Below are 72,089 nucleotides of genomic sequence, written 5' to 3' on the forward strand. Positions count from 1 at the left end.
TAGAAACCTTCTAGACTAATACTAATCCTATTTGAATGTTAGAGATTGCTAAAATGTTGTTAAGATCCTTCTTGAGTAGTTTAAGGTAGTTGCTAGCTTTCTTGAAGAGATTGTGTCAATCTAGAATCTTCAATCTGATTTCCTGAGTCTATATACTTTGTCAATGTCACAATTAGTGGTATAAGTCATGATTAGGATAAGTAAAGGATCATGATTGGACTGAAACAAAGCTTAAAGAGTCTAAGCATACTTATATGAGTCTTATGATGTGGTCAAGGCACTAGAGTAAAGATTAAATGGGGTCTGATTGCATTTGAATGGGTCAGAGTCTACCTAAGTCTATTTAAATATGTCTAGATTAGCCTAAAAATAACTTTGAATAGTTGTATGCTATACACTGAAGGTAAGTATGAAACAACAACACTCTAGAACATGATACAGAAGTTCTAAAAATGAAGGTTTAGACCACGGTTTGTTTATTTGATAATATGTTCCCAAATGGTTCATTAGAGGCCAGTATAGGCTCATGAAGTTGTAAGACCACTTAGGATGAATTGGCACACCTAGATACAACTAAGATGATTATGTGTCATGATTTTTCATTTAAACAGGACCTAGTCATGATTTTTATGTCACCAGACCCTCCCCTTTCTATATCTGATTCATGCTTGAGTCTTCAAAGGGGTCTAGTGAGACTACGAAGGGTGATTGAATCCTGACATGCTCTTTGACTGTTAAAAATGATTAATCAACCAATGAAAAGAAACTACTTGAGTCTAAGCATTGGTGTTCAGTCTAAACTTAAGTGTGTAAGGAATAAGATGTCAAGTTTTAAAAAGAAATGATGTCCAAAAGGAGTTCAAAACAACTTTCGTAGTTAAGGTCCTAGGCTTAGTTGATTGAAATTGCTAACTTGTGTGGTCAACTACGTGTTTAGTTGGAATTTAATCTAAAGGGAGTGTCAAACTAAATCCTAATCATAAGGTCTTGGTGGCTTCCACTTGGCAGGTTAAGCTACGGGGAGATTCAAAACGCATTCTAACGTTAGTAACTCCTTTCTAGTTGTTTAGACAACGTTTTCTCTTGTAGCCAAACCAACTACATACAACCAATCCCACATTAATAATTATACGTTCAATACCAATCCGGACAGCCCACACAATATTCCAAACAGCCCACATTCATAACATGAATATGAGGTAGGGAGTTGAGGTTGTGTCACGACCCAACCAGAGGGCCATGACGGGCACCCAGAACTACCCTACCGAGCACCTCTGAAAATACATTTCATAATCATATCTTGGTAGACCACAAAGATAGCTCATGGGTATTATGATCTGTAAGGGCATATGTCGCAAGATAACGACACATTTCTATAGAATCATCAACAATTATGCCCATCATCACAAGCCGACAAGGTTGCCAAAATATTATACAATAATATGAACTAATAAGGTTAGGGGACATCTAGCTACATACATCTGTCTACGAGCCTCTATATAGAATACAGGAATCCATAAGGATAGGCCAAGACACCGCCATGGCCAAGTATATACACAAAGAGTAATACCAATAGACTGCATCTCTGAAGCAAATGGAGCGCTCCTGAGATTCCGCTGATGAAGCTCCTAAGGATCAGATTTGTCTACCTGTCTACCTGCGGGCATGAACGCATCGTCCACAAGAAAGGACGTCCGAACGAATAATGTACTGAGTATGTAAGGCATGGATAACGACATAACAAGAGATACAGAACATAACATAAGATAAGGATAACATGTACATCTGATTGCCTCGTAAGGCGGATATCATGCATGCTTAGCTTTATAAAGAAAACATTTTTCATACATATATAACATGATAGTGCTGCAGAACGTGCAACTCGATCAATATATCATATCATCATTACATATGTTGCCGCGGAACGAACGACACGATCGATTTAACCATATATCCCACGTCCGGGTATCCCGCATCCGGGACGGTATCATAGTATACCAGCTGATCAGGTGGTTATGCATATATAACCCCTCACCTTTCCCCATATCCCATATATACATATATAATATAAGTAGCATGCATGAGAGCCCAAATAAAATCTACTACTTTATCAGAGTGACTTAAGGTCGGTAACCTTTGATTTATGTTATGGAAAAATCATCATCGCTATATCTCACCTTGAAGGAACAATTATTATAAGGTGAGATCAACAACAATGAATAAAATCAAGAAAATCATGAAATAAGCTCAACAATCTCGTGATAGCATCAAAATCATAAGCCTTGAAATTTCTAGAAATGGGGTCATCATCGTCATCATTTTCATCTTAGAAAACATCTATCTTTAGTATCATAAGAACTTTGAGAATCATGAACTTCTAACCTTTAAGAATAAAGATGTTATGGAAAACATGCATGGGTGCATAAGAAGGGAATCATACCTTTAGAAAGAAAGGGACTAGCCTTAACATACTTTTTTGGTCTCCTTAACTATTAACGCTTATCCTCCCAAGCTTGTAAATCTGCATTCAAGAGAATTCATATTATTGTTAGGCTTATTTGTCACGACCCAAACCGATGAGTCGTGACGGGTGTCTGGCAGCTAGCGACCAAACACCCATATACACATATCTGAACCATACTGCACATCAAGGGCCCATAACTGACTCAAACTGATCTCATAAAAGGGGGTGACATCATAAACTCTGTACAATCTTATTATATACATATACATGCTAAAGGAACAGTGCAAGCCAGCTAGGCTGCTACATATACTTTACACAAAAGAATAGAAGCCGACAAGGCTATATCATCTGACTAATACATACAACTATCTACAGACCTCTATTGCAATAAAGCTGTAGAAAGGACGGGATAGGGCCCCTTCATACCCATATGCATATACATCTCAAAAGGGTGGCATACCAAAACTGACTGCAGCTCTGGATCAAATGGAGCGCACTGACCACTGCTGGATATAGAAGTCCTACTGAGCTAGGCCACCTGTCGGTCTACCTGAACCTGCGGGCATGAACACAGCCCCTCGAGCAATGGGAAGTCCGTACGGATGATGTACTTAGTTTGTAAGGCATAAGAACAACATGTAAATATATAAGAATCATGAATAAAATTTGAACTCATAAGCTGAAATGACTATCTGCATGTATTTGTATGAACTAGTATCTATATGTATCTGCATATATCTGTACAACTGACAATGCCTCTGTGGGCGCATAATATGCAAGCTCTCAATGATAATCAAGCTCATGTATATATATATATATATATATATATATATATTTAGGTTATAGTGCTGAGGAACGTTCAGCCCGATCCATATCCCATATAATAGTGCCGAGGAATGTACAGCCCGATTCATATATCATATAATAATGCCGAGGAACGTACGACCCGATCTATATATCAAGGTGCACCAGCTGATCAGGTGGTAATGCGTATATAACGCCTATCCCTTTCCCCCATGCCCCATATACATATAATACACGCGTATATAACGCCTTCTGGTAATGGGTCAATATGCATATGTATATGAATGCAATGCATAACTGAAATGTGTACATAGAACGTGCGGAGTGACATAAATCCATATTAACTCTGATGGACAACCTTTGAGCTAACATCATCATCATAAGAAATCTCAAGACCCATGAACAGAAAGAACAAGCATACAGGGTATGGGGACATTAACTCCTAGTGCTTCTAAGAGTAGAGTAATATGGAAGCTCGTTTACTCACTTGTAGATTCATATCATAAGATCATGCCAAAAGAAAGAAAGGATAACCCTAACATACCTTGAAGTATATCCAATCGTCCAACTTCTACTTATCGAACTAATAGGCCTACAATCAAGATAACATAGGCCTTAATTAGACTATTTACCTTTCTTACTAACAATTTTTAAATATAAAAAGAGCTTACCGAATTATTGAAAACATTTCCCTTGTAAGCTTACAACTCTTCAACTTCACATTCCATCCAACATCAACCACCATATCCACAACAACAATGTGTACATAGAACGCTCGGAGTGACATCATAAACTCTGTACAATCTTATTATATACATATACATGCTAAAGGAACAGTGCAAGCCAGCTAGGCTGCTACATATACTTTACACAAAAAAATAGAAGCCGACAAGGCTATATCATCTGACTAATACATACAACTATCTACAGACCTCTACTGGAATAAAGCTGTAGAAAGGACGGGATAGGGCCCCTTCATACCCATATGCATATACCTCTCAAAAGGGTGGCATACGAAAACTGACTGCAGCTCTGGATCAAATGGAGTGCACTGACCACTGCTGGATATAGAAGTCCTACTGAGCTAGGCCACCTGTCGGTCTACCTGAACCTGCGGGCATGAACACAACCCCTCGAGCAATGGGAAGTCCGTACGGATGATGTACTGAGTTTGTAAGGCATAAGAACAACATGTAAATATATAAGAATCATGAATAAAATTTGAACTCATAAGCTGAAATGACTATCTGCATGTATTTGTATGAACTAGTATCTATATGTATCTGCATATATCTGTACAACTGACAATGCCTCTGTGGGCGCATAATATGCAAGCTCTCAATGATAATCAAGCTCATGTATATATATATATATATATATATATATATATATATATATATATATATATATATATATATATATATATATATATATATTTAGGTTATAGTGCTGAGGAACGTTCAGCCCGATCCATATCCCATATAATAGTGCCGAGGAATGTACGGCCCGATTCATATATCATATAATAATGCCGAGGAACGTACGACCCGATCGATATATCAAGGTGCACCAGCTGATCAGGTGGTAATGCGTATATAACGCCTATCCCTTTCCCCCATGCCCCATATACATATAATACACGCGTATATAACGCCTTCTGGTACTGGGTCAATATGCATATGTATATGAATGCAATGCATAACTGAAATGTGTACATAGAACGTGCGGAGTGACATAAAGCCATATTAACTCCGATGGACAACCTTTGAGCTAACATCATCATCATAAGAAATCTCAAGACCCATGAACAGAAAGAACAAGCATACGGAGTATGGGGACATTAACTCCTAGTGCTTCTAAGAGTAGAGTAATATGGAAGCTCGTTTACTCACTTGTAGACTCATATCATAACATCATGCCAAAAGAAAGAAAGGATAACCCTAACATACCTTGAAGTATATCCAATCGTCCAACTTCTACTTATCGAACTTATAGGCCTACAATCAAGATAACATAGGCCTTAATTAGACTATTTACCTTTCTTACTAACAATTTTTAAATATCAAAAGAGCTTACCAAATTATGGAAAACATTTCCCTTGTAAGCTTACAACTCTTCAACTTCACATTCCATCCAACATCAACCACCATATCCACAACAACAATGTGTACATAGAACGCTCGGAGTGACATAAAGCCTGTCACGACCCAACCGATGAGCCGTGATGGGAGTCTGACCTCTAGCGGCCAAACACCCCTATACTTATATCTGAATCACACTGAACATCAAAGGCCCATAAATTGCACAACTAATCTCATAAAAAAGAAGCATCAGAACTCTGTACAATCTGTATATATACATACACAACATGCAGAAGAACAGTGCAAGCCAGCTAGGCTGCTACATATACTGTACATAAAAGAATAGAAGCCGACAAGGCTATACCATATGACTACTACATACAACTGTCTACATACCTCTACTGGAATGAAAGCTGTAGAAAGGACGGGACAGGGCCCCGTCATACCCATGTACATACACATCTAAAAAGAGGCATACCAAAACTGGCTGTAGCTCCGGATCGAAGGGAGCATACTGACCACTGCTAGATATAGAGGTCCCACTGAGCTGGACCACCTGCCTGTCTCCCTATACCTGCGGGCATGAACGCAGCCCCCCGAGCAACAGGGAGTCAGTACGGATAATGTACTTAGCATGTATATCATAAGAGCAACATCATATATATGTAAACACATGAGAATCATGGATAAGATCTGAACTCATATGCTGAAATAACTGAATGCATGTACTTGTATGAACTAGTATCTGCCAGAATCTGCGCAAACCTGTACGACTGACAATGCCTCTGTAGGCGCATAATATGCATGCTCATGCCTATCAACGAAGGTCATACATCTGTATATAGGTGCGTATTTAATGCCTGTCCCTTTTCACATATCATATCGGCCTCTCTGCGGCCATCATCATATATATTGTTGCGATACTGGCAGCCTGATTCTCATATCGTCATCATAGTGCACCAGATGATCAGGTGGTAATGCGTATATAACTCCTGCTCCTTTCCATACCCCATATACGTATAATACTTGCGTATATAATGCCTTTTGGTCACGGGTCTACACACATATATATATAAATGAATGTAATGCATGGATAACTGTAGACATAAAACTGGACCCATGACCAGAAGGAATAGTCATAAAGGGGTCCATGAACATCAAAGATTGAAATACTCCTAACACTTCTAAGAGTAGAGTAATATGAAATCTCGCTTACTCGTTTGTTGGATCACATCATAGGATCATGCCAAAAGAAGGGAAGGATAGCCTTAACATACCTCGTCGTATATCAAGTCGACCAACTCCTACTTCTCGGCTGGTAAATCTACAATTAAGATAACATAGACCTCATTAGACTATGTACTTCACTTACTAACCTCCATTAGAAGCAAACAAAGCTTAACGAATCATGAGCAACATTTCTCTCATAGCTTAACAACCCTTCAACTTCTCAATCACTTAATACCAACCACAACAATAGTAACAACACTAATATATCAAATATATTCCAATCCACTCCCAATCATCTCTCCAAATATCCATAAGCTACCATTTTGTCTTTCATCAACTTACCACTTTCACAACTACCCCCTCTTTACTTAGAATTACTAAAACTCTTGATACTCGACTTAAATACAAGGGTAGAAATCATTTACATACCTTGAGGGGTCTAGAATCCCAAGAATCACTTCACTTTAACTCCCGAAGCTCCACAACTTGACGAAACCCTAGAAGCGACCTCTCTTCTTTACCATCTCGGGTTTACGGGATCCGTGTCTTGTCAAATCTTCACTAATATGATGGAAAATATTAGCAGATATTTTAGGGTTTTCTGATTTTTTGTAGGAGGAAAACATGAAATGAAGCCGTGACCCACATATTTATACTTGGAAGCCAAAAAGGCTATAGCGGTCCAGTTAGACAAGCGGGTCCACGACCCATCGACGTGTCGACGGTTCGTCGCGTGGTCGTCGACTTGCGCCTGCAGAATGCAGGGCTGCGGAACCCTGTCGTCGCCGCACAATGACGGCCCGTCGACGGCTTCGGCGACTCGTCGATCATGACTGGTGTCTGCAGACTTTTCCAATTCAGTTCAGATCGCGTCAATTCGATTCATTCAACTTCTAATCCTATAAATCACCAGGAATACCTGCTGGTACCATTGCACACGGGGTAGGACAATTTCAATCTCCAAAACTCGGGTTCGGGTCTCAATTCCCAAGGCCTACCAAACTAGGAAATCATAAGTTCTACCACTACCAAAATGAGGGGTGTAACATCCTCCCCCCCCCCCCCCCCCCCCCCCCCCCTTAGGAACATTCATCCTCGAATGTTCGGACAATCTCGGGTTTTTTAAAAAAAATTGGCAGAGTTTCCCCTGTACTTATATCAATCCGTCCTGTACACAACAACCCAAAATAATGCCTCACAGGGCCACACAATGCAACACACAATACAATGGCCTCACACGAACAAATCACGATAACTGAAATGAAAACAATACCTGGGGAAAGTGATGTCTCCGACTGCACTTCCTGTACTGCTGGGAACAAATGCGGGTACTTAATCTTCATCGCTTCTTCCGTTTCCCAAGTCACTTCTTCAACATTCTTAGTCCTCTATAAGCCTTTAACAGAGGCTACATCTTTGGTACAGTATATCATCGCCTCTGATGCAAGTTTAAATCCTTCTGCGTAAAGATGTACAGGAGACTCTTATGATCAGTATAGATATCAACATGGACACCGTATAAGTAGTGCCTCTATATCTTCAAGGCATGAATTACTGCTGCTAACTCGAGGTCATGGGTTAGATAATTCTTTTTGTGCTTCTTCAACTACCTAGAAGCATAAACAACAACCTTAACATGCTGCATCAATACAAAACCTAATCCAACACTTCAAGCATCACAATATACCACATCGCCATCTGCTCCTTCTGGAAGAGTCAGAACTGGTGCTGAAGTTAGCTTATCCTTCAACGTCTGAAAACTCTGCTCACAAGCATCTTTCCATTGGAACTTAGCTGATTTCTGAGTCAATTTGGTCAATGGGGCTGAAAGAGAGGAAAATCCTTGTACAAACCTTTTATAATAACCTGCCAAGCCCAAGAAACTTCATATCTCCATTAGTGTCGTGGGTCTTGGCCAATTCTTCGTAGCCTCAATGTTTTGGGCATCCAGTCTAACGCCTTCCTCCGAAATGATGTGACCCAGAAAAGCCACAGAGTTCAACCAGAACTCACACTTAGAAAACTTGCCATACCACTCTTTACCTCGAAGAATTCCATGCACTGTCCGCAGATCTTCTGCATGATCGGCCTTTGACGGCGAATAAACCAGAATATCATCTATAAACACAATCACGAACAAATCTAGGAAGAGTCTGAATACGCGATTCATCAAATCCATGAATACGGATGGGGCATTAGTTTTCCCGAACGACATAACACGGAATTCATAATGGCCATATCTAGTTCGGAAAACTGTCTTCGAAATGTCTTCTTCCTTCACTCTAACCTGGTGGTATCCTGACCGCAAGTCTATCTTCCAGCAATACTTGGCACCTTGCAACTGATCAAATAAGTCATCAATCCTCGGAAGCGGATACTTATTCTTTACAGTCACTTTATTCAACTGCCTATAATCAATACACATTCGCAAAGAACCATCCTTCTTTCTTACTAGGCGTAATAAAGACCTTCTCAAGCAAATCTTTCAAATGGTCGTTTAATTCCTTTAACTCCGCAGGTGCCATCCTATAAGGAGGAATAGATATTGGGTGAGTGTCTGGTAATAGGTCAATAGTAAAATCAATCTCTCTCTCTGGGGGAATGCCTGGAAGCTCATCTGGAAACACTTCTGGGAACTCATTAACCACAAGAACAGACTGAAGAGTCGGCGACTCTGCTTGTACATCTTGAACTCGAACTAGATAAAAAATATAACCTTTTCTGATCATCTTCTCTCCCTTAAGGTAGGAAATAAACCTACCTCTAGGCGAAGCAGCATTGCCCTTCCACTCTAGGACTAGCTCGCCTAGAAACTGAAATCCAACCATCTTTGCTCTACAATCAACATTAGCATAACAAAAAGCTAACCAGTCCATACCCATAATAACATCAAAATCAATCATATCTAACTCGATCAAATCTACCACGGTGTGGCGATCATAAACTATAACAACACAATCCCGGTATACTCGCCTAGCTATAACCGGATCACCGACTAGCGTGGATACCTCGAAAGGTTTGATTAACTCAGGCTCTACCCTAAACTTACCAGCAAGAAATGGTGTAACATATGATAAAGTGGAACCTGGATCAATCAGTGCATAAACATCATGGGAGGAAACCGATAATATACCTGTAACAACATCGGGAGACGTCTCGCGGTCCTATCTACCAGCCAATGCATACACGCGGTGCTGAGGACCGCTCGAGCTAATGCTCCACTCCTCCCTCTACCTCACTCTGCTGGCGTCTGAAAAACTTGCCCTGAAGGGTGCACTACAGAAGAAGAGCCAGCTACAGAACTTGTAGGCTGAACCACGCCTGTACCAATCCTTATCGGGCACTCCCTCACCCTGTGGCCTAGCTGGCCACAAGCATAACAACCATTTGATCCCAGTCGACACTGACCAGCATGTAACTTTCCACACTGGACACATCGCGGCAAAAGGGGTCTCATCTGACCTGACTCCAGTCTGTACTGAGAGCCTGGTGCTCTAAAACTCTGGCCTGCTCCAAAATAAGGAGACCGGTCAAATCTCGGACCTGGAAACCGCGGAGATGCACTCCCTGCTAAATGGAAAGGATATCGAGAAGGCTGCTGTCTCTGTCCTCCCCTAAACTCACCCCCACTATCACAAGATCTGGACCTCTTACCATGGACCCGGTCACAATCACTATCTGTCCTCCTCTGGCACTTGCGATCCTCCAAATTCTGCGCATACGCCAGTATACGGGAGATATCCATGCCTGGCTATAAGGAGGCAGTCATACAAGCATCTATCAAATGTGGTCGTAGACCAGCCACAAAATGATGAACTCTGTCCTCCATGTCAGCCAGCATAGCCGGGGCATACCTAGCCATAGAATCAAAATACACGCAATACTCCTGGACACTCATACTTCCTTGCTCAATACATAGGAATCTATCTCCTCGGGCTCGCCTAACCTCAGGAGGCAAATAATGGCGGATAAAGGCATCTGCGAACTCTCGCCACACAACTGGAGGGGCATTCTCTCCCCTGGATAACTCCCAAGTCTGATACCACTGTATTTCAATATCACACAGCCTATACGAAGCCAACTCTACGGGCTCAACCTCATCCGCATGTATAACCCTCAAAGTCCTTTGCATACCATCAATGAAATCCTGGGGGTCCATATTCTGCTTTACCACGGAAAACTCTGGAGGACCTAACCTAAGGAAGGTTTTAACCCTCGAACTACCTGTCCCAGCTGCCTGGTCAACACCAACTCCCTGCCGCTGAGCTTCGGCGGCTACTAATCTAGTCAACAACGGTACGGCATCCCGCACATCCTGGCCAGGTGCATCCGGCTGGGGAACTGGTGCAGGTGCTGGAGGTGATGTATGCAATGTCTCAGACGGCTCCTCACTCTGAATCTCATCCTGGTCTCTCGTAGCCCGTCAAGTGCGGCTAGTGGCCTCACCTGTGGCTTTCTTGCCTTTCTGGGCAGTTGTAGCTTTCTTGGGAGGCATAACTGAAATCATAACAATTCATCAGAAAGCGAACGCCTAACACATGGCTCTATCGCACAATCTAGGAGAGAAAGAATGACATCATCCTAAATGTCTTGCAGCCTCCTGTTTATACGTGTGCTGCACAACACGCCCATAAACAAGACACTACTCGACACGGTCTATAGACAACCCTAAGACGTAACTGCTCTGATACCACTTCTGCCACGACCCAACCGATGAGCCGTGACGGGAGTCTGACCTCTAGCGGCCAAACACCCCTATACTTATATCTGAATCATACTGAACATCAAAGGCACATAAATGGCACAACTAATCTCATAAAAAGGAAGCATCAGAACTGTGTACAATCTGCATATATACATACACAACATGTGGAAGAACAATGCGAGCCAACTAGGCTGCTACATATACTGTACACAAAAGAATAGAAGCCGACAAGGCTACACCATCTGACTACTACATACAACTGTCTATAGACCTCTACTAGAATGAAAGCTGTAGAAAGAACTGGACAGGGCCCCATCATACCCATGTGCATACACATCTCTAAAGGGGCATAAAAAACTGGCTGTAGCTCCGGATCGAAGGGAGCGTACTGACCACTGCTAGATCTAGAGGTCCTACTGAGCTGGACCACCTGCCTGTCTCCCTGTACCTACGGGCATGAACGTAGCCCCCTGAGCAACGGGAAGTCAGTACGGATAATGTACTGAGCATGTAAAGCATAAGAGCAACATCATATATATGTAAACACATGCGAATCATGGATAAGATCTGAACTCATAAGCTGAAATAACTGAATGCATGTACTTGTATGAACTAGTATCTGCCTGAGTCTGCACAAACCAGTATGACTGACAATGCCTCTGTGGGCGCATAATATGCATGCTCATGCCTATCAACGAAGGTAATACATCTGTATATAGGTGTGTATATAACGCCTGTCCCTTTTCTCATATCATATCGGCCTCTCTGCAGGCATCATATACATTGCTGTGATACTGGCAGCCGAATTCTCATATCGTCATCATAGTGCACCAGCTGTGCAGGTGGTAATGCGTATATAACACCTGCTCCTTTCCATACCCCATATACGTATAATACTTGCGTATATAATGCCTTCTGGTCACGGGTCAACATACATATATATATATATATAAATGAATGTAATGCATGAATAACTGTAGACATAAAACTGGACCCATAAACAGAAGGAATAATCATAAAGGGGTACATGAACATCAAAGACTGAAATACTCCTAATACTTCTAAGAGTACAGTAATATGAAATCTCGCTTACTCCCTTGTTGGATCACATCATAGGATCATGCCAAAAGAAGGAAAGGATAGCCTTAACATACCTCGTTGTATATCAATTCAACCAACTCCTACTTCTCAGCTGGTAAATCTACAATTAAGATAACATAGACTTCATTAGACTATGTACTTCACTTATTAACCTTCATTAGATGCATAGAGAGCTTAACGAATCATGGGCAACATTTCTCTCATAGCTTAACAACCCTTCAACTTCTCATTCACTTAATACCAACCATAACAACAATAACACCACTTATATATATCAAATATATTCCAATCCATTCCCAATCATCTCTCCAAATAACCCTAAGCTACCATTTTGTCTTTCATCCACTTACCACGTTCATAACTACCCCCTCTTTACTTAGAATTACTAAAACTCTTGATACTCGACTTAAATACAAGGGTAGAAATCATTTACATACCTTGAGGGGTCTATAATCCCAAGAATCACTTCACTTTAACTCCCTATGCTCCACAACTTGATGAAACCCTAGAAGCGACCTCTCTTTTTTACCATCTCAGGTTTACGGGGTCCGGGTCTTGTCAAATCTTCAGTAATATGATGGAAAATATTGGGAGAAAATATTTTAGGGTTTTCTAATTTTTGGAAGGAGGGAAATATGAAATGAAGTCGTGACCCACATATTTATACTTAGAAGCCGAAAAGGCTACAACGGTCCGGTTCGACGAGCGAGTCGATGACGACCCGCTCGTTTACCTGCCCCTGCAGAGTGTAGGGCTGCGAAACCCTGTCGACGCCGCACAACGATGGCCCGTCGACAGGTTCGATGACCCGTCGATCATGACTGGTGTCTGCAGACTTTTCCAATTCAGTTCAGATCGCGTCGATTCGATTCGTTCAACTTCTAATCCTATAAATCACCATGAATACCTGCTGGTACCATTGCACACGGGGTAGGACACTTTATATCTCCAAAACTCGGGCTCAGATCTAAATTACCAAGGCCTACCCAACTAGGAAATCATAAGTTCTACCACTACGAAAACGAGGGGTATAACAAAGCCATATTACCTTCGATGGACAACCTTTGAGCTAACATCATCATCACAAGAAATCTCATGACCCATGAACATAAGGAACAATCATACGGGATATAGGAACATCAAAAACTGAAGTACTCCAGGTGCTTCTAAGAGTAGAGTAATATGGAAGCTCGTTACTCACTTGTAGATTCATATCATAAGATCATGCCAAAAGAAAGAAAGGATAACCCTAACATACCTTGAAGTATATCCAATCGTCCAAATTCTACTTCTTGATCTCGTAGGTCTACAATCAAGATAAAATAGGACTTAATTAGACTATTTACCTTGCTAACTAACAATTTTTAAATATAAAAACATCTTAACGAATTATGGACAACATTTCCCTTGTAAGCTTACAACTCTTCAACTTCATATTCCATCCAACATCAACAACCATATCCACAACAACAATGACAACACTTACATATCAAAATATACTCAAGTCCATTCCCAATTATCTGTTAAAATAGCCCCAAGTCACTATCTTAACCTTCATCCATTTACCACCTCCATAAGAATCCTCTCTTAACTTAAAACTACTAAAACTCTTGATAATTAACTTAAATACAAGGGTAGAAATCATTAAAAAACCTTAAGGGGTCTAAGATTCCAAGGATCAGATTCAACTTCAACTTCCCAAGCTTCACAACTTTTATGAAACCCTAGGAGCAACCTTCTTCTTCACAAGCTCGGGTTTTACGGGGCTCGGATCTTACCAAATCTCCACTATTATGATAGGAAATATTAGGAGTACATATATTAGGTTTTCTCTGACTTAGAAGAGATAAAATGAGAAATAAAGTCGTGGGATCATGAATTTATACTTGGAACTAAAGAGTTCCAGCGGTACGCTTCGACGAACGGGTCAACGACCCCTCGACGTGTCGATGGTCCGTCGACTTGCTCCATTGACCTACACCTGCATATTCAAGGCTACTGAACCATAACGACGCTGCACAAGGACGGTCCATTGACATGTCGATGGCCTATCGACGATAATTGGTGTCTGCAGCTTTTCCTAAATCAATTCAGGTTGCGTCGATTCAATTCGTTCAACTTCTAATCCTGTAAATTGCTAGGAATAACTGTCGGGACCTTTCTACATGGGATAAGACACTTTCTATCTCCAAAACTCAGTCTCTGGTCTTTATTGCAAAGGCATACCCGACTAGAAAACCATAGGTTTTCCTATGACGAAAACGAGAGGCGTAACATTCTCCCCCCTTAGGAACATTCGTCCTCGAATGATTCAAACAAATCATGAGCTATAGGAATTTTGGCAGAGTTTTCCCTGTAATTATACCAACCTGCACACAACGACCCAAAATAATGCCACACAGGGCCACATACTACCACATACAATACCGTGGCCTCACACGACCAATCAAGATAACTGAAAATGAAATAATACCTGGGGGAGATGATTCCTCAGATTGCACCTCTAGAAATACAGAAAAGAATACCGGTACTTACTCTTTATTTCCTCTTCCACTTCCTAAGTCACTTTCTCAACATTATTATTCCTCCATAAAACTTTAACAGAAGCTACATCCTTGGTTCACAACTGACGAACCTGTCTGTCCAATATAGCCACTGGAACCTCTTCGTATGATAAATGCTTGGCACATGGATATCATCTACTGGTACAATTCTTAAAGGATCTCCGATGCATTTACGAAGCGTAGACGTATGAAATACCGTATGTACAGACCCCAACTCAGAAGGAAATTCTAGCTCATATGCCACTTTACCCACAGTATGAATGATCTTATATGGGCTAATATATCGAGGGCTCAAATTTCCCTTCTTTCCAAAGATCATCACTCTTTTCACAAGTGAAACTCTCAGGAAAACCCAATAGCCTACCTCAAACTCTAACTTGCGTCGCGGATTATCCGCGTAGGATTTCTGTCGACTCTGAGCTATTGGCAACCTTTCCTGAATGACTTTCACCTTGTCAACTGCTTGTTGTATCAAGTCTAGGCCGACTAGCTAATTTTCTCCGACATCAAACCATCCTATAGGGGACCGACATTTCCGCCCGTATAAAACTTTATAAGGAGCTATCTAGATACTAGAATGATAACTGTTGTTGTAGGTAAACTCGATAAGAGGCAAATGGTCATCCCAACTGCCTTGAAAATCAAGTACACAAGCTCTAAGCATATCCTCAAGGGTCTATATAGTACGCTCCGCCTATCCATCTGTCTGCGGGTGAAATGCAGTACTAAGACTCACCTGAGTCCCCAATCCATTCTGAAAAGACTTCCAGAAATTAGCTGTGAATTGTGCTCCTCTATCTGAAATAATGGCTGTACGAACACCGTGAAGTTGTACAATCTCTTTGAGATAACGCTTCACATAATCCTCGGTTGCATAACTTTTTCTGACAGGCAGAAAGTGGGCTGACTTTTTGAGCCTATCAATGACAACCTACATGGAATCATACTTCCACTGGGTAAGGGGCTAACCTGTAATGAAATCCATATTAATTACCTCCCATTTCCAAGTCGGGATCTCCATAGCTTCTAATAAACCTCCAGGCTTCTAGTGCTTTATCTTAATTTGCTGGCAATTTGGACATTGAGCAACAAATTCTTCTATATCTCTTTTGATACCATCCCACCAATAAACTTCCTTGAGATCATGGTACATCTTTGTCAAGCCTGGATGAATAAAATAGCGAGAATAATATGCTTCCCCCATAACCTGCTGACGAAGTCCCACAACATTAGGAACACATATTCTACCTTGATATCTGAGTACTCCCTTCCCTTTTGTCACGACCCGACTAGGGGGCCATGACGGTTACCCAGAGCTGACTACTGAGCACCGCATACCCTTCGAGCTATCATACTCATCTCACACAAACATAAATCTCGAAGTAAACTTACTATGAAATGATCAGCAACATCTCCAAAATTATACATATAAATATGTGTAGAACCACAAGGCTACGAAAATGATATACAAAATATGCACTGATGAGACCACATAGCATGTACTACCTACACATATGTATCTAAGAGCCTCTAACCGGAGTGCTGAATAAAAGGATGGGACAGGACCCCGACATGCCCTCAGTATGTACACAAAATAATGTACCAATAAGCGACGACTCCAGAGTAGTGCAGTGCTCCTGTACAACTACTGGTAAGGCTCCTAGGTGTCCGGGCCGTCTCCCTATCTACCGGTGGGCATGAACACACCATCCATAAAAGAAAGGATGTCAGTACGATAACTTACTGAGTATGTAAGGCATATATGATAACATAATAAGGAAGTATTGAAAGCACAAGAAGAAAGGATAACTGTAACTGCATAAGAAAAAAGGATAACTGTAACTGCTTGCCTCTTAAGTTAGAATCATGCATGCTCACTTTTACCTTTGAAATAAATCACACATACGTACATAACTGTCTGAATCAATAACATCATTAGCCCGCGTCCGGGCCTCCTGCGTCTGAGCCTCCCGCATCCAAGGAATCATCTCACGCCGCCCACTAGTGGTGCTGTCATCATTATCCATAAGCTGCCTGCCTTAGCGGTGCTGCCCGTGCTATATAGGCACGGTGTAATCATCATCATTTACTTAATATGAAGCATGTATAAGAGCTCAAGTAGAAGTTGTAACTCTATCGGAGGGACGTAAGGTCGGTAACCTCCGACTATATTATGGAATAATCATAATCGTCATGTCTCACCTTGAAGGAACTAGCATTATAAGGAGAGGCTACCAACAATTAATAACATCAAAGAATCATGTAAAAATCATGAACATCATAATAGCATCACATCATGAGCTTTAAAATCTCCGGACATAGATTCATCATTATCATGATCATATTCATAACACATCTCTTAGCTTTAACTCATGAGAGGCTCTTAGTAATCATGGACTCGTAACTTCCGGAATGTAAGAAAATCATGGAAAGATAGATGGAATCATGCTTAGAAAAGAAGGGACTAGCCTTACAAACCTTCATGTCTCCTCAATAACTAGCGTTCTCTTTCCAAGCTGACGATTCTACATTCAAGAGAATTCGTACGAAGATTAGATAATCGGAAACATACTTAGGCCTCAACTAAAATAACTAAGGGCTAACGAAGATTGGGCAATGTTTCCTTTGTTTCAACAACCTTCTCCATATAATAAACAACTCCTAAATGTCAATAATAACACCCAAGATATTACAATTGATAAAATTCATCAAGTTAAACATTATTCAATTCCCAGCATTCCCTTTCAAAGTCACCCATAATCATAATTGCAAAACAACTTCATATTCATTCTCATGTAACACTCCTTTAACATCATTTGCATCATTCACAACAAGATTACACTTATGGTATGTAAAGAACTGTGGTTCAAGTCAAGTTACCATTCAAGAATCCCACTATTTCCATATTTGAACTTCATACTGTACTTTCTTCCTTGATCCAAGTCTTTCAACTACTCGATATTCTTAGTAACATGAATTTAGATGTGAAACTCACATTTGAGCACATAGGAATGGTCTTTGGATGAAAATACTCCACTTAAGAAAAGCCCAACTTCACCACCCAAGAGGTTCTTGGCTTCTATCAACCCTAGTGAACATTCTTTCACTTGATTTCCCTTGATTATTGGTGTTGGATCTTTAATATCTCTTCAATTTGTGTTGATATGGTGTATAGAATCTTCCAGAGGCTTAAAGAGGTGTGGAGAAAGTGAGAATAATGAAAAATAAGAACTTGGGACATATATTTATAGTTGCAAAAATCTGATCCGTAATGACTTTATATGGACACTTACACGGTCCGTATAATGTATACGGTCCGTATAAGTGACCTTATAAGTCCATCAAAGACTGGTCCATTCTGTGACTGTTATACGAACCACTTTACAGACCGTATAAAGTTATACAGACCGTATAGTTGGTCGTATAACTAACCCTTTTCCAAAAATTCTCTCGTCGATTCGTTTGATCTCCGATCCTAATGGAACCTTCTTAACACTTGTTTAAAACTTCATTAAAAATTCAAAGAACCTTATAACTCATCCTCAAGACCTTACTAAATAATCGTTAGCTAGATAATTACAGAACCTTTCCCAAACACAACTTATACTTTACTTTCCTCTGACGAACTTAGTCTCACTAATTCATATAACTCCAAATTATTACCGCATACACTTTAAAGCTACCAAAGATCCTTCTTATGGTCATAAGAGCTCCATGCTCACCTTATGCTTGCTCTAGTCTACTCACAGTATGACAACCCAAATTTTCGAGGTGTAACACCGGTAATCATGAAGGGTGTCTTTTCTTTCTGAGGTGTTGTATCTCGGTAATGGGCTAGAACAGGATCTTCATACTGACGCTCCTTTATCTCTGCTGCCAAAGACGACACCACTTTGTTCTGAACGGTGACTCCTGCATCATCTGAGTCTATCAATTGGACTCCGAGGCTAGCTGATTGACGAACTTCGTGGACTATCGCCTTTTTCTCTAGCTGCACATATGCCAGGCTACCCATGTATTTACGACTAAGAGCATCGGCTACCGCATTAGCTTTTCTAGGGTAGTATCGAATATCAACCTCATAATCCTTTAGAAATTCTAGACATCGCCTTTGACATAAGTTCAAGTCCTTCTGCTTAAAGATGTACTGGAGACTCTTATGATCAGTTTAGACATCAACACGGACACTACACAAGTAGTGTCTCCACATTTTTAAAGCATGAATCATCGCTGCTAATTCAAGATCATGGGCTGGATAATTTTTCGTATGTTTCTTTAGTTGCCTAGAAGCATAAGCGACAACTTTACCATGCTGTATTAACACACACCCCAAGACAATCCCTGAAGCATCACAATATACCACATAGCCGTCTGTTCCCTCTGGAAGAGTCAAAATGGGAGTTGAAGTCAACTTATCCTTCAATTTCTGAAAACTCTGCTCACATGCATCTGTCCACTGGAAGTTACCAGATTTCTAGGTAAGTTTAGTCAATGGGGCTGAAAGAGAGGAAAATCCTTCCACAAACCTTCTGTAATAACCTGCCAAGCCCAAGAAACTACGCATCTCTGTTGGTGCCGTAGGCCTTGGCCAATTCTTTACAACCACAATCTTTTGAGTGTCCACTCTAATGCCCTCATCTGAATTAATGTGACACAGATAAGCCACAGAGTTCAACCAGAACTCACACTTGGAGAACTTTGCATACCACTCTCTACCTCGAAGAATTCCAAGCACTGCTTGTAGATGTTCTGCATGATCACCTTCTGACGGCGTATAAACCAGAACATCATCTATAAACACGATCATGAACAGATCTAAGAAGGGCCTGAATAAATGATTCATCAAGTCCATGAATACAGCTGGAGCATTAGTTAGCCCGAACGACATAACACGGAACTCATAGTGGCCATATCTCATCTGGAATGCCGTCTTTGGAATCTCTTCTTCCTTCACCCTAACCTGGTGGTACCCCGATCTCAAGTCTATTTTCGAGAAATACTTGGTGCCTCGTAGCTAATCAAACAGGTCAGCAATTCTTGGAAGCGGATACTTATTCTTCACAGTCACTTTATTCAATTGCCTATAATCAATACACATTCGCAAAGAGTCATCCTTCACTCTTACAAATAATGTCGGTGGTCCCCACGGCAATGTGCTGGGCCTGATAAAACCCTTATCAAGTAAATCCCTCAAGTGCTCTTTTGATTCTTTCAACTCCGTAGGTGCTATCCTATAAGGAAGTATTGATATTGGCTGAGTATCTGGAAATTGATCACTAGTAAAATCATTCTCTCTCTATGGAGGAATGCCTCAAAACTCATCTAGAAACACCTCTGGGAACTCAGTAACCACAGGAATAGACTGAAAAGTCGGTGACTCTGCTTGCACATCCTGAACCTGAACTAGGTGATAGATGTACCCTTTTCTGTTCATCTTCCTTCCTTTAATGTTGGAAATAAACTACCCTTCGTCAAAGCAGAATTTCCCTTCCACTCTAGGACTGGCTCGCCTGGGAACTAAAATCGAACTATCTTTGCTATGCAATCAACATTGGCATAACAGGAAGCCAACCAATCCATACCCATAATAACATCAAAATCAATCATATCTAACTCAATTAAATCTGGTAAGGTACGGTGATTACAAACTATCACTATACAGCCTCGGTATATCCGTCTAGCTATGACTGGATCACCACTAGTGTCAACACCTCAAACGGGTTAATCAATTCAGGTTCTATCCCAAACATGCTAGCGACAAATGGAGTAACATATGATAAAGTGGAACCTGGGTCAATCAGTGCATACACATAATAGGAAGAGGCTGATAATATACCTATGACGACATCAGGGGACGACTCACGGTCCTGCCTCTCGGCTAGTGTATATAGGCGATGCTAAGGACCGCTCGAGCTGGATGCTCCACTCCACCCTCTACCTAGCCTTGCTGGTGTCTGGCAAGCTTCACCTGAAGGGCGTACTGTAGAAGAAGAACCAACGACAGACCCTGTAGGCTGAACCATACCCCCACTCTCTCTCTCATCGGACACTGCCGCATCCTATGACCTGGCTAGCCACAAGCATAACAAACATCTCATCCCAGACGACACTGACCTACGTGTAACTTGCCGTACTGGACACACTGTGACAAAGGAGGTCTCATCTGGCTCGACTCGGGTCTGTGCGGATAGCCTGATGCTCTAAAACTCTGGCCCACTCTGGCACAAGAAGACCGATAAAACCTCAGACCTGAAAACCGCCGAGGTGCACTCCTACCGAATCGAATGGAAATCGGGAGTACTGCTATCCCGGTCCTCCCCTGGACTCACCACCGATATCTATAGATTTGACTCTGTTGTCATGGCCCAGACCCCGGTCACGGTCACGCTCTGTCCCCCTGGCACGCTTACGATCTTCCAGATTTTGTGCATATGCCTGTATACGGGAGATATCCATGCCTGGCTGTAATGTAGCAGCTGTACAAGCATCTATCAAATGTGGCCCTAGACCAGCGACAAAATGATGAACTCTGTCCTCCATCTCAGCCACCATAGCCAGGGCATACCTAGCCAGAGAATCAAAATACATACAATACTCCTGAACACTCATACTGCCCTGCTCAATAAGCATTAACCTATCAGCTAGGGCTCGTCGAACTTCTGGAGGTAAACAATGGTGAATAGAAGTATCTGAAAACTCTCGCCAAATAGCTGGAGGGGTATTCTCTCCCCAGATTTCTCCTAAGTCTTATCTACCGGGTCAACACTGGTTCCCTATCGCTGAGCCTCGGCGGCTACCATTTTAGTCAATAATAGTACAACATCACGCACGTCCTGGCCCGGTGCATCTGGCTGATGAACTGGGGAAGCTGGGGCAGGTGCTGGAGGTGGGGTATGCGATGTCTCAGACGGGCTCTCATTTTGAATCACATCCTGAGCCCTAGTAGCCTGCCAAGTACGGCTAGTGGACTCACCTTCCGCTCTCTCACCCTTCTGGGCAGCTGTAGCTTTCTTGCGGGGCATTGCTGAAATCAGAACAATTTATTAGAAATGAACGCTTAACACATGGCTCTATCGCACGATCTAGGAGGGAAATAATGACATCAACCTAAATGTTCTGTAGCCTCCTGTTTATAAGTGTGGTGTACAACACACCTATAAATAGGACTCTACAAGACATGATCTGTAGAAAACTCTAGGACGAAACTGCTTTGATACCACGTTTTTCACGACCCAAATCGATGAGTCATGACGAGTGTCTGACCGCGAGTGACCAAACACCCCTATACACATATTTGAACCATACTGAACATTAAGGGCCCATAAGTGACTCAAACTGATCTCATAAATGGGGGTGACATCATAAACTCTGTACAATCTATATATATACATATACAGGCTGAAGGAACAGTGTAAGCTGGCTAGGCTGTTACATATACTGTACACAAAAGAATAGAAGCAACCAAGTTTACATCATTTGACTAAGACATATAGCTGTCTACAGACCTCTACTAGAATAAAGCTGTAGAAAGGACGGGACAGGGCCCCGTCATACCCATATGCATATATATCTCAAAAGGGTGGCATACCAAAACTGACTGCAGCTCTGGATCAAATAGAGCGCACTGACCACTGCTAGATACAGAGGTCCTACTGAGCTGGACCACCTACCAGTATACCTGAACCTTCGGGCATCAACGCAGCCCCCCGAGCAATAGGGAGTCAGTACGGATAATGTACTAAGTATGTAAGGCATAAGAACAACATGTAAATATATAAGAATCATGAATAAAATCTAAACTCATAAGCTGAAATGACTATCGGCAAGTATTTGTATGAACTAGTATCTGTGTGTATCTGCATATATCTGTATAACTACCAATGCTTCTGTGGGTGCATAATATGCAAGCTCTCAAAGATAATTGTGCTCATGTATATATATAGGTCATAGTGCTGAGGAACGTTCAGCCCGATCCATATCCCATATAATAGTACTGACGAACGTACGACCCGATCCATATATCATATAGTAATGTCGAGGAATATACAGACCGATCCATATATCATCATCAAAGTGCACCAGCTAATCAGGTGGTAATGTGTATATAACGCCTATCCCTTTCCCCTATACCCCATATACATATAATACATGCGTATATAACGCCTTCTGGTCATGGGTCAATATGCATATGTATATGAATGCAATGCATAACTAAAATATGTACATAGAATGCTCGGAGTGACGTAAATCCATATTACCTTCTATGGACAACCTTTGAGCTAATATCATCATCATAAGAAATCTCAAGGCCCATGAACAGAAGGAACAATCATAAGGGGTATAGGAACATCAAAGACTGAAGTACTTCTAGTGCTTCTAAGATTATAGTAATATGAAAGCTCGTTTACTCACTTGTTGATTCATATCATAAGATCATGCCAAAAGAAAGAAAGGATAACCCCAACATACCTTGAAGTATATCCAATCGTCTAACTTCTACTTCTCAAACACGTAGGTCTACAATTAAGATAACATAGGACTTAATTAGACTATTTACCTTGCTTACTAACTATTTTTAAATATAAATAGAGGTTAACGAACTATGGAAAACATTTCCTTTGTAAACTTACAACTCTTCAACTTCACATTCCATCCAACATCAACCACCATATACACAACAACAATGAAAACACTTACAAATCATAATATACTCAAGTCCATGCCCAATCATCTCTTAAAATAGCCCCAAGTCACTATCTTACCCTTCATCCATTTACCACTTCCATAAGTATCCTCTCTTCACTTAAAACCATTAAAACTCTTGATAATTAACTTAAATACAAGGGTAGAAATCGTTTACAAGCCTTGAGGGGTCTAAGATTCCAAGGATTAGCTTCAACTCCAACTTCCCAAACTTCACAACTTTTATGAAACCCTAGGAGCAACCTTCTTCTTCACAAGCTCGGGTTTTACGGGGCTCAGATCTTACCAAATCTCTACTATTATGATAGGACATATTGGGAGCAAATATACTAGGGTTTTCTTTGACTTAGATGAGAGAAAATGAGAAATAAAGTCATGGGATCATATATTTATACTTGGAACTAAAAGGTTCCAGTAGTGCGGTTCAACGAACGGGTCGACGATCCCTCGATGTGTCAACGGTCCGTCGATTTGCTCCGTCGACCTGCTCCTGCAGATTCAAAGCTGCGAAACCATAACAACGCCACACAATGACGGTCCATTGACATGTCGACAGCCCGTCGACGATGACTGGTATCTGCAGATTTTCCTGAATCATTTTAGGTTGCGTCGATTCGATTCGTTCAACTTCTAATCCTGTAAATTTCCAAGAATACCTGCTGGTACCTTTGTACATGGGACAAGACACTTTCTATCTCCAAAACTCAGGCTTGGGTCTCTATTCCAAAGGCATACCCGACTAGGAAACCATAGGTTCTCCTACGACGAAAACGAGAGACGTAACATTCTGCCCCCTTAGGAACGTTCGTCCTCGAATGTTCAAACAAATCATGAGCTATACGAATTTCAGCATAGTTTCTCCTGTAATTATACCAACCCAACTTGCACACAGCGACCCAAAATAATGCCACACAGGGCCACATACTACAACATACAATACCGTGGCGTCACACAACCAATCAAGATAACTGAAAATGAAATAATACCTGGGGGAGATGATGCCTCAGACTGCACCTCCTGAAATGTCGGTAAAAATACGGGTACTTAATCTTCATTTCCTCTTCCGTTTCCCAAGTCACTTCCTCAACATTATTATTCCTCCATAAAACTTTAACAGAAGCTACATCCTTGGTTCGCAACCGACGAACCTATCTGTCCAATATAGCCACTGGAACCTCTTTGTATGATAATTGCTCGGTCACCTGGATATCATCTACTGGTACAACTCTTGAAGGATCTCCGATGCATTTACGAAGCATAGACACATGAAATACCGAATGATCTTATATTGCCCAATATATCAAGTGCCCAATTTACCCTTTTTACCAAACCTCATCACTCCTTTCATTGGTGAAACTTTCAGGAAAACCCAATCGCCTACCTTAAACTCTAACTTGTGTCGCCGATTATCCGTGTTGGATTTCTGTCGACTCTCAGCTGTTAGCAATCTTTCCTGAATGACTTTCACCTTGTCAACTGCTTGTTGTATCATGTCTGGGCAAACTAGCTGGTTTTCTCCGACATCAAACCATCTTATAGGAGACCTACGTTTCCGCCCATATAAAGCTTCATAAGGAGCTATCTGGATACTAGAATGATAACTGTTATTGTAGGGAAACTCGATAAGAGGTAAATCGTCATCCCAGCTGCCTTGAAATTCAAGTACACAAGCTCTAAGTATATCCTCAAGGGTCTGTATAGTACATTCCGCCTGTCAATCTGTCTGCGGGTGAAATGCAGTACTAAGACTCACCTGAGTCCTCGATCCATTTTGAAAAGACTTCCAAAAGTTAGTTGTGAACTGTGCTCCTCTATCTGAAATAATGGTTGTAGAATTATATTTCCGTGGAGTGCGAGGTAGACCTGTGACGAAGTCCATATTGATTACCTCCCATTTCCAAGTCGGAATATCCATCTCCTGCAATAGTCCCCCAGGCTTCTGGTGCTCGACCTTAACCTGCTGACAATTCGGACACTGGGCAACAAATTCTGCTATATCTTTCTTCATGCCATCCCACCAATACATGCGTCTGAGGCCATGGTACATCTTTGTTGACCCTGGATGAACAGAATAGCGAGCATAGTGTGCCTCCCCCATAACCTGTTGCCATAATCCTGCAACCTCAAGTACACATAATCTGCCTCTGTATCGTAGTATCCCGTCAGATGAAATCTTGAATGGGGTCTCATCCTTCTGAAGTGTTGTATCTTTATAATGTACAAGAATAGGATCCTCATACTGGCGTCTCTTTACCTCTTCCACAATAGATGACTCAGCAACACCTCGCACAAAAATGCTACCATTATCAGAATCAGTCAAACGAACTTCCAGACTAGCTAACTGACAAACCTCATGGACTATCTCTTTTTGCCCTAGGGGTACAGCTGCCAAACTACCCATAGATTTATGGTTGAGTGCGTCTGCTACCACATTGGCCTTTCCTGGGTGATATAGAATATCAACATCATAATCTTTTAGCAACTCTAGCCTTCTCCTTTGCCGCAAATTCAGCTCCTTCTGCTTAAAGATATACTGGAGAATCTTATGATCTGTATAAATATCAACATGTACGCCATATAGATAATGTCTCCATATCTTTAAAGCATGAATCACCGCTGCCAACTCCAGATCATGGGTAGGATAATTTCTTTCGTGCTTCCTGAGTTGCCGGGAGGCATAGGCTATAACTCTGACATGCTGCATTAATACACAACCTAGCCCAACACCTGACGCGACACAATAAATAACATAGCCATCTGCCCCTCAGGAAGAGTTAGAACTGGAGCTGTAGTTAACTTTTCCTTCAGCAACTGGAAGCTCCGTTCACAAGCATCGGTCCATCGGAATTTGACTGCCTTCTGTGTCAGCCTTGTTAAAGGCACTGAAATTGAAGCAAACTTTTCTACGAATCTCCTGTAATATCCTGCTAGCCCCAAAAAACTACGTACCTCAGTAGGTGTCATAGGTCTCGGCCAAGTCCTGACAGCTTCAATCTTCTGTGTGTCTACTCGGATACCATCAGCTCCAATAATATGCCCCAAGAACGCTACTGACGTTAACCAGAATTCACATTTAGAAAATTTAGCATATTGCTTCTGGTGCTAGAGTATTCTAAGTACCGTCCTCAGATGATCTGCATGTTCCCCTTCTGATCGCAAATAAACCAGAATATCATCAATAAATACAATCACAAACAGATCAAGAAACGGCTTGAATACTCGGTTCATTAAATCCATCAACACTGCTGGAGCATTGGTCAGCCCAAAAGACATCACCCTAAACTCATAGTGCCCGTATCGGGTCCTGAATGCAGTCTTTGGAATATCCACCTCTCTTACCCGCACCTGATGATAACCTGACCGTAGGTCTATCTTCGAAAAACACCTAGCGCCCTGCAGCTGGTCAAATAAATCATCGATCCTGGGGAGAGGATACCTGTTCTTTATTGTCACTTTATTCAGCTGCCTATAATCGATACACATCCGCAGCGACACATCTTTCTTTCATACAAATAACACCGGCGCTCCCCACGGTGATGTGCTGGGCCTAATGAAGCCCTTCTCTAATAAATCTCTTAGTTGCTCCTTCAATTCTTTCAATTCTGCAGGTGCCATTCTGTAAGGAGGGATAGATATGGGCTGAGTGTCTGGCAATACGTCTATAGTGAACTCTATCTCACGCTCAGGAGGAAGACCTGGAAGTTCATCTGGGAATACATCTGGAAATTCATTAACCACTGGGACTGACTGAAGAGTCGGTACTTCTGCTTTCAAGTCATGCACACGAACCAGATGATAAATATAGCCCTTCCTAACCATTTTCCTTGCCTTGAGGTATGAAATAAACTTACCCCTCGGCGATGCTGTATTCCCCTTCCATTCAATAATTGGCTCCCCCGGGAACTGAAACCGAACTACTTTACCTCTGCAATCAACGTTAGCATAACAGGAAGCTAACCAGTCCATCCCCATAATAACATCGAACTCAGTCATATCTAGCTCTATTAAATCTGCCTTGGTGCAACGATCGCATAGGACCACCAAACAGTTTCTATACACTGGTTTTGCTATAACAAAATCCCCTACTGGTGTAGCTACCTCGAATGGTTCTATAAATTCAGATTTTATCCCAATTTTACTAGCAACAAGGGGAGAAATATATGATAATGTGGAGCCTGGGTCTATTAATGCATATACATCTCGGGAGAAAATCGATAGTATACCTGTTACCACATTTGGCGAGGCCTCCTGATCCTGTCTGCTAGCTAAAGTATATATCCGGTTGGAAGGACCGCTAGAACTGGAAACTCCACCACGGCCTGCTGGTGTCGGAATACCTTGCCCCATAGGGCGCATGGCTACCGAAGAGGATGAACCCGCAACTGATCTAGTAGGCTGAGATGCGCCACCTGCACTACCCCCAAATCGACACTCCCTCATAGTATGGCCTTGACGGCCACAAGAGAAACAAGCACCAGTAATGCGACGGCATTCCCCCGGATGGCGCCTGCCACATCGAGGACACTGAGGTATAAATGGCCTCGTCTGGCCTGAATCCCTGTGCATCTGGAAACCTGAAGTCATGGAGCTTTGACCAGCTCCTGAATACCCCATGCTGTCAAACCTCCTACCGGTGAATCTTGGCGGTGCACTCCGTGCCGGCTGAGAGGGATAACTGCTATGCTGCTGCTGAGGCTGCCCGCCTCGAAACTCACCAGAATACCCAGCCGATCTAACTCTCTTGTGCTGACCCCTATCATGCTCTCTATCAGTTCGACGCCCTCTACGTCGGTCCTCAACTCCCTGCGCATATGCCTGCACTCGAACAACGTCCATACCGGGCTGGGAAGCCATTGCCATACAGCTATCAATCAAGTAATTGTCCAGCCCCATCACGTAACGATGTACCCTATCAGCCATGTCAGCTACAATAGTGGGCGCGTACCTAGCCAGCGAATCAAATTCGAGACTATAATCTCGAACACTTCTGCCATCCTGTCTCAGGTGTAAAAATCTATCCACTGTGGCCCGCCTCATCTCCGGAGGCAGAAAATGGCCCAGAAAGGCCTCCACGAACTCGTCCCATACTGCTGGAGGGGCATCCTCACCCCTAGAGAACTCCCAGGACTCATACCAATTAACCGCTACATCACGCAACCGATATGAAGCCAATTCAACCGACTCAGTCTCAGAAGCTTTAATTATTCGCAACGTACGCAACATCTGTCGAATAAAATCCTGTGGATCCTCTGCTGGCTTTGACCCATAGAACTCTGGAGGGTTACAAGTCAAGAAATCACGGACCCTCAAACTATCATATCTGTCCGCATAATCACCTCCCAATCCGTGTCTGTGGGCCTGTCCCGACACTAACCTGGTCAATAACTAGACTGCGTCTCTCATAGCCCTGTCCTCCGCCCCTGGCTGGGGAGCTGGAGGCTGGGGTGCTGGAACCTCAGAAGCTAGCGGTGGAGCCGTCCCCCGATCTGCAACTGCTGTTGCCCTAGGCTCCGCTGGTAATGGCGGGGTAGAGGAGCTCGCTGACTGGAGTCTAATCTCAGGCTCACATTGGGCATAAGCCCTAGTAATCCTCCGGGTCTGGCTGGTCTCTCCAGCTATGACCTTGCCCTTCTGGGCGGCTGTCGCTTTCTTTGGAGGCATCGCTGTAAACATAATAATCCGTTAGGGAGGAATTATCCTGATAATACGGCTCTATCGCACGATCTAGAATAAGAAAGAAAGATGACACCCTAAATGCCTGTAGCTTCCTGTTTATAAATGTGGTGCACAACACATCGATAAACAAGACTCTACTAGACTCGGTCTGTAGACACTCCGAGGATGAACCGCTCTGATACCACTTTTGTCACGACCCAACCCCGTAGGCCGTGACTAGTGCCCGAGTTGGACACTCATATCACCTGTTACTATAATCATCTACAGCTAGCATATCGAGAACTTATTTGTATAAAAAGGCAAGACGTTATTTTAAAGCTGTCACATATATGCATGTCATAGCCACTTGTCTCCTGAGGAGTTACAATTTCCAACAACAAACATATATATATCTACGCAAGCCAACAAGGCTGCCACTACACGCAACATCCCAAACATATATATATATATATACGCAAGCCGACAAGGCTGCCACTACGAATGGGTACGCCCCAACATAAGTCATATCCATACGACGAAACAACAACTACATACAGACCCACACAAATGTCCACAGACCTCTAAGAGTAATGACAGTGTCATATGACGGGACAGGGCCCCGCCGTACCCCGAACCAACACATATATATACAACAAAAGGGATCTATACCACAAGCTAGGCTCCGGAACAAAGGAGCAATCCCAAGTAGCTGAATAGATATCCTAGGCTGGCGGATCTCCGAAACGAGCGTCTGTACCTGCGGGCATGAACGCAGCCCCCTGAAGAAAGGGAGTCAGTACAGAATATGTACTGATCATGTAAAGCATGAAATATAGTAAATAAAATCATACTGAGACAAGGAGTGTAGGATCTAATGCAACAAACAGAAATCCATAAAACTTACCTTTGAACATAATTCATATTTATCAACCTCATACCAATATCAATATAGAGTTTAGTAGTCAAAGCTGAATAATTTTCTGTACATAACATATATATCGTGTCCCGGCCCTCTAGTGAGGGGCTCGGTAATTAAAATCATAGCATTATAAACATGTACATATACGTGTCCCGGCCCTCTAGTGAGGGACTCGGTGAAATAATGATCATATGCCATCCTGGCCGCCATCCCCATATCATCATGTCATCATATCATCATATATATATATATATAACGTGTCCCGGCCCTCTAGTGAGGGACTCGGTGAATAATATAGTAAATATGCGCACGAAAACGTGTCCTGGCCCGGGACTCAGTGAAGGATGTAACGGTAAGCACGAGCAGAATAATAAGCAACCACATACATGCAAATCATCTTTGGAGACTCAATAGATAAGTAACTAATCAACTTTCAAGTGACAGGATAATAATCATATTCAGTTCTTTCTAAATCTTATTACAAACCATAGCAAGGAATGTTTCAGGATTCATATACTTGTATCAATCTAACATGATATGGCTTTTGAAAGTCAAATATGACTCTAATTATGCAGTTCTTTAAGAGTAGGAATTTCCATACATCATTTGTTAGTCAATCATATAGTAGGCTCGTGACAATAACATTAAGGAATGAATAGAATCATAAGTCATGCTTGGAACTAGAGAGTAGAGTTTACCCCAAGGCTCGTATCATTTCTTACTTACGTCTAGGACATGCCAAAAGAAGGAAGGATTAGGCTTTACATACCTTTAGCGTTTAGTCGTATTATAACTCGTACTCGCTGCCCAATAGTACCTTATCCTATATCAAGATATCAAGAGTTACGATTAGTCCACGAGGGAATTCAATACGTGTATTTTAACGATAATAATCCCTTTCTAACATTTTGACGACGTTTCGTTCGCATTCAACCAACTAGTATTCCAAGCTAAAATTGTTAGTCATACTTTCAAGTACAAACCCGGGATTATTTAAAACAGTTCCCTATTCACGGCCAAACAGCCCACACAACATTACCATTTTCAATTCAAAATTTTCCAACTTCAATTACAACGACAACAACACAACATTACTTATATGATTATTCAAACTATTTTAGCATCATTTTAATTCTTACAACAGCCCACAAACCATTTCAATTTCAACTTGAATCATTAACTCCTTCTTCACTAAACGTCCATAACAACAATCAACATTCAAAATACACTAATCTACCCCTTTCATTAAAACAGTCCACGGTTTGGACTGTTTTTCTACTTCAACATAAATCATTTCTTTTACACCTCAACTCACATATTCATAAGGCATACAATGCACCACAATGTCCATAACAACAACAATTAAAGCATCACATAAAACAGTCCATTAATCCCTCTAAACCAGCCCCTACACGGCTTCAACATAACCAAAACAACTTCATGATTTTCATTCGTTTATTCATACTACAACACATTCAATCCATTCCCAATACATGTACAAGAATATTAAGCATTATTCCCTATAAGCCTATAGCACACGACTCACTTCAACTTCAACAAAAATAGTCCAATACCAACATGCACAATCATATACATTCAATTCACTACCAAACATATGAAAGATGATCAACTCTTACCTTGTCACTCAATCATTCAATCGGCTAGCCCTTCAAATTCACTTCTTGAATTTTAACACTTGTTCTTGCTATTCCAATGAATGCTACACGTTATTGTACACCTTCAAAGGGGTTAAATTGCTTGAGAAACTGAATTTTGATCAACTTGGAGCAGCCCTATTCTCGGCCAGCTCTAGCCGAGACCCTCTCTTTCTATCTCTAATGTTCTTAACTTTGTGAAGATGCAAATGATTTAGTTAGGGTAGAATGAATCAGCATTCTTACTATATATATGATTTCCATGGGTTGGACATGTGTCCCACTCAATATTTGAGTCAATTATCATTGACCATCTCCACATACATACACGGCCACACTTGGCTTTGTTTAATGGACTGATTTAGTTTTTAATCCCACTTAATAATCTAATCATGGTTAATTTAATCCTAATTTTCCATTAATACTTCTATACCAAACGAAATTTTATGGGCAACTTGTGACTTGAAACGAAATCGGAAGTTAAAGTCTCTACTTCGTACCTTAACATAGTCTTGTTTTTAACTTGTCGCGTTTAGTTTAAAATGTCCCAATGTATAAAAATACGGGATATAACAATATGACCATAAATATGGGTGAATTGGGAGCGAATTGAGAAATCTAGATAATGTGGTTAACGTAAATGATTAATGGCCGTTGTTATGGTATTGTGAATGTATTTTTGATGTTTGGGAGTTGAATTACGATATGGAGGAATGTTGCATAAATAAAGGAGATGCTGTCTGATTTTCTCTCGTTTTAGCCATGTGTGCTAGTTGTCGATTCTAACGATAGTATGACTTCAATGAAAGTATAAACGCAACCGTTGAAAGAGAACGTGCAAGTGGTAAATAGTCGAACGAAAAGGTATGTAAGGCTAACCCTTCTTTCATAAGGCATGGTTCTTTGGCCAAACGTCTAAACCTTCTATAAGGCTATGATTTCTTCAAATGATTTGATCTTTCGAGCTAGTAAGCTCACGATGCTTGATACGTTACGGTTGTACCAAGTTCCTCATATGACGAGTAGGCCTATAAGATAGATGTAATGATAACAACGAAGATAGTGATAATGATAGTAATGATGATGAGAATACTATGATGTTAAAGATGCCTACGGCCTATTGTATGTATGTGTGCCTATGAAGGGCTATAATAAGTCCTCGAGCTTATGATGCTAGGTAGAATGTATGTATATGAATATGTATAGAGTATGTATATGATTACGTAATGCGCGCACACTTCTGCAGAAGGTACGAATAACCCTGAAGCCTTGGTAGGGCCAGGTATGTATGACCTTGAGCCTTGGTTGGCCAAGTATGTATGAAGCACCGATCCTTTAAGGTCGGGTACGCTATTCAAAAGCTATATATATATGCATATGACATCAATATGAGTACGAATATGCTAAGGATATGTAAATGTTATGCAAAGGCTATGTATAAGCAATGTATATGAGATGTAGACGCTAGGAATATGAATATGAATGGGAACAGGAATACGAATACGAAAATGAATGTGAAGGTAAATAAGTACAGATATGGATATATGTACACGGATACGCAATAAAATATGGTTGTCTTTGTGGAAAAGCAAGTAAGTGCCATGACGATGATGTTATTATCTCCCATCCTATTTTGTCTCATATGTTGTATATTATGCTACTATATTGTTGTTGATCATGCTTTACATACTCAGTACATTCTTCGTACTGATGTCCTTTTGTTTGTGGATGTTGTGTCATGCCCGCAGGTGCACAGGGAGACAGGCTCGATCCATAGCTACATTCTCAGACACTACATAGCAAAGCTCCATTTCCTTCGGAGCCATAGCTTTTGGGTACTTATTCTTTTGTGTACATAATTATGGGCATAGCAGGGTCCTGTCCTGCTTATGTGATATGTTATACTCTTCTTAGAGGCTCGTAGACATGTGTATGTGGTTAGATGTGTTTGGCCTTGTCGGCCTATATTTTGCATGCCATTTTGTTGGCCTCGTCGGCCCATGTACATTGATGTGGTATAGATGCCTATGTTGATATAAAGAGGTTGTTGTCCAAAAGGACTAGTGTGATTGATGGATAGAAATGTATGTTTTTACTATGTGGCTCACCTAGATGTTATGTGAAAGTATGTCAAGGGGTGCCCGGGTGGGATAGCACCGGGTACCCATCGTGGCCCCCTAGTCGGGTCGTGACAAAAGTGGTATCAGAGTAGTTCAGTCCTATGATGTGTCTCCGAGCCGTGTCTAGAAGAGTCTTGGTTATGTGTGTATTGTGCGCCACACTTATAAACAAGAAGCTGCGGACATTTTAGGAATAAATGACCTTCTTTCTTCATATGAATCATGCGATAGAGCTATGATATAAGAAATTCTTGTTCCTTAATCGTGTGTTGTGTATTTTAGAAATGCCTAGAAAGAGAAAAGCTACAGCAGCTCAAAAGGGCAAGACGGTGGCAGATAAGCGGGCTGAAAGAGCACCGCCGCCGGTAGTAGAGGAAAGTGAGTCCCAGAATGCGGCTTAATCTCAATCCTCCCAGGTAGAGCCTGTTACTGAGGAGCGTGAGGGAGCCTCAACCCCAGCTCCACCATCTCCGGCTCCTCCACCGGACGCTCCAGGCCAAGATGTGAAAGAGGCCATATATTTGCTTACTCAGTTGGTTGCAGCCCAGACTCAGAGGCAAAGTACAGGGCAAGGTGATAGGGCTGTTAGTGAAAAGGCCCATGATTTCATTACCTTAAACCCTCCGACATTCTTTGGGTCAAAGCCGAAGGAGGACCCTCAGGATTTCATCGATGGTATGTTGAGGACGCTTCGATTGATACATGCTTCGGACACCGAATCGGTGGAGCTAGCGTCGTATAGATTGAGAGATGTCTCGATCTAATGGTATACAGTTTGGATGGCTTCACGGGGAGCCAATGCACCTCCCCCGGTATGGCAAGAGTTTGTTGATGCTTTTCTCTGACACTATATGCCTCCGGAAGTTTGGCGAGCTAGAGCCCATAAGTTCTTAAATTTGAGGCAAGGTAGTATCAGTGGTCTCCACTTCAACTCCTTGGCTAGGTATGCTTCGGCCATGGTAGCGGACATGGGTGACCGAGTGCACCGATTTATGCAAGGCCTAGGGCCACACTTGATGGATAGATGCCTGACTGCGTCCCTTTAGGACGGTATGGATATTGCGCGCATTCAGGCCCATGCTCAGAACTTACAAGAAAGCTTGCAACAGCAAAGAAGTGAACACGAGCAAGATAGGGGCCATAGCAAGAGGGCCAGGTCTTCGGGTCCGATGAGTGAGTTTAGAGGTGGGCACAGGCAGCAGTTTCCCTGGCATTCGGGCTATTCTATGACCAGTGCACCTCCACGATTTTCAAGCCAGAGATTAGATAGATCTGCTCTTGTAGGGCCGAGTCTGAGTTCTTCAGGGTCCCAGTTTAGAGGTGATTCGGGTCAGGCGAGGCCGCTCATGCCATGATGTTCCCAGTGTGGAAAGTTGCATTGGGGTCAATGCCGATCAGGTTCAGATCGTTGCTATTCATATGGTCGGCCAGGCCATATTATGCATGATTGCCCTTCGGTTCATGGTAGAGGTAGGACCCAACCTTCAGGGTTAGTAGCCGGATCTTCATCTTCTATGCGCCCTATGGGGCCAGGTTCACAGGGGCCAGTCGGCCATGGTAGAGGCAGAGGGAGAGCTCCCAGTTCTAGTGGTCCCAGCACCGTATTTATGCTTTGGCTGGACGCCAAGATCTGGAGTCTTCTCCTGACGTGGTCACAGGTATATTATCGGTATTCTCTCATGATGTATATTCTTTGATTGATCTGGGCTCCACATTGTCCTATGTTACTCCATATATTGCGAGTCGATTTAGAGTCAAACCGGGAGTCAATCAAACCTTTTGAGGTGTCTACACTCGTGGGTGAATCGGTAATAGCTAGCCGGGTATATAGAAATTGTGTAATTGTGATTTCTGATCGTCGTACCATGATTGACTTGCATGAGTTACAAATGTGGATTTTGATGTTATTATGGGCATGGATTGGTTGGCTTCTTGTTATGCCAATGTGGATTGTAGGATGAAAATGGTTCGTTTCAAATTTCCGGGAGAACCAGTTTTAGAATGGAAAGGGAATACGACATCACCAAAAGGTAGGTTTATTTCCTATCTAAAGGCAAGTAAAATGATCACGAAAGGGTGCATTTATCATCTAGTACAAGTTCAAGATGTAGAAGCTGAGTCGCCGACTCTACAGTCAGTTCCAGTGGTGAATGAATTTCCGGATGTGTTCCCGGAAGAACTTCCATGCCTTCCTCCCGAGCGGGAAATTGATTTTGCTATTGATGTACTGCCAGGCACTAAGCCTATATCTATTCCTCCTTATAGAATGGCTCCCGTAGAGTTGAAGGAGTTGAAAGAGCAATTGAAAGACTTGCTTGAGAAAGGCTTCATTAGGCCTAGTTCATTCCCGTGGGGAGCACCCGTATTGTTTGTCCGAAAGAAAGATGGCTCTTTGAGAATGTGCATTGATTATCGGCCGTTGAATAAAGTGACGATTAAGAACAAATATCCTCTTTCTAGGATTGATGATTTATTTGATCAATTGCAAGGTGCCAAATGGTTTTCAAAGATAGATTTGAGGTCCGGGTATCACCAGGTGAGAGTTAGGGGGAAAGATATCCCTAAGACGACCTTCAGGACAAGATATGGTCATTTTGAGTTCCGGGTAATGTCGTTTGAGCTAACAAATGGGCCGGCAGTGTTTATGGATCTGATGAATAATATGTTCAGGCCTTTTCTGTATTTGTTCGTGATTGTATTCATCGATGATATCTTTGTGTATTCTAGATCCGAGGCAGAGCATGCGGATCATTTGCGTATTGTCCTTGGAGTTCTTCGAACTCGAGAGTTGTTCGCCAAATTTTCTAAATGTGAGTTTTGGTTAAACTAAGTAACATTTCTAGGGCACATTTTTGCAGCCGATGGTATTCGAGTAGATAGCCAAAAGATTGAGGCTGTGAAGACTTGGCCACGACCCACGACTCCTACGGAGGTTCGTAGCTTTCTGGGTTTAGCAGGATACTACCGGAGATTTGTTGAAGGTTTCTCTTCTATTTCTACACCACTCACAAAGTTGACCCAGAAATCGGCAAAGTTTCAATGGACAGATGCTTGTGAACGTAGCTTCCAAGAGTTGAAAGATAGGTTGACTTCTGCCCAGTCTTGACACTTCCAGAGGGATTGGAAGGATATGTTTTATATTGCGATGTTTCAGGTGTTGGGCTAGGCTGTGTATTGATGAAACATGGCAAAGTGATTGCATATGCTTCAAGGCAATTACAAAAACATGAACAGAACTATCCGACCCACGATCTAGAATTGGCTGCAGTGGTTCATGCATTAAAGATATGGAGACATTATCTATATGGTGTCCATGTGGATATTTATACAGATCACAAGAGCCTTCAGTATGTCTTCAAGCAAAAAGATTTGAATTTGCGGCAACGACGATGGTTAGCCGCAGATCTATGGGAAGTGTATGTGATGTATGACCAGAGAAGAAAGAAATGGCTCGTGAGCTCCAGCAGTTAGCTAGCCTAGGAGTTCGAGTAGTGTACTCAAGTAGCAAGGGAACTACAATTCAGAATTCGGCAGTCCCGTCGCTAGTAGCAGAAGCGAAAGAGTGGCAATACGAAGACTCCATGCTAATGCAGTACAGAGACTCACTCCCTCAGAGAGAGGAGTCATCATTCGATATTTCAGGAGACGGAGTTCTCCGATGTCGAGGCAGATTATGTGTTCCCGATGTGGCAGACTTACGCCACCAAATAATGAGGGAAGCCCATTGTTCTCGCTATTCTATCCACCCCGGAGCGACTAAGATGTATCATGATCTTAAGTCTATATATTGGTGAAATGGGATGAAGAAAGATATAGCGGAATTCGTGGCTTAATGTCCCAATTGTCAACAAGTGAAAATCGAGCATGAAAAGCCGGGTGGATTGTTGCAAGTCATAGAAATCCCAACTTGGAAGTGCGAAGTGATTAACATGGACTTTATTTCAGGCTTACCCTGTTCTCGACGTAAGTATGACTCTATATGGGAGATTGTGGATAGACTCACCAAGTCAGCTTATTTCTTACCGGTCAGAACAACCTATGTGGCATAAGATTATGTAGAGCTTTATCTTAGGGAGATTGTGAGGCTCTATGGTGTTCCAGTATCTATTATCTCTGATAGAGGGACTCAGTTTACAACTAATTTCTGGAAGTCTTTCCAAGAGGGTTTGGGGACCCAAGTGAACCTTAGCACGACATTTCATCCACAGACCGATAGGCAAGCTAAACGTACAATCCAGACTCTTGAAGATATGTTTCAAGCATGTATGATAGATTTTGGAGGTAATTGGGATGATCATTTGCCACTCATTGAATATGCTTACAACAATAGCTATCATTCTAGCATTCAAATGGCACCGTATGAGGCTTTATATGGGCGAAAGTGTAGATCCCCAATCGGGTGGTTCAAAACAGGAGAGGCAAAATTGATGGGGCCAGACTTGGTCCAGCAAGCCATGGAGAAAGTCAAGCTCATACCAGATAGGCTGTTGGCCGCTCAAAGTCGTCAAAAGTCCTATGCAGATAATCATCGAAGAGACTTAGAGTTCCAAGTGAAAGATTGGGTGTTCTTGAAAGTATCGCCAATGAAGGGCGTTATGAGATTTGGCAAGAAGGGGAAGCTTAGTCCCCGATACATTGGGCCTTATGAGATTGTGCGCAAAGTGGGTAAAGTGGCCTATGAATTAGATCTACCTCCGGATTTGGAGTCAGTCCATCCAGTTTTTCATGTCTCAATGCTTCAAAAATGCATTAGAGATCCTACTAGGATCGTCCAAGTAAATGATGTGCTAGTGACAGAGAAATTGACTTATGAAGAGGTACCCATTTCCATACTAGATAGGCAAGTACAGAGGCTTAGAAACAAAGAAGTGGCCTCAGTCAAGGTTTTATGGAGAAACAGTAAACGAGAAGAAATGACATGGGAAGTGGAGGAAAGCATGCGATCCCGATACCCACATTAGTTTCAGCCCTTGTAGGGGATCCAAGATGAGACATCAAGATCATGAGGTAGGTATGTTTCCTTTTATGCCTTTGGTCGTGTGTGGCCAAATTCTATTGCTATTATGTTGTGGCCCTGAGAGGCATCGATATTATTGGTTGTTGTGATAAGATGATAGTGTCATATTATAGGGGAGACGCTGGCGAAATTTTTATAGAATCCCCGAAGACTTTAACATTTGAGGACGAATGTTCTTAAGGGGGGAAGAATGTTACACCTCGGAAAAATCCTCCATTGTTGCCCAAGTGAATGGACCCGCGAGGAGTATGAGTATCCGATATTTTCATGAGTAAGAAATAACATTTGACGACCCTAAGTAAGATTTCGAAGGCAATTGCAATAAGAGATAGGTTATGCTCCATAATGAATAATTATAGGTTCTGAAAATGTGGAAAGTTGCAGATCTGAATTTTGGCCAGTTGCACGTAAAATGAAATGCGGACCGTAAAGTGGTATACGGCCTGCCATGTCGTATTTTGGCTTACAAAACTTCAACTTTCTGCCAAATGATCAAATGGTTAAATACGACCTGAAATAAGGTCCGTAAAGTGGTTTACGGCCCCGTAAACTGTGTCCGTAAATCACCATGTCTCAGCCTGAGTTTCTGGTTCTGTTATGATTAAATACGACCATGAAGGACGGTCCGTAAACTGGAATACGGACCGTAAACCAAGTTTACGACCACTATGCTGTTCACTCCAGACCAGATTTTATGTCATTAAATAAGGGATCCAAGTTTATTATTTCATTTCCACATTTCATCCCCTCTCTCTAAAACATCTCTCTACATTTATTCCACAATATTTCAAGGATTATTAGCCATCAACAACACAAATCAAGTGAATCAAGTGTAAGGGAACCCATTAAAATCATTCAAGTCAAGAAAATCTTATTGGAGGAAAACTAGGGTTTTTGCTCAAGTGAAGTATTTCGACCAAGGCTCGTTCCTACAACATGATTCTTGTTGTGTTGTGACATTAATGTGTTATAAATGATGTTAAGATCATGAAAATGGACATTGTATATGAATGGACGAAGTCGGGTCATATGACCATGAATGTGGGTGAATTCGGAGCGAATTGAGAAATCTAGATAATGTGGTTAACGTAAATGATTAATGGCCGTTGTTATGGTATTGTGAATGTATTTTTGACGTTTGGGAGTTTAATTACGATATGGAGGAATGTTGTATAAATAAAGGAGATGTTGTCCGATTTTCTCTAGTTTTAGCCATGTGTGCTAGTAGTCGATTCTAACGATAGTATGACTTTAATGAAGGTAAAAACGCAACCGTTGAAAGAGAACGTGCAAGTGGTAAATAGTCGAACGAAAAGGTATGTAAGGCTAACCCTTCTTTCATAAGGCATGGTTCTTTGGCCAAACGTCTAAACCTTCTATAAGGCTATGATTTCTTCAAATGATTTGATCTTCCGAGCTAGTAAGCTCACGATGCTTGATGCGTTACGACTATACCAAGTTCCTCCTATGGCAAGTAGGCCTATAAGATAGATATAATGATAACAACGAAGATAATGATAATGATAGTAATGATGATGAGAATAATATGATGTTAAAGATGCCTACGGGCTATTGTATGTATGTGTGCCTATGAAGGGCTATAATAAGACCCCGAGCTTATGATGTCGGGTAGAATGTATGTATATGATTACGTAACGCGTGCACACTTCTGCAGAAGGTACGAATAACTCTGAAGCCTTGGTAGGGCCAGGTATGTATGACCTTGAGCCTTGGTTGGCCAAGTATGTATGAAACACCGATCCTTTATGGTCGGGTACGCTATTCAAAAGCTATATAAAAGCTATATATATATATATATATATATATATACATATATATATGACATCAATATGAGTTCGAATATGCTAAGGATAAGTAAATGTTGTGCAAAGGCTATGTATAAGAAATGTATATGAGATGTAGACGCTAGGAATATGAATATGAATGGGAACATGAATACGAAAATGAATGTGAAGGTAAATAAGTACGGATATGGATGTATGTACACGGATACGCAATAGAATTGGGCTGTCCTTGTGGAAAAGCAAGTAAGTGCCATGACGATAATATTATTATCTCTCATCCTATGTTGTCTCATATGTTGTATATTATGCTTCTATATTGTTGTTGATTATGCTTTACATACTCAGTACATTCTTCGTACTGACGTCCTTTTGTTTGTGGACGCTGCGTCATGCCTGCAGGTGCACAGGGAGACAGGCTCGATCCATAGTTACATTCTCAGAGACTACATAGCAAAGCTCCATTTCCTTCGGAGCCATAGCTTTTGGGTACTTATTCTTTTGTGTATATAATTATGGGCATAGCAGGGTCCTGTCCCGCTTATGTGATATGTTATACTCTTCTAAGAGGCTCGTAGACATGTGTATATGGTTAGATGTGTTTGGCCTTGTCGGCCTATATTTTGCATACCATTTTGTTGGCCTCGTTGGCCCATGTACATTGATGTGGCATAGATGCCTATGATGATATAAAGAGGTTGTTGTCCAAAGGGACTAGTGTGATTGATGGATAGAAATGTATGTTTTTACTATGTGGCTCACCTAGATGTTATGTGAAAGTATGTCAAGGGGTGCCCATCGCGGCCCCCTAGACGGGTCGTGACAAGTATCATCTCATAAGCTTCGGAATATTTGAAACATAGGATCATTATCATTATCATTATCATAGAACATATCTTGTCTCTAGCTCACGAGAGACCCTTAATAATCTTAGACTTTCAACTTTGAAATGTAAGAAGGTCATGGAAATATAGAAGGGAAATCATAAAATAAGAGTCATGCCTTTAAAAGAGAGAAGACTAGCCTTAACATACCTTTACGTCTTCTTGACAACTGAACGTTCTCCTTCTATGCTCATGACTCTACATTCAAGAGAATTCGTACTAAATTAGCTCATCAAGAACATGCTTAAATCTAGACTAAAGTGATTAAAAGGCTAACGAAAATTGGGCAGCATTTCCTTTGTTCCGACAACTTCCTCCATATAATAAACAACTCCCAAACTTCAACAACAACAACCACAAAATCATAATCAACAAACTTCATCAAGCTAGGCGTTATTCGATTCTCAAAATCCCCTTTCAATGTCATCCATAACAATAATTATGACACAACATCATATTCATTCATATATATTGCTTCTACAACGTCTTTAATATCATTCATAGCAAGATTGTACTCATTACCTATCAAGAACTATGATTCAAGTCAAGTTACTATTCAAACATATCACTATTCCCATATTTGAACTTCATACTCTACTCTCTTCAATAATCAAAGTCTTTCAACCACTCAATATTCTTAATAACATGAAATAAGCATAAAGCTCACCTTTGATTGTGTAGGAATGATCTTTGAATGAAGATACTTCCCTTGGAGAAAACCCTAGCTTTAATTTCAATGGAATTCGTGTTCTCCACAAGCCCTAAAGAACATCCTTGCACTTGACTCTACTAATTTTTTGTGCTTAATCTTTCAATTATCGTGGGTTTATGTTTATATAGTGTGGGGAAGGTTCTAGAGGTGTGGAGAGGGTTGAAGAAGATGATAAGTGAAAAAAATATGAGCTTGGGTCGTCCATATATATATTAAAAAAAAATTGACCCGTCGGGCAATTATATGAAGCGTCGATCAAATCGACTAGGCGTCGATCTGACCATCGAAGCCGTGAAATTTCCAGTGAGCAATTTTCGTTTCTTTTCATTCTACGGTAAAAAGACGGTCCGTCAAACTGATGAACAGAGCATCGATCTGTTCCTTAGAATGGTCTTGGTGCTAAATCAATTCTACGGCACAATCAATGAAGCGTCAACCCGTCCGACGGTACGAAGAACGACTGTCGAACACCCCTTTCACAGAACTGCAGTGAAGCTTCATTTTGACGTACTTTCCCCCCTTTCCTCAAATGTCTTTGCAATCTTAATTAAAACCATTGAGTATCCCTTCTTACTTGTAGGGACATCATATACTCCTTAACTCACGTTAGTCCATTCACCGCTCAGCAACCCGAAATTCTGAGGTGTAACACTCTCCCTCCCCCCCCCCCCCCTTAGGAACATTCGTCCTCGAATGTTAAGTTCACGGGGATTCTATAAAAAATTTGCCAGAGTTTCCTCTGTAATATGGTACTACCATCCTATCACAACAACCTCGAATAACATCGCCTCACAGGGCTACAACAACAACAACACGAAAACATGGCCACACACGACCAAAAGCATTAAGAGAAAACATTACATACCTGGGAACATCGGCGTTTCATCTTGTACTTCATATCTTCTTATGCTTCCCAATGCACCTCTTTTACTTCCTCGTCCGTTCATAATACCTTCATCGATCTTATATGTTATAGCCCGTATTTTGTACGTTCGGATAATTCGAGGAAATTGCGAGAAGTCAAAGGCAAGACTATTTTCCAAAAATATTTTCTTCTAGTATTCCAACTAATTTGAAGGCCCTAATCAACATGGAGTGATTGTCGGAGTAAGTAAAGCATTTGTTGTGCAAGTTGTGAATTTAGCCAAGCCAAGAAGATAAGTGAAGAAAGGTATGTGTTCAATCTTCTTTTACATATGTTGTGGATGATTTGTGAGTATTGTAGTATGTGGAAATGGATGAAGTTCATGAAATATGAATATGGTGGTTGTGGCCGAACATAGAGTAGTGTTGTGTAGATGTGATGAGTTGATATTATTTAGTATTTTGATTGTTGATATTGTGGATTCCATAATAAAAATAAAGGTTGATGAATTGAAATGAAGTTGGAATCATTGTGGGATTGTTGAAGAAGGTAATGTGACATTAGTATGGTTTCTTATATTTGTAAGAATGATATTGCTAATGTGGAGGTTGTAAATATATTTCATGAATTTGGAAGTGAGACATGTGTTTGGAAGATTGTAAGTTGGGTTGTTGTAATTGAAATTGAAAGAAGGAAATAGGTTGTTATTATTCTTGTTGAATTTGGAAGGTCTCGGGCGAAGTAGTATGTTGATTGGGTTGTTTTGAATGCTATGTGAATTGAATTGTATATAAATGAAATGTCGTTGAATTGTACGACAAAGGTTGTTAATGTTAGAATGCGTCTTGAATTGATTGTTGATTGATGATTTGGGCCGAGTTAGATTCTCGGGGATGGTGTATTTACAGGGGAGATGCTGCCAAAATTTCGGCAGATCATAAGTGAATTTATTTGAAAGACTAAGACAAGTATATATAATGATGAGTCTTATGATTGTGGCAATCTTCTTGAATGTAGACTAGCGATAGCGAGCTTGGACAATTAAGCGTAGCTAATAGGACGTGGAGCAGGTATGTTAAGGCTCGCCCCTTTCTTTCAAAGGCATGATTCCGATGTTATGATTTCATAATTTTTTCCATATCTTCCTTGTTTTCGAAAGTTAGATGCTTATGATTCCAAGGCATGATTCTCCTTCCGATAACTCGTAAATATGTTTCCAAAGTGTACATATTTTACCAAAACAGAGGTTTATGATTTTGTAAGATTTTACGTTAATAACTATGGATATGTTTTATAATGACTTTGATGATGTCAAGGATGAGAATGTTTCTATATCGACCATGATAAGAATGATTTCATGTTTAAAGGTACTTGGTATGATTATTGCTTTGATTTTCCAAAATAGCTTCCGAAACGTTCATAGAAGGTTCTGTACTTCAAACGCTCATAACTTTCTTATACTAAGTCGGATTGATCCGAAACTTGTTTCTGAGCCTTCAAGTGTCGGTTTATGTAAGTACCCATCGAGTCTTAAAAATCTGTTCTGTGTGCATATGTATATGAAGTGACGCCTTATGAGATTTATGATCTTATTCTATGTTCTCTTAACGCTGTTATTCGTAGCTAGTCTCATCTTATAATAATTGTTCCTTCAAGGTGAGACAAAGTCATGATGATTATTCCATAATGTATTCGGAGGTTACCGACCTTACGTCACTCCGATGGAGTTATAGCTTTTGATTGGGCTCTTATGCATGTTTAAGTTGTGATGATTACACCGTGCCTATACGGCCAGGCAGCACCGCTAAGGCGGGCGGCTTATGGATGATTAGACCGTGCCTATACGGCCAGGCAGCACCGCTAAGGCGGGCGGCTTATGGATAATAACACCGTGTCTATATGGCACGGGCAGCACCACTAGTGGGCGGCGTGAGATGACTACCCCGGACGCGGGAGGCCCGGATGCGGGCTAATGATGTTATGTGATTCAGACAGTTTAGGTATACATGAAATTAAAGGTGAGCATGCATGATTCCGTCTTAAGAGGCAGGCAGTTACAGTCAGACCTTTTCTTATATCTTCCATATTTCCTTATTATGTTTTGTTTATGTTCTGCCCATATTAACATGTTATCATTCATGCCTTACATACTCAGTACATTGCTCGTACTAACCCCTTTTCTTCGGGGGCTGCGTTTCATGCCACGCAGGTACACCCAGATGAGTAGAAGATGTTCCAGCGGAGTTTGCAAGCTCCATTTGCCCTGGAGAGTTGCCGGGTCAGAGTATTATGCTATGATGTCTTGCTTGAAGTTAGAGACTTCGCAGACAGAATCGTGGGCATAGAATGTCAATTTGTAAGCGGCTCCATCAGTCGATGTGTCTTATAGTATTATGTTACAGATCCAGTATGATTACAGGTCGAAAGAGATTATGTTTGTAATAAGAGTCAGCGGGTTCGCTCGGCTACGAATATGGGGTCGGGTGCCCATCACACCCTAGTAAGGTTGGGGTGTGACAAAGTGGTATCAGAGCAGGTCGTCCTAGGGGTTGTCTGCAAAGTCGTGTCCAGTAGAGTCCTGTTTATGGGTTTGAAGCCGGCCACATTTATAAACAGGAGGCTGCACGGCATCTAGGGATTGTTGACCTTCTTTCTGTCTTAGATCGTGCGATAGAGCCAAGTCATAGGGAAATAAAATTCCGTATATAAGCCTTACGTACAGTGGAAGGAGGTAAATGATGATATGGAAAGTTATAGAAGTAAGCCTTGATATATTTGTTCTATTACCTGGAACCGGAAGCTCTGGATGGCTGGATTGTGTCAAATAACCGTATGCTCTGTGAGGTATTGTCGATATTTACTGCGTGCAGATTTTGAATAGTAAGGATTGCAAAGGAGATTCTGCCAGAATTGTTCAAAAGTCGGTTCATTTAGTTTAGTATGCCTAACAGAAGGGAGCGTGGAAAGGAAATATTGTAACCAGACGATAAGTGGGATGAGTCGTTTTAGAAAGGTTATGGATTTGATATGACATGAAGAATAATGGCTAGAAAGACGATTAGCAGTCTAGAGGATTAAAATGGATAACATCCGAGGTTCAGTAAAAGCAAGGTCTGTTGGAGGATTCAGAGAGTCGACAATTAGTTTTGCTGTAAGTTATTATACAAGAATGGTGAGTGGGAATCTGAACAGACTGATACCCGAGTACTTACAAGTAACAGCGACGAAGGTATATTTGTTATCATCGGGAACCTGGGAATCTAGGACGAAAGGTAGTCATACACGAATGTGAAAGGTGAATATTGAGGATTGAAAGGGGTAAAATAGTAATTGTAAACGGAAGGACGTGTTACGAACGTGCCTCGGAATCTGTAAGACTTCGACTTGCTCCTGATCATGTAATAAAGGTCATGCGAGGAAGTGGACGCGATTATATCAGCACTAAGGCACCGGATTCCATCGAAGTTTCGAGGTTAAGCGTGCTGGGATAGAGAAATTTTGGGATGGGTGACCCCCCTGGGAAGTGAACTAAAAGTCCTATAAATTTAGATGTAAGAGGCAAATGGGAAGCTAGAGTGGCCTAAGGGAAACTAGAGCATACGGGATGGTTAGAGACCATAAGAGGTCGCGCAGGACATGGCAGACTAGACTGGTGAAGTGGCAGAAAGTACATCACAGCTCTGGAATTAGGATAGACTTGAATAGCGTTTGGAAGTATTTTGTGGGCAAGTTGGTAGTAATTATATATATGTATATATGCGTATGATATCCCATATGTGATTGTATCGGTGGGCGTGTGTTTCCCAGCAACCAGTACTACGGTATGGCAGACATCAATAGAGTAAGGGTACCGAAGTTCAAGTGACAATAGAAATAAATGATACAAGTGTTACAAGGTAAATTGATGTCATTTTCACTACAGGTTAAGATTGGAAAGTTTTAATACAGCGATATTTGGAAAAGAAAGAGAGTGAGTAGATGGAAAACAAAGAGATCAAAGTGTCGGAAGAAGGTGAAAGGTAAGAAACCTCAGTGAGTGAAGCTCCCGAGAGAAACTATCGGCAAAACACGAGACTATTTGGGTAAGAACTCAAAGTAGGCATGTGAAAAGGGATAGAGTGTGGTAAAAGGAGACAGGAGGGAGTGTATGAGGTTCGAGAACCGATTTCAATAAGTGGGGCTAAAGGAATAGTCACTAGGATAGGGAGATGTGAAGTAAGAGAAATAATGCTTAGGCCTTGCGATGATGTTAAGGTGAGAGATATATAAAAGAATAAATGTGTAGCTATATTAATATAGTTAAAGTTTCGATGAACAAGGATAGGGAGAGTGAAAATTGTATGGATTCTGTGCTAAGAACAAAAGTAGCGGAACGTTGAGAAATATGGACGCGCAGCTACATCACAAAAGCGTAGTAAATGAAGAATTACGAGCAAGTGAGCTAAGCAAGTGAAAGGATGAATAGTGGATAGAAGGGTATGGAAATGTGGACAAAATGATGACATAGGCGGAAAGTAAAAGAAAACTTAGGATAAGAAGTTTTGGTATGTTATGCATAGAGTTGGAAAGAAAGATGAAAAAAAAGGTAGCAGAATTGGATATCCTTACAAGTATTCTAGTTAAGTACGAGGGTGTAAGTAGTGAGAAGACAGACAGGCTAGACTATACGATAACGGAACTCGGATTTAAGAAGAAAGTGAAGGGCGGCAGATAATTATCGTAGACAAGGATACTTGGAGACTGTTGGTATATAAGGAGCCCCTTAAAAGAGGGGGGGGGGGGGGGAGAACATATTATATCAGACTCAAAGGATATTTTGATGACAACGACTATTATAACGGAAGCATAAAAAATTGGTAGTTTGGAAATTTCGAAGGAAAGGAAGAACGCAGTGCCTGTAAATAAACAAAAAAAGGGTTCATCGGATACTAGAAAATAGTTCATGGACCATTAATTATACGGGGCATGAGAATATACGCTATAAAATTATATGAACCATCAACGTGAAGTTACATCCAATTATGATTGTAAGAAGTCCACCTCGGAGGGCCAACAAGGAATAATGATGGACGGAACGAGCGCCAATACAAAGAAATAAAAAGACAAGTCTACTTTTGTCAAGAAATGACCTGGGGAATGACAAGGATAATGAGTTGGCGCAGTGGATTAGAAAACCCGTGACACGGAATAAGAACTCATGTAAAGACCGAGAAGTTCGATTAGGAAGGAATAGGGTGAAAAATGAGGAATGTACATAAAGAAAGGGACAACTATAAGAGGGACCCCCCCCCCCGAGGTATTATAACACCCCATGAGGTCAGTTGAACATTCGAGGACGAATATTCTAAAGGGGGGGGGGGGAGGATGTTATAGCCCGTATTTTGTACGTTCGGATAATTCGAGGCAATTGCGAGAAGTCAAAGGCAAGACTATTTTCCAAAATTATTTTCTTCTAGTATTCCAACTAATTTGAAGGCCCTAATCAACATGGAGTGATTGTTGGAGTAAGTAAAGAATTTGTTGTGCAAGTTGTGAACTTAGCCAAGCCAAGAAGATAAGTGAAGAAAGGTATGTGTTCAATCTTCTTTTACGTGTGTTGTGGATGATTTGTGACTATTGTAGTATGTGGAAATGGATGAAGTTCATGAAATATGAATATGGGGGTTGTGGCCGAAGATAGAGTAGTGTTGTGTAGATGTGATGAGTTGATTTTATTTAGTATTTTGATTGTTGATATTGTGGATTCCATAATAAAAATGAAGGTTGATGAATTGAAATGAAGTTGGAATCATTGTGGGATTGTTGAAGAAGTTAATGTGACATTAGTATGGTTTCTTATATTTGTAAGAATGATATTACTAATGTGGAGGTTGTAAATATAATTCATGAATTTGGAAGTGAGACATGTGTTTGGAAGATTGTAAGTTGGGTTGTTGTAATTGAAATTGAAAGAAGGAAATAGGTTGTTATTATTCTTGTTGAATTTGGAAGGTCTCGGGCGAAGTAGTATGTTGATTGGGTTGTTTTGAATGCTATGTGAATTGAATTGTATATAAATGAAATGTCGTTGAATTGTACGACAAAGGTTGTTAATGTTAGAATGCGTCTTGAATTGATTGTTGATTGATGATTTGGGCCGAGTTAGATTCTCGGGGATGGTGTATTTACAGGGGAGATGCTGCCGAAATGTCGGCAGATCATAAGTGAATTTATTTGAAATACTAAGACAAGTGTATATGATGATGATTCTAATGATTGTGGCAATCTTCTTGAATGTAGACTAGTGATAGCGAGCTTGGACAATTAAGCGTAGCTAATAGGACGTGGAGCAGGTATGTTAAGGCTCGCCCCTTTCTTTCAAAGGCATGATTCCGATGTTATGATTTCATAATTGTTTCCATATCTTCCTTGTTTTCGAAAGTTAGATGCTTATGATTCCAAGCCATGATTCTCCTTCCGATAACTCGTAAATGTGTTTCCAAAGTGTCCATATTCTACCAAAATAGAGGTTTATGATTTTGTAAGATTTTACGATAATAACTATGGATATGTTTTATAATGACTTTGATGATGTCAAGGATGAGAATGTTTCTATATCGACCATGATAAGAATGATTTCATGTTTAAAGGTACTTGGTATGATTATTGCTTTGATTTTCCAAAACAGCTTCCGAAACGTTCATAGAAGGTTCTGTACTTCAAACGCTCATAACTTTCTTATACTAAGTCGGATTGATCCGAAACTTGTTTTTGAGCCTTCAACTGTCTGTTTATGTAAGTACCCATCGAGTCTTAAAAATCTGTTTTGTGTGCATATGTATATGAAGCGACGCCTTATGAGATTTATGATCTTATTCTATGTTCCCTTAACGCTGTTATTCATTGCTAGTCTCATCTTATAATAATTGTTCCTTCAAGGTGAGACAAAGTCATGATGATTATTCCATAATGTAATCGGAGGTTACCGACCTTACGTCACTCCGATGGAGTTATAGCTTTTGATTGGGCTCTTATGCATTTTTATGTTGTGATGATTACACCGTGCCTATACGGCTAGGCAGCACCGCTAAGGCGGGCGGCTTATGGATGATTACACCGTGCCTATACGGCCGGGCAGCACCGCTAAGGCGGGCGGCTTATGGATAATAACACCGTGTCTATATGGCACGGGCACCACCACTAGTGGGCGACGTGAGATGACTACCTCGGACGCGGGAGGCCCGGACGCGGGAGGCCTGGACGCGGGCTAATAATGTTATGTGATTCAGACAGTTTATGTATACATGAAAGCAAAGGTGAGCATGCATGATTCTGCCTTAAGAGGCAGGCAGTTACAGTTAGACCTTTTCTTATATCTTCCATATTTCCTTATTATGTTTTGTTCATGTTCTGCCCATATTATCATGTTATCATTCATGCCTTACATACCCAGTATATTGCTCGTACTGACCCCTTTTCTTCGGGGGATGCGTTTCATGCCACACAGGTACACCCAGATGAGTAGAAGATGTTCCAGCGGAGTTGGCAAGCTCCATTTGCCCTGGAGAGTTGCTGGGTCAGAGTATTATGCTATGATGTCTTGGTTGAAGTTAGAGACTTTGCAGACAGATTCGTGGGCATAGAATGTCAATTTGTAAGCGGCTCCATCAGCCGATGTGTCTTATAGTATTATGTTACAGATACAGTATGATTACAGACTATACTTGATTGTAGTACGATGAAAGAAAAGTTTCTGAAGGCTTTACTATGTATTTCATTCTTATATGATTTAAAGGTCCAAAGAGATTATGTATGTAATAAGAGTCAGCGGGTTCGCTCGGCTCCGAATATGGGGTCGGGTGCCCATCACACCCTAGTAAGGTTGGGGTGTGACATTATATTTTTAGTTCTTCCTTCACTACTCCAAAACCATTTGAGAGGGCAGCAAGAAATTCTCATAGAATCTTTTAATAATTTTTCCCAAATCTCTTCGAAATGAAATTTCCACACTCCAATGATATAATACCCTCTCATTCTTGCAAGCTTTATGTGACCACCTGTATATATCAATTCCAAGCCATCTTGACAGGTCTTTTCATCGTTAAAGGTCTAACATATGTGTTCTAGCATACCTTGGGAAGTTAAAAAACGAGCTCTATCCGCTTATCTATTCCAAAATTAAAGTTTACTAGGATGACCTATCTTTCCCAGATCTTTCGAAATGTATCGATCTTCAGGCACTGGTAGAGAACCAAGCGTTTTAGTTTGACAAATTTTCATAGATAGCTCATATGATTCTTTACAATTGCAACACCCATTTTAGCTCTAGATTTATCCTCATTCTTGATTAGCACCATGAAATTGTCTTACACAAGTTTACTCCGCATTATTTTCTTCACCACCACCTCTCGCTTTGAGTTTCTCATTTAAATCCATCTTATTGTATTTAATTCACGGTGCGGCCTTAATTTCTTCGTGTTTGAGTAATTTAAGCTTGAAATTCCCATATCACCCGTACACTTTCTCTCTTAAACGATCAGACCCACTTATTCCTTTTCATTGTAGGTCTCTACCATCGAGTATTCACATGCCTTCAACTAGTTAATTTCCATTTCAATCATCTCCTATTATAAACTCCGCGTCCTTCCGCTAGTAAAGGTATTACCAAATTCTGATTCAATTACTTTTGCCCTCAAGTCTTTCCCTGTACAATGCTTCCCTAGTCATTATGCGACATTGGAACTTCGCATCCATATGTCTTGCTTGCGGTGGCTATTCCACTTGACTTCCCGTCTTAGTCCATCATTCACATCTCCCTCTAATCCAAATCTTACTCTCATTGCCTGTATCTCCACACTATGAAATCATTCACAGGTGCCCCTTATTGTACTGAAATACCGTTTCATTCTTATCTATCTTGCGCTTGAACTGAAGCCGCAATACTCACGTGATGTATCTTCTTGAGGTTAATACCGCTCTTCCGTCATATGCCCATCCTTTAACTCTACCTCATAACCCACCTTATTGTTTTACAACTGCCATGTTGGATTCTCCTCGCGTCTTCCATTTTACGGTCCATATCTTGTATTATCTCATTCTTACGCCTCCGACGGCCACGTTGCCTCGGGAAGTCGAAGACTACTTCTTTGATGGTCTCTTTTGGTTACGATTTAGTTGCCACAACTATCAAATCATAAGGGAATTGTCTTTACTCCAATATTTATTTCATTACTTCTATTAATACCCATAAGCCATTTCGTATGTTCACCATTACCATCGATGTAGATCATAACTGCTCTCTACTCCCTATGTCGAGTCGTCCATAACTTGCCCTTTCTCGGCTCACCTTTTCTCAATAACTACTTTCTGGGACCTTTACCGTGTAACCCACCGGGGATTCAATTCCATTTGTTGCTGTCTTGACATACGTATAAAGTTAGTCCATTGATCATTCACAAAAAAACTTTGTCTCTCCTTTCGTCTTACCCCTCATCCTTTTCTCGAATGATTTCATTTTTAGAACAATAACCCTAACATTTTCCAGAGTGCCTTTGGCTTCTTTTTTTCTTTTATTTTCTCTTAGAACACCATCTTTTAATAAAACCGTAGCTTAAGGTTCAACGTCAATCCCTCTACACTCTTCTCCGATCAGTTAACACTGCTAAAGAAGTATTTTACTTTATTATCCTAACATATTAATAACGGCGTAACACATGGAACTTTTAGAATTCTTTGCATAGATGTCGTGTAAACTCGCTCTTCATGCAGAAGATACCTTACTCAACAAAGGATCCCATATTCCTCGTCATAGTTTAATTAGCCACACCATTCTCACAACCTAATGCAAAATTTCAATCGCTTTACGACACCTATTAACATTCCCACTTAGTGTTAAAAAAATCCGCAGGGTTTGATTATTTTCCGCCCTTTGCTTATCGGGTTACTGCTCTAATAGACCTTACTTCTATTTGCCTCACTTTGGTCCTTCCTTCTCTGCTTCCAACACATACCGAATATTCGTCACTTATTATTCCTTTTGTGTCGTTGATCAACCTTATCTTGTTTTAGCTTTCCCTTATATATGTAGTAACAATCCCTGTCATATAATCGTTCGAGTAAATTCCTGAATATATAACTTGAACTATAACACAAAACACAATGACAGCCATAAGGTTACCCAATTGCCAGGCAAGGAGCTTTTGTGAACACGTCTCTTTTAACCTCTTTCCTCGAGGTCTCATCGAGGTCAATAAGGTTGGCTTATAGTGATATGAAAGTTTTCCTCCCACTATAATCATCAGGTTAAACCTAGCTTAATAATCTGATTCGGCCTATCATGCATCGGCTTGTACGGATATATCAAGTTCATCTCATGACTTAAAGTTCCCCAAAACAAAGAGGGTTAGCCAAATTTTCTAAATTACACGTTCTCCTAGAGCGCTTATCCCTTCAATTCTCCGTAGTGTATAAAACTTCTTACTATTCCAAGTGCATGATTTTCCCTTCCCATGTTTCTTATTCTATCCTGAACAAATCATCGTTCCTTTCAGCTTAATGCATACTTCCTACACTTATCCCACGTTCGGCTACTAACTCCGTCTCCAATCACTCGTTGTTGGGCCCTATCTTTCTTCTTGCCATAGTACTACCTAAGGTCTCCACAATTTCCCTTAGAGCCCTGGGAAAAATTTCGACAAAGTTTCCTTTGTAAACATAACAATCCCAAACCTGCACACAGCCCAAAAAACACATCCCCTGCCTTAAAATCCCACATATAGAAACACATATTACAACTCAACAGCATAAAGCTGACTACAATAAAATAATATAAGTGATAGGGCTTGTTGCATAAGTTGTACCTGCCTACTCCTTCTACAATTCCATTGTACTTATTATGTCAATCAACTCTCACTTCGTAGAGGTTTGCTTACTCATTAATCATAGTTCTGGCTATCACCGGGTCACAACAGGTATAGACACCTCAAAATGTTTAATTGGCCCAGGTTTACCCCAATACGGTCGGTAACATCAGAAGTAATATATAACGAAGTAAACCCCGAATCAATCAATGCATATGTGTCATAAGAGGACACTGATAATATACTTGTGATAGCATCAGGGGAGGACTCAAGATCCTGTGGTCCCGCTAGTACATAAGGGCGGTACTGAGGACCACTCAAACAGGATGCTCCCCCTCTACCTCTGCCGCGGCCTGCTGGTGTCTGCAAGCTTCGTCTCGGATGGTGTACTGATATTGAAGAACCAATTGCTAATCCCATAGGCTGAACCTTATCTTTACCACGTAGCGATAAACAGTCGCGCTTGAAATAGCCTAGCCGAGCGCAAGCATAAAAAACATTCAAACCTAAGCGGTACGATCCGAAATGTAGTCTACTACACTGAGTACATCGTGGTATGGTTAATCTTGTCTGGCTTGAATCAACCCTGTTCTATGAACTAGAAACTCTAAAACTCTGAACTGGCCCTATGCAAGCAAATCTATCAACCCTGGGTCGAGGATGCTGTGGAGGCGCACTAGCTATTGAACGAGTTGAGTGCCTAGAGGATTCCTGCCTCGGGGCACCTCTAGACTCATTATCAAACCCTGAAGACCTGAACCTCTTCCTCCAACTCCTGTCACCATAGCCCACAGCCGGCCACTGAACTTGAACGGCTACTAACTGGGTCAGCAAAAGGATAGCCTGCCTCATCTCATGGCTTGAGGCATCTAATAGAGGAATTAGGGGTGCGGGAGCTAAGGTTAAGACTCCCCTTTTCTCCTCTAAATTGGCGAAGTATGGGAAACCGAAATAGGGCCTTACTCTAGGGCTCGCCCTCCTCCATATCCATAGGCGGCTCCCGTTCAATCCTCTCTTCGACCACTATCTTGCCCTTATGGGTTGCTGTAGCTTTTTCTTTAAGTAACTTTGCTAAAAACATAACGCACGGTTAGGGAATACGTAATTCTTATAATATAGCTCTATCGCCCGATCTATGAAGAAGAAAGACGGTCTTCATTCCAAAATGCCCCGCAACATCTTTTTAATAAGTGTGGCGCGCTTCACACCATAAACAAGACTCTACTGGACAGGGCTCGTAGACATACCCTAGGACGAAACTGCTCTGATACCACTTTTGTCACATGACAACTAGTGGGCCATGACGGGTACCCGGAGCAGGATACTGAGCACTATGCACCATGCTATCTATCATACCCAACCTGGACAACTATCCCCTTCAACATAGAACTTGCTATAAACCAATTTCTGAATCTCGCAAAACATGTATACAGATATATATGTATATATATATATAAGACCACAAGGCTACGAAATAATATACAAATATACACTGAGGTGATCATGAGACATCTACTACCCCACATATGTATCTACGAGCCTCTAACTGGAGTACTAAAATCATAATGACGGCACAGGACCCAGCCATGCCCCAAATATGTGCACAAAAGAATATACCAATAAACGGCAACTCTGGAGAAGTGGATAAGCATCGTATGAGATGTTTTATGGAATATTTTGGTATTGAGTATGATGTTATTGGTGTTTTTGTTGTTGTTGTTGTTATGTTGGTTATTGAAATTATGATTTCGGGCTAGGGATATAAACAGGGGAGATGTTGCCAGAATTTTGGCAGATTCTAAAGGAGTTTGGTGTAAAGACTTGAGATAGGCATATGACGATAAGTCTAACGGCTGTATAATTTCTGTTGAATGTAGATTTACATATTTGGGAGAATAAGCGTTAATTCGTAGGAGATCAATCAGGTATGTTAAGGCTATTTCTTCTTTTCTTGGCATGATTTCATATATGGTAGGAGCATATAGAACCTTATGACTAGAGACTTGTCAAAGTAGATCTTGTCATATTGTGGCATAGTTTCCGAGTGTTATGTTGTTCTTTTTGAGGGGCCATATCCCCTCCCTATGTCCTTGAGTTATAGAGAGACAGAAGAGACATGTTACAATATCAGTGTTTGTCAGCATACACATGATATATTGCATAATATACATATATTTTTCATTAGCCTGGCCACTTGTTCAATGAGACATTTTCTTTAGCCTGCCCACTTGGTCAGTGAGACATTTTTATTTTGCCTGGCCTACGGGTCAGTGAGACAGATATGCCTAGCCTACGGGTCAGTGAGATAGCTATGTCTGGCCTACGGGTCAGTGAGACAGATTGCCTGGCTACTTGGCCAGTGAGATTTTACAGTTGCCTAGCCACTTGGTCAGTGAGATATATATAATAGTATTATATTGCATTACATATGAGACATGTCTAGAGAGGTATTAAGGGCATTCTTTGGCCTCCGGATCGTATTGTTTCTGTTCAGTTTCAGTTATCGCTGCCTTACATACTCGGTACATTATTTCGTATTGACTTCCCTTTTTTCGGGGGCACTGTATTCATGCCTGCAGGTATAGATCAACAGATTGATAGGCCTCCCCAGTAGATAAATATGACATCAGCTGATCGGTGAGCTCTCTTTCTGTTCAGAGTTGCCAGGTCTTTGGAGTCTTTCCTTTTTGGTTCCAAATTGTATGGCACAGTCACACATCTCCCTAGAGGCTTGTAGATGAGTCCTGTATATAATATGTCAGTGTGATAGACTTGTCGGCTTGTATATGTGTCTGTTGGATGCTATTGATTTGGTACGATTAAAGCAGCCTCCTCGGCTTGCTCAGTTATATATATATATATATATATATATATATATATATATATATATATATATATATATATATATATATATATATATTGGGTGTGCACCAGTTCAGATGAGATAGTCAGTATTTTTATGTATCTCCAGATTAGACATTATCAGTTTAAGTTGGGGTTCACTCCCCGGGGTTTCAGATTTAGAGTGATTCGCTCAGGCCTAGATTGGCTTCGGGTGCCGGCCACATCACTCTGGAATTGGGCGTGACATTACCAATTTATACATACCCTTGAGTCGACCTCACATTGTACAACCTCGACATAACTCTCAAATTATAATCTCTTATTTCGAACGACCTCCATTCTTATCCTAAATCAATCTTGGTGTAGGTTAGAGATTCAAGCTTATGATTCACTACTTCATGAAATCTGTCACGACCCAACCAGAGGGCCATGACGGGCACCCGAAGCTAACCTACCGAGTACCTCTAAGCATACGCCTCATAATCATTTCTGGGTGGACCCCAAAAGGTATCTCATAGTTGTCTTAACCTGTAAGGATATAAATCACAACACAACGGCGTATCTCTATACAATCATCAACAATTATGCCCATAATCATCAACAATTATGCCCATCATCAACAGCCGACGAGGCTACCAATATATTACATAATAATATGAGCCGGTGGAGCTATAAAACATCTAAATGTACACACACGTCTACGATCTTCTACATAGAATACAAATTATCATAAGGACAAATACCAAATAGACTACAGCTCCGAAGTAAGTGGAGTGCTCCTGAGAATCCGTTGATAGAACACTTACGGGTCTGATCTGTCTCTCTGCCTACCTGCGGGCATGAGCGTAGTGTTCACAAGAAGGGACGTCAGTATGAATAATGTACTGAGTATGTAAGGCATGAATCACAGCATAATATAGAGATGGAAGGTAACATGGAATAAGAAAGAAAACCTGTACATCTGGATGACTCATAAGGCGAATGTCATGCATGCTTAGCCTTTGAAAAAAACTTTTTCATACATACGTATATATAATATCATCATCATAACGTACCCAGCCTTTTCAGGTGTCACGACCCAGCTAGGGGCCGTGACGGGTACCTGGGGCTAACCACCGAGCACCACTCGTTCTGCTACACATTAGACTCATTAACTACTCGTTTATCGATTTTATACTCAAATCATAAGAAAGTCATGTTTCATTTGTCAACATAGATAGTTTCATCTACATAAGCCATTTAGGCTATCAAAATAATATATACAATTATACCATAGTGACCTTATCAGACCGCATAACCCATACTGAGTATCTACGAGCCTCTACTGAAGTACAAAACACATAGACGGGACAGGACCCCGTCGAGCCCAACATATAAAAATATACACAAAAGAATAGTCAAGCACCTCCGGAATAAAGGAGTGCTTTCAACCGGCTGACAGCGACTACGAATCTGGCTCAAGCTCGCCTCCCTGTCTACCTGTGGGCATGAACACAGCGTCCAAAGAAAACGGACGTCAGTACAAACATTGTAATGAGTATGTAAGGCAAGAATGAAATAAATATAATAGGAGGATCGTGAGCCATAAGGGAAAGATATAACCTGCAAGAGTGTCATAAGCAAATACATTTCGTACACATATTTTATTTTACACAATCATAATACATTTGTCATCACATCACATATCTCGTCACATTACATATCTCGTCACATCACGTATCACATCGTTATCCCGCGTCCGCGTAACCATCATATGCCGCCCACTAGTGGTGATCATGCCCGACCCTCTATGATCGGTGTAACATCGCAGCCCTCCTTAGTGGTGACATGCCCGAGCATCTAGGCACGGTGGAACCATATGCAGCCCGCCTTAGCGGTGACATGCCCGGCCATTCTGGCGCGGTGGAATTTCATCATCACATAATCAATCATTGCCCATCACTATTGCATATTTCATGAACGTATCACAATCTTATCATAGCTTGGCATATTCATACATAACGTAGGCATATTATAAGTTATCATTATTGATCATCTTATAAACATACCATGACTTTACATCATTTCACATTTAGCATTAGGAGTATACATTAGACTTTGAAGACAACCATGGCTAAGTCGGGGTGACGTAAGGTCGTAAGCCCCCGATTATATTATGAACATTTATGAGTACCTTGCCTCACCTTGAAGGAAATAGTGCATAAGGTGAGTGTTAACAATAATGACATCATCAGCGTTATGGGATCATCATATCATGAACTATCGAATCTCTATACTTCAACTCATTATCATCATTATCATGCTCATATGTAATTTAGTATATTTAAGGACTCATAAGTTCCTTGACATAGGAGGATCATGGAAAGTTTGAAAGATTCCTGCCTTTGAAGGAAGGGATAAGCCTTACATACCTTTGACGTTTAGCTAAGCTATCGCTTGCTTGTTCTCCTTCGATATCACGCCTCTACCTTCAAGAGAGAATTCGCACTAACGTTAGTTAATTCGACTATAAGGACGCTCTACTATTTCTAGGGAAAATTGGGCAGCACTCCCTTTGTTTACACTACTTTTCTCATATTCTACATCAACTTCCAAACACTCAAAACAACATTCACAATATTACAATCAACAATCATCATTTACATACATTGACCACAATCCACCATTTCTCTTCATTTTCCCCACCTTTATGGTTATAGCTCGCTATCGCGTTTCCTCATGTATCACACTTATTTCCATGGCCTATATATCATTTATAACGTATTCATAATCACAACGCCCCAACATTTATGATTCAATCCAACTACCATCCAAACATGACACTATTCACTCATTTATGACCCATTTGCTATGCCTTTCTACAATTCAAGTATCTTAATCTTCCATTACCTTAAAAAACCTGGTTTAGTCATGAAACTTACCTTAGATGATGGTTTAACAAGTCTTGAGTGGAGTTTCTCCTCTAGCACCAAAAACCGTCCTTCACCTCTTTTGGTTTTCTTTGAGGAAGATGAACTTTACTTGGGTTTCATACACTTTGATTCATGGATTTAGTGTTGTTGATCATTGATTTCCTTTGATTTTTCTTGTGGATGGATGTTGGAGAATATTCTAGAGTGTTCTTGTCTTGTGGAGTGGAGGATGGATTGAAAATGAAATGAGAAGGGTCCCTTATATTAAAATACAAAAGCTGGCCGAACCACTTTATACGGACCAACATACGGTCCGTATAATTTTTACTGACCAACATACGGTCCGTATAATTTTTACTGACCGTATGTTGGGACCGTATATTTGGCCCAGTGAGCCTTGTTGTTCTGGACTAGATCTACGGACTGGACATACGGTCCGTGAATATTATACGGCCAGTATGTCTAGCCGTATGTTGTCCAGTTCTCCGAAACTTGTTTTCGTCGACTCGTTTGATCTCCAATCCTTATGGAACCTTCTTGGCACTTGTTTAAAATCTCAATACCAATCTAAGGGATGTTGTTACTTGTCTCCAAGACATCATTATGCCATCATAGACTCGTCGCTCAAAATTATTATCCGGTACACAACATATGGTCCGCTCTCCTTGGCAACTTTCTTCCCTTGCATTATATGCCTTTGGAATCTCGTCGAGGGTCATCAAATACTATTTATTACTCATCAAAACTTCACGTACTCAATGTCCTTTGTTAGCTTATTCACTGTACATATACAAAGTATTTTCCAATGTGTAACATTCTTCCCCCCCTTTTGGAACATTCGTCCTCGAATGTTAAACACTAGGGATTCTACAAAAATTTCGCCAGAGTTTCCCCTGTAACTTTGCACTACTAACCTATCACAACATCCCATAATATCATCGCCTCACAGGGCTACATCACAATATCAACATATCTATGGTCACACACGACCAAAAGCATAAAGATAAAGCGTACATACCTTATATCGGGTGCGTTTCATCTTGGATCTCCCCTGCGGGTCGAAATAAGTGCGGGTACTCAGACTTCAGCCTCTCTTCCGTTTCCCAAGTCATTTCTTCCCGATCGTTGTTTCGCCATAGGACTTTGACTGAAGCTACCTCTTTATTTCGAAGTCTTCGCACTTGCCTATCTAGAATAGCAATAGGCACCTCTTCATAGGTTAGCCTTTCTGTCACTTGCAAATCATCTATCGGGACAATATTTGTGGGATCTCCAACACACTTGCGGAGCATCGAAACATGGAAAATTGGATGAACTGATTCAAGCTCCGAAGGCAAGTCCAATTCATAGGCCACATGACCCACCTTACGGATAACTCTATAGGGTCCAATGTATCTAGTACTTAGCTTTCCCCTTTTGCCAAATCTCATCACCCCTTTCATTGGCGATACTTTCAAAAATACCCAATCCTTAACCTGAAATTCCAAGATTCGTCGGCGATTGTCTGCATAAGACTTTTAGCGACTTTGGGCCGTTAGCAATCGATCTCGGATCGCCTTAACGTTTTCCACCATTTGCTGAATCAATTCAGGGCCTACTAGCTGTGCTTCCCCGATTTTTTACCATCCGATTGGGGATCTACACTTCCTTCCATATAAAGCTTCATAAGGAGCCATTTGAATGCTGGAATGATAACTATTATTGTATGCAAATTCGATTAGCGGTAAATAATCATCCCAACTACCACCGAAATCCAGCACACATGCTCGTAACATATCTCCCAAGGTTTGAATAGTACGCTCGGCTTGCCCGTCGGTCTACGGATGAAATGCCGTGCTAAGTTTCACTTGAGTGCCTAGACCTTCTTGAAAGGACTTCCAAAACTTGGCTATAAACTATGCTCCTCTATATGTAATAATAGATAATGGAATACCATGAAGTCGCACAATTTCCTTTAGGTACAACCTCACATAGTCTTCGGCCGAGTATGTGGTTTTGACTGGGAGAAAATGGGCTGCTTTCGTTAATCTATCCACGATCACCCATATAGAATCATACCTGCCTCGCGAACGAGGTAACCCCACGATGAAATCCATGTTGACCACTTCCCATTTCCAAGTAGGGATTTCCATTGCTTGTAATAAGCCCCCTGACTTCTGATGTTCGGCTTTTACTTCTTGGCAATTTGGACACTGTGCTACAAATTCTGCTATGTCCCTCTTCATGCCATCCCACAAATATATCAATTTGAGGTCATGATACATTTTGGTCGCACCTGGATGAATGGAATACCGAGATTAATGTGCTTCCTCTAGAATTCGCCGGCGCAATTCTGCCACATTCAACACATATAGTCTGCCTCGGTACCTAAGAATTCCGTCAATAGAAACTTCAAATGGAGACTTCTCCTTTTGATGAGATAGGTCTATGTAATGGCACAATTGGGAGTCTTCATATTGTCGCTCCTTCACTTCTATGTCTAAGGACAAAGTTGTGGGATTATCGATACTAATCCCCATATTACCCGAATCGATTACCCGCACTCCAAGATTAGCTAGTTTGCGGAGCTCATGAACCATCTCTTTCTTTTCCGGAGGGACTTCACATAAACTTCCCATTGATCGGCGGCTAAGCGCATCGGCTACTACATTTGCTTTTCCGGGGTGCTACAAAATGTTCACATCATAATCTTTCAATAATTCTAACCACCGCCTCTGCCGCAGATTCAGTTCCTTCTGTTTGAAAATATGCTAAAGACTTTTGTGATCTGTATAGATATCAACATGCACACCATACAAGTAATGCCTCCATCTTTTTAAGGCATGAATAACCGCAGCTAATTCGAGATCATGAGTTGGATAGTTCTTTTCATGTTTCCGTAATTGTCTAGAAGCATATGCAATAACCTTCCCATGCTACATCAATACGCATCCTAATCCGACACCGGAAGCGTCACACTACACAATATAGCTATCTGACCCTTCTGGGAGGGTTAAGATCGGAGCTGAGGTCAATCTGTCTTTCAACTCCTGTAAGCTTCGTTCACAAGCATCGCTCCATTGAAATTTAGCTGACTTCTGGGTTAGCTTCGTCAATGAGGCTGAAATAGATGAAAAGCCCTCTACGAATCTTCTATAATAACCTGCCAAACCCAGAAAACTACGGACTTCTGTCGGCATCGTAGGCCTTGGCCAAGTCTTCACAGCTTCAATCTTCTGAGTGTTGACTCGAATGTCATCATCTGAAATAACATGGCCCAGAAATGTCACAGAATTTACCCAAAACTCGCACTTTTTTAAAATTTTGCATACAATTCTCGGGCTCGAAGAATGCCAAGAACAATGCGCAAATGATCTGCATGATCTGATTCCGTGCGAGAATATACTAGAATATCATCAATAAATACTACCACAAATAAGTCCAAGAGTGGCCTAAACACATTATTCATAAAATTCATGAACACGGCTGGAGCATTAGGTAATCCAACTGACATCACTCGGAACTCATAGTGGCCATATCTCGTTCTGAAGGCTGTCTTGGGAATATCCGCTTCTCTAACTCTCACTTGATGGTAACCCGACCCCAAATCTATTTTTGAAAACCACTTGGCACCTTGCAATTGGTCGAATAATTCATCAATCCTTGGAAGAAGATATTTGTTCTTTATCGTCACTTTGTTCAATTGCCTGTAGTCGATACACATTCGTAGGGAACCGTCTTTCTGTCTCACGAACATGACCGGTGCTCCCCACGGTGATGAACTGGGTCTAATAAACCCCTTTTCAAGCAAGTCTTTCAACTACGCCTTTAGCTCTTTTAATTCTACCGGAGCCATTCGATAAGGAGGAATAGAAATAGGCTTGGTGTCCGGTAACACATCAATGGCAAAACCAATCTCTCTTTCTGGAGGAAGTCCTGGAAGCTCATCAGGAAATACATATGGGAATTCATTCACTACTGGAACGGATCTGAAAGTTGGCGACTTTGCCTCGGAGTCATGGACCTGAACTAGATGATAAATATAGCCCTTAGCTATCATCTTTCTTGACATAAGGAAGGAAATAAAACTACCCTTCAGAGATGCTGCATTACCCTTCCATTCAAGCACGGGTTCTCCCGAAAATTGGAATCGAACAACTTTCAATCGATAATCAACATTAGCATAACACGATGCCAACCAATCCATGCCCATAATTACATCGAAATCTAACATTTTCATCTCAATCAAATCAGTCGTGGTTTGGCGATCACATATCACAACTACACAATTTTTGTACACTTATCGTGCTATCATAGGATCACCAACCGGAGTAGACACCTCAAAAGGTTTGATTGGCTCAGGTTTCACCCCAATACAACCAGCAACATATGGAGTAATATAAGAGAATGTAGAACCCGGGTCTATCAACGCATACACATCACGGGAAAATATAGACAATATACCTGTAACCACATTCAGAGAGGACTCTAGGTCCTGTCGTCCAGCGAAGGCATAAACACGGGGCTGAGTGGCACCTGAAGTAGATGCTGCCCCTCTGCCTCTACCTCAACCTACTGACACCTGGGGAGTCTGCCCTATCGGGTGCACCGATGAAGAACCAGCTGCTGAGCCTGTGGGCTGAACCCCACCTCTACCATACCGCGAGGGGCAATCTCGAATCAAATGCGCAGTCTATCCACAAACATAACAAGCATCCGTGTCCTGATGACATGGCCCTGAGTGTAACTTCCGGCACTGGCTACATCGTGGAACTGGTGGTCTCCTTTGACTGTAATCACCCCCAAACTAAGAACCCGAAGCTCTCGAACTCTGACCCTATCCTGAAGGAAAAGAGCGATCAAATCCCCTATCCGCGAATCGTGGAGGCGCACTAGTCACTGACTGACCTGAATGTTGGGAATAGGTCTGCCTCAATCCTCCTCTATAATCACTGCCTGTGCCCATAGATCTAGCCCTTTTGCTTTGTCTTCTATCACTGTTGCGATCACCCCTTTGTGGTTGTTTTCGTCCCTTTAAGTTTAGGGCATGGGCTTGTATTCGGGAAATATCCATCCCTTCTTGCAAAGAGGCCGTCAAGCAGTCCTTGAACAAATGTGGCCCCAAGACACTCACGAATCTATGTACACGATCTCCCATGTCGGCCACCATAGTCGGGGCATATGTCGCCAAGGAATTAAATTTCATGCTATACTACCGGGCACTCATATTTCCTTTCCTCAGATGTAGAAATCTATCCGCTCTAGCTCGACGGACCTCGGGTGGCAAATAGTGACGAATAAATGTATCCACGAATTCTTGCCAAACCGGAGGAGGCGCATTCTCTCCCCTTGATAATACCCAGTTGTTGTACCATAAAACTGCCACATCCCGGAGTCTATAAGATGCCAACTCCACGTATTCGGTCTTGGAGGCATGGACAATCTTCAAGGTCCTCAACATCTCATCTACGAAACTTTGCGGATCTTCATCCGGCTTAGACTCGAAAAATTCCTGAGGATTTAGACTCATAAAATCACGAGCCATGGTGCTTGCTGCCCGATCGCTTGAACCCACATTTTGTCGTTGTTCCTGTGCGGCAACCAACTGTGTCAATAACTGGATGGCATCGGTCATTTGTTGACCCGAAGCAACCGGTGGAGGGATTGGAGCTGGAGCTCCTCCTTGCTCTTCCACATTAGGTGGGGTGGAAGAAGTATTAGACAAGGCCTTATTATGTGATTCCCCTTCTTCTATATTCATCAGAGGCTGTCTTTCTACCAGCCTCTTTGCCGTAGTCTTGCCCTTCTGGGCGGCTGTAGCCTTCCCCTATGGCGGCATTCTAAAATCACAACACACTATTAGGGAGGATAAAATCTTATACACGGCTCTATCGCACGATCCCATGAGAAGAAATATGGTCATTTTTCCTAAATGCCCTGTAGCCTCTTGTTTATTGATGTGGCGCGCAACACACCATAAACAAGACTCTACTAGACACGGCTCGTAGACATTTCTTAGGACTGAACTGCTCTGATACCACTTTTGTCACGACCCAGCTAGGGGCCGCGACGGGTACCCGGGGCTAACCACCGAGCACCGCTCGTTCTGCTACGCATCATACTCATTAACTACTCTTTTATCGATTTTATACTCAAATCATAAGAAAGACATGTTTCATTTGTAAACATAGATAGTTTCATATACATAAGCCATTTAGGCTATCAAAATAATATATATAATTATACCATAGTGACCTTATCAGACCGCATAACCCACACTGAGTATCTACGAGCCTCTACTGAAGTACAAAATGCATAGACGGGACAGGACCCCGTCGAGCCCAATATATACAAATATACATAAAAGCATAGTCAAGCACCTCCGGAACAAAGAAGTGCTTTCAACCGGCTGACAGCTACTATGAATCTGGCTCAAGCTTGCCTCCCTGTCTACCTGTGGGCATGAACACAGCGTCCAAAGAAAACGGACGTCAGTACGAACATTGTACTGAGTATGTAAGGCAAGAATGAAATAAATGTAATAGGAGGATCGTGAGCCATAAGGGAAAGACATAACCTGCAAGAGTGTCATAAGCAAATACATTTCGTACATATATCGTATTTTACACAATCATAGTACAGATGTCATCACATCACATATCTCGTCACATTACATATCTCGTCACATCACGTATCACATCATTATCTCGCGTCTGGGTAACCATCATATGCCGCCCACTAGTGGTGATCATGCCCGGCCCTCTAGGCTCGGTGTAACATCGCTGCCCGCCTTAGTGGTGACATTACCGGATATCTAGGCCCGGTGGAACCATATGCAGCCCGCCTTAGCAGTGACATGCCCGGCCATTCTGGCGCGGTGGAATTTCATCATCACATAATCAATCATTACCCATCACTATTTCACATTTCATGAACGTAGCACAATCTTATCATAGCTTGGCATATTGATACATATCGTAGGCATATTATAAGTTAGCATTATTGATCATCTTATTAACATACCATGACTTTACATCATTTCACATTTAGCATTAGGAGTATACATTAGACTTTGAAGACAACCATGGCTATGTCGGGGTGATGTAAGGTCGTAAGCCCCCGATTATATTATGAACATTTATGAGTACCTTGCCTCACCTTGAAGGAAATAGTGCATAAGGTGAGTGTTAACAATAGTGACATCATCAGCGTTATGGGATCATCATATCATGAGCTATCGAATCTCTATACTTCAACTCATTATCATCATTATCATTCTTGTATGTAATTTAGTATATTTAAGGACTCATAAGTTCCATGACATAGGAGGATCATGGAAAGTTTGAAAGATTCCTGCCTGAAGGAAGGGATAAGCTTTACATACCTTTGACGTTTAGCTAAGCTATAGCTTGCTTGTTCTCCTTCAATATCACGCCTCTACCTTCAAGAGAGAATTCGCACTAACATTAGTTAATTCGACTATAAGGACGCGCTACTATTTCTAGGGAAAATTAGGCAGCACTCCCTTTGTTTACACTACTTTTCCCATATTCTACATCAACTCCCAAACACTCACAACAACATTCACAATATTACAATCAACAATCATCATTTACATACATTGACCACAATCCACCATTTCTCTTCATGTATCACACTTATTTCCATGGCCTAAATATCATTTATAACGTATTCATAATCACAACACCCCAACATTTATGATTCAATCCAACTACCATCCAAACATGACACCCTTGGAAAGGGTCATTTATCCGTAGAGTCTGTGAAGGGTCTACAAGTTACCGGACGTATGAAATACTCTATGAATTGTAAAGTCTAACAAGTTGATAAGGGATGTCTGCACGTTACAAGATCTTATTTAAAGATTAGAAGGTAAAATGAAGTGAACGATGTATCATCTTAAGGGAGTAACTATAGAAATGGAAAGAGTGGAGTTATAACTAAGTGCACCATGAATACAAGTCTGAACCAATTAGTGACGGTATGCAGACAAGAGAGACAGTAACATTTCAGTAGAAGAGCTCGCAATACAACTGACAACCGACTGCGAAATAAAGAGGAGAGTAAAGACAATGACGTGGAATTATTACCTCGAGAAACAACAGAAAAAGGAAGTATTATAGGAATGGTTACATAGAGATCTGGAATGCATTATAACTGATTGAAGGAAATCGGCCAATGAAACAGGCGTGTGAGGAGTATAATTCAGTAAGAGAAATATTTAAGGAAATATTGGGAGCCCAGGACTAGTTTAACATTGGAGGACGAATGTTCTAAAGGGGGGAAGGATGTTATATCCCGTATTTTTATACGTCGAATTATTCGCAAGCTAATCGACATAAGTTAAGGACGGAATTATTTTTGGATATGAAATAGGAATTTTTAATTCTCAATTTTAATTAGTACACGATTTGTTTATAAATTTCAATTAGTATAAAAATATTATTGGAAATTAGGGACTAATTAACTATGATTAGATTATTAAGTAGGGATTACTGATTAATTATTAAAATTAATAAATTTAATTATGTTTGTGGGCCCCACACGTTTTTATATTAAAAAAAAAGAATGATGACTCATTGGTGGGACACATGTCAAGCAAGTGGACATGTTTCCTATGGTGAAGGAGTATATATATATGATGAATCATTTTATCATATTTCACTTTGTAAAAAATTCAATTCAAAAAAAAAAAAAGTGCAACATTTCCATGGCTGCTCTCGGCCAGCCATGGATGGGGGAAAAATATTTTGTTGCTATTTTGGATTAAGTTTCAAGTGATTTGCAAGTTCAAGGTGGTGATAGCAACATTGGATATTGAATTGAGGAAGAAGAAATAGTGAAATTGGAGCAAATAAGTGTAGAAATTCCTCCGAGTAAATTAAGCTAATATTTTCTTATTTTGTGGTATAATTGTATTAATGGTATTGTAATGGAAGGATTAAAATTGGATTGGGTAAAATGGGAAGTATGAAATTGCATGAAATGGTTGTTATATGAAATTGTGGGTTGAAAGGATTAAAAGTATGATTTATGTTCATATGTCGTTATTCGTGTTGTGGTCGTGTTGTCGTTGATGTGGATTCTAGATTTGGAAGAAAGAAGTGTATAATCTTAAAACGTTAACGATTTGGATTGGAAAAGGATTAAGAAGGGTTGTTGGATTGTTAGAGTTGTTTATGGGTTGAATTGTAAGGGTTTTTATATGCATATCTCTATTACTGTCATTGTTGGTATTTCTGTGATAACAGGAGGTTAATTGGAAGTTCGGGTTAGGCGAGTATATAGGGGAAATGCTGCCCGATTTCCGTTAAGTTCTTAACTAATGAAAATCCTAATCAATAAAGTATGAATTAAAGAATGAGTCCTATAAATGATTGGTTACAGATTTATAAGCTAGGAAGTATAGTTTACTAACGATAGCATTACTTTCATATTAAATAGGTTAAAGGGGAAACGAAGCGAACTTGGTTACGGTTAACTTGTAACAGGTATGTAAAGTTATCCTTTCTTTCTTTTTGGCATGATCCTTATCATATGAACGAACACAGTGAGCAAGCAAGTTCCAAAGACTCTGTTCTTAGAGAGTGTAGAGATATTTGTATCGTTGGCCTCCTATGTTTTATGTCCATAACTCCCAGAGACTTTTCATATTAGCTTCTTATGTCACCAGAGGGGTTCAGAGTATCCTTTTCCGAGTTTTACGTGCATTTGTATATATTATATTTATGGATCAGGCCGTACGTTCCTCGGCACTAACATGTTATATTTATGGATCGGGTCGTACGTTCCTCGGCACTAACATATTGTATTTATGGATCGGGTCGTACGTTCCTCGGCACTAACATATTATATTTATGGATCGGGCCGTACGTTCCTCGGCACTATTATATTATATATATATTGGGCCGTACGTTCCTCGGCACTATTATATTATATACGGATCGGGCTGTACGTTTCACAGCACTATCAGTTATATTGTAATCTATGCCTATCACACGCCGTAGAGTCAGTTTCTGTCATATAGAGTTATGCAGATATTCTCAGATGTTAGCCACAGATGCATTCTATTATTTAGGCTGGTTTTCATGATTCATCTGTACTTGATGTTCTTATGCTTTATATACTCAGTACATATTCCGTACTGACCCCCTTTCTTCGGGGGGCTGCGTTTCATGCCCGCAGGTAGAGACGCTCGATTCGGTGATCCCCCAACTTAGGATTTCCAGTCAGCTGTCTTGGAGAACTCCGTTGTTCCGGAGCTTAGACTTTTGGTACAGATCTTCTGATGTATTTATATATGGTTGTCCAGGGGTACGACGGGGCCCTGTCCCGTCATATTTTACTGTTTGTACTCTTAGAGGTCTGTAGACATGTGTGTGGGTTGTATATAGATTATGGTCAGCTGTGTCTATATAGTTGTTGTGGATGTTTCTGTTGGTTATGGCAACCTTTCCGGCTTGCAAATGTTATCGATACGTAGTGGCAGCCTTGTCGGCTTGCGTAGTATATTGACATGTGGTGGCAGTCTTGTCGGCTTACGTATTATAATGATATATAGTGGCAGCCTCGTCGGCTTGCATATTTGATTCCATTGTGATTGGTTGAGACTCTGCAGGGGACAAATTATCTTGATATGTGATGTTGAGGACCTTGTGTCTATGTCGATTCCCATGTTGTCTATAGTGTCGGTTTGATTATGTCTAACAGGTATACATACGGGTGTCCAGCTCGGGCACTAGTCATGGCCCATGGGGCTGGGTCGTGACGAAAGTGGTATCAGAGTAGTTCATCCTCGAAGTGTCTATAGACCGTGTCTAGTAGAGTCTTGTTTATCGGTGTGTTGTGCACCACATCTATAAACAGGAAGCTACAGGACATTTAGGATGTTACCTTTCTTTCATATCTAAGATCGTGCGATAGAGCCCAGCCATAGGAAATGAAATTCCTTATACTAACCCTTGATTTCAGCTGAAGAACAGCATCGACAGAAGAAAGTGACTGATAATAATGGAAGTTACAAAGTACACAGGTAAGCAACGACGCGAAAGATGTATGTCAGATAAGGTAAGAATATTGAAGTATGATTGAAATGTAAAGTTGATGAGTGAAAGGGAAGGTAGATAGGAAAGTATAATAGGACAGATCGTTAAAGGATCAGGTACGTCTCGAAGTGTGATATGTGAGGTAAGTTTCGACATCTTTATATTTTTACTTGAAATTGGGAGCCCTGTGTGGCTATGATATGATATGAAATATATGTATATATGTTGGCCCTGTGAGGCATTGTTGGTATTTTTTTGCGTGCAGGTTTTGGGATAGTGAGACGTACAGAGGAAACTCTGCCAAAACTTTCCCAGAAATAGAAAAAAAAAAAGAGATATAAGTTCATAATATGTCTTGAAAGCCGACATCGATAGGGTAAATTTATCATGATGGATCAAAGCTTCAAGAGATACCCTCCATGTCATCCGTAAGAGGCACCATTCTTATTTGGGAAATTTCATTTCAAAGAAGCATATATGAGCAGCATAGTTTGGAATTCATTTGAACGGACCAGAATACTTTCCAGCCACATTTTTACCTTAGAAAGGGCTCATGTTGAAGAGCAAAAGCGTCCAGAAATTAAGTTTCACTTTTCTTGAAGAGTACAAAGCATACAACAAGTAGTTTATGAACTAAATAATTCGTTCACGACTCAAGAACAAATCTGGAGGTAAACCATGTGAATCAAGCACTAGAAGTCCTGTGGTGCTTGTCGGATTCTAGTTTTTCTTCTGGTGGTGGTTGGAGGATGCTTCATTGTGACATTTTTATTAGTCTTAATCAACAAATTGGAGATGGGATTTGTGGAAAGAAAAACTCAAACTTATGGGTTGTCTAGGATCATGTGTTTCACGTGTTGTTGATGAGATGCTAGGATAATTTGGAAGGGCTAACGACACTAAGAGATGGTTTAGAAATGGTGGCAAATCTTAACAGAAGGTTATATTGATTTATCGGCTGAACTGATAAGCATGGATAAATCACGACGAGTTTACAGTTAAAAGGAGTAATAGTATGATTGAGATAAAAATATGGAGGAGGAAGAATTATGACAAATACGAATGCATTGATAAGACAGCTTGTGAGATATTAAGGATAATATTGACAATAGGTTAAGTACGCCTACTCCACAGAGTGTAATTAAACCATAGTAAGAATCATGAATAAG

This window comes from Lycium barbarum, chromosome 5, assembly GCF_019175385.1.
Source record: "Lycium barbarum isolate Lr01 chromosome 5, ASM1917538v2, whole genome shotgun sequence".
In the NCBI taxonomy this organism is placed as follows: domain Eukaryota; kingdom Viridiplantae; phylum Streptophyta; class Magnoliopsida; order Solanales; family Solanaceae; genus Lycium; species Lycium barbarum.